At 47.9% G+C, this 70647-nt stretch overlaps 3 protein-coding genes and 1 non-coding gene across 6 annotated transcripts in view; 1 reads left to right on the top strand and 3 right to left on the bottom strand.

The window, feature by feature from the left end:
• The window catches only part of Snx5 (sorting nexin 5), a 17757-nt gene extending 8972 nt beyond the window's left edge, over positions 1-8785 (bottom strand). The window contains exons 1-3 of one of the 2 annotated variants that reach the window (XM_021636799.2): positions 8646-8785; positions 8328-8411; positions 490-594 (exon numbers count right to left, since the gene is read on the bottom strand). In XM_021636799.2, coding sequence (XP_021492474.1) covers positions 490-594; positions 8328-8378 — 156 coding nt within the window. In that variant the 5' untranslated portion in view covers positions 8379-8411; positions 8646-8785. Of the gene's footprint in view, positions 1-489; positions 595-8327; positions 8552-8645 lie in introns of those variants that run through there. The other variant, XM_021636798.2, reaches the window with a different exon arrangement.
• On the bottom strand, positions 4285-4521 carry LOC132653881 (small nucleolar RNA SNORD17). The gene has a single exon (XR_009591708.1). It is a non-coding gene; the product is annotated as a small nucleolar RNA SNORD17 (small nucleolar RNA).
• A 73-nt stretch (positions 8786-8858) lies between the features above and the next one.
• On the top strand, positions 8859-17892 carry Mgme1 (mitochondrial genome maintenance exonuclease 1). Of its 2 annotated transcripts, none has more exons than XM_021636801.2 (5): positions 8859-9007; positions 9668-10236; positions 13768-13984; positions 16343-16475; positions 16786-17892. In XM_021636801.2, exons 2-5 carry the CDS (start codon positions 9732-9734, stop codon positions 16945-16947), a joined length of 1017 nt encoding a protein of 338 aa, XP_021492476.1. In that variant the 5' UTR covers positions 8859-9007; positions 9668-9731; the 3' UTR covers positions 16948-17892. The 2 variants fall into 2 exon arrangements, with proteins under 2 accessions (XP_021492476.1, XP_021492477.1); XM_021636802.2 differs by having other exon boundaries at positions 8959-9108.
• A 25167-nt stretch (positions 17893-43059) lies between these two features.
• Ovol2 (ovo like zinc finger 2) lies at positions 43060-69856 on the bottom strand. The gene is given in 5 exon segments (XM_021636823.2): positions 43060-43798; positions 54983-55172; positions 67989-68180; positions 68182-68207; positions 68849-69856. Coding segments are annotated over 5 exon segments (825 nt in total). The 5' UTR covers positions 68949-69856; the 3' UTR covers positions 43060-43481.
• Between the last annotated feature and the right edge of the window lie 791 nt (positions 69857-70647).

The raw sequence follows: 70647 nt of genomic DNA, 5'->3' as shown, positions 1-70647 counted from the left end.
TGGTTCTGCTAGCACAAGCCTATAATCCTAGCACTTGGGGAGGCAGAGGCAGGCTGATCTGAGTTTGAGGCCAGTCTGGTCTACAAAATCCAAGACATGCAAGGTTACACAGAAACCCTGTCCAGGGTGGGGGGACAGAGAACAGCAAGTACAATGTTTCCCAATATCTTCACTACACTTTACTATATAATTCTAGAAACTGCCCTTGGCTTCCTTTCATGCTGGTCATTTACTTCATGTGCAAATGAAAACCAAGAGGCTCAAGCTGCGAAAGTGGCTGTGGCTGCACATTTGCCTGTTGAGGGCTCCACCCCAACAAAAGGGAACTAACCAAAGCACAATACACATGGACTCTCAACAAGCAAGAGAAGCTCAAGTTCTCATCAGTTTGCCACACTGCCCCTAGAGTAACCCATTTCAGTTAAAGTAATCTTTCAACACACCCCTGAAAATGCAACCTGGCACTAGTAGGTACTACTGTTAACTTACCTTGGTGTGCACTGTAAATTTGACCTTATCCCTCTCACTGAGTGCATCGGGTATGTCAATCTGAAGCGATGGGTCAACATTCAGGTCCACAGACACAGATCTCAACTGAAAGACATTTCAATATTAGTGACAAGTTTACTTCAGAAAGCATTTCCCACTGGGAGAGGGAGAGCCAGCAAAAGTATTTTTCAATGATATAACCAGGGTTGCCCACAGGCCAGATCATCCCAAGATCTAAAAGGTCTACACTAGCTGGGCATGGCAGTGCATGCTTTAATCCCAGTCTTGAAGATCTGTGAGGCCAGCCTCATCTACAGCCAGGACAGCCAGAACTATAGAGAAAACTTACCTTCAAAATCTAAATCCACCCCATCCACCCTTGACAAGAAAACTTCATATAAATAAATGCTGCCATACCCAGCCAAGAGGTCCTGACATCTTAGCATAAACATCTGTTTCCCCAGAAGCATTCTAATATTTATTCAGTTTCTCACATGTCCTTGCAGACATGAGATCCTTGCAGACAGACAGTCTGTGGCTAAGCAACACATATACCAGGATAGCTATAAAATGATCCAATACAAAACCATAAGCTCACTTATAAAACATTAGTTTTCTTCTATAACCAGAGTATGTATCAAGAGGCTGGCTACATTTGAAAGCCTGAAGGCCAAGGGATTCTTTAATAGCAATTTTTCTTAGTTCCGACATTTCTGGTAAGCAACTTTTCGTCTGTAAATAGACAAGCCTCCAAGAACTATCACATAAACTGCAAAGGCAAACTGGCCACTCCATCTTTCATGACTGTTATGGTGAGGTGGCCTCTTAGGATAGGAATAATGCCAAAAGCTGAGCTTTAAAAGTTATACACTGGAGCTGGAGAGATGGCTCAGAGGTTAAGAGCACTGTCTGCTCTTCCAAAGGTCCTGAGTTCAATTCCCAGCAACCACATGGTGGCTCATAACCATCTATAATGAGATCTGGTGCCCTCTTCTGTACATGTACCCAGACATTGTATACACGATAAATAAATAAATCTTTAAAAAAAAATTATACACTGGTAAACAGACAAGAGCAGTCAATCACTGGGACATCTCTATAGAGTATGTTTTCTGTAACTCAGCAATAATGCCCATACCTCTTCTAAATATTCCTTTCTTTATTCTTCTAAAAGAACTTATTTTACTAAAGTTACAATTGTGAGCTGCCAAGTGGATCCTGGAATTGAACCCGGGTCCTCTGAAGAGCAGCCAGTGCTCTTTAACTGCCAAACCACCACTCTAACCCCATTTCTTTCTTCAGAGTTTCTGTGTACCCTTAGCTACACCAGACTCACTAGCCTCAAACGCAGAGATCTCCCTGCCTTTGCCTCCCAAGCATGCACCACTGCGCCCAGCTTCCTTTTTCTTAAAGTCACAAAGCCTGGTTTCTAGAATCTTCAGGTTAATGCTCTATCAGTGGTTCTCAACCATCCTAATGCGGTAACCCTAATATAGTTTTCCATAATGTAGTGACCCCCAACCATAAAATTATTTCACTGGTACTTAATAACATTGTTACTGTTATGAACCATAATACAAATATCTGATGTGACCCCCAAAGGGATCAACCCCACAGGCTGAGAACTGCTGTACAGATTCTTTCACCTTTGCTCTCCGAGCCAAACAAACTCAACAGCCTATGGAAAATCACTGGGCTACTTTTGTAATTATGGTAGGACGACCTAAGTGGGCAAGGGATCAAGAAAACAGGGTTTCTCTTAAGTACTACAGGCAACGTGAAAACAGGAACCTATCACTTTATAACTACCATCTGTCTGGCTTTATCTTCTCTCACTGACAACCAACCACGACCACAAAGGGGTATATAGCTCCTATCACTTACACCAAATCCAGTGGTAAAAAGTTGTGCAATGCTTCAAACTTCCACATCAGCACTTGTATCCTCCTTCTGAAGTCACCAAGCAAGATTAAAAATTCAGCATTCCTGATTATGCCTAGCTAGCAAAAACCAACACCCAGCAGTCCAAACCCATAGCATTTGCTAAATAAACCAGGCCCAAGGATAAAAGGAGTGGTAACTTTCCTGTTATCTACTTCCTCAAGAATCTTTTAAAATTGTAATACTATAACCCTTCCCCTTCCTTCCTCCAAAAACTTCTATATACTCCTTCAAATTCATGGCTTCCCTTTTCACTACTGTAATTTACACACATTCCTAGGCAACAAGTACAACTTGCTCAGTCTACCTATGTTACTTGTGTGTTTTCAGGGCTGACCATTTGCTATCAGATAAACAGTTTGTGTGTTCCTCTCAGGGAGATTTCTTCCACTCTCAGCATTCATTAGTTGTCTGTAGCTCTCTGTGTAGGGCTGGGGACTCCTGGACTTCCTTGTCCTGTCAGACATGTTGGTGAGGCTTCGTAGGTGTAGCTTTTCACATTCCTAAAAGACACAATCCCACAGTATACTCCCAGTTCCTGCGGCTCTTACAATCTTGTCTCCTTTTTCTACAATGATCCCTGAGCCTTGTACTGTAGATGCAGCAGTTGGGACTGGCCTTCATAACTCCGCATTTTCGCATTTTGATTATGACTTTTCTATTGCAAGAAGTTTCCTTAATGAAGGGTGAGACTACAAACACCTGTGATCCCAAGGACAACTATTTAGAATAAATATGGTTAAGTTTCAATTTGAAGCATCAGTAATAAGTTTTCCTTCCAAAACTCATGACTTCACTAGCCCCAGGGAGGCTGCTAGGTTTCTCACAGGGGGATCCTAAATTTAACTAAAAAGCTGCTGGTGAGATAGCAGGCCAATGTAATATACTACACCCTTAGGATTACAGTGCATGCTGCTCAGAGTTGTAGTTCATAGGCATCACATAGTGCGGTGGGAATGTTGACTGCTTCCCTCCTCTGCAAACTAGCATGACACCTGGTACCACAAAAGCTAGTCTTTCCAGCTTGGGGGACCTCTGGGCCCTTTGTCTGAAAGTGCATGGTGTCTTTAGCAGCAGTACCTCTCACCTCTGGAGCAAACAAGGGCAACACCCATAGTCTATGTTTTTAGGTGTCGCAGCATAAGCCCAGTTAAGCCATCTAAGGTGGTAAGCACGCTTCAGAACCAGGCTTCTCACCTGGTATTGTTGGGAGCACTGTCAGCCTGGGCCTCCCTGAAGCTTTTAAAGAAAAATTAAATGTGTATCCTTTGGTTCTGAGGCCAAATCAGATCCCCTGGAGCTGGTGTCACAGGCATGAGCTGTTGACATGGGTGCTGGGACAGGTGCTAGGCTCTAAAAGAGCACCATTATATTCCAGGCTGAGCCAGCCCCTTAGCTTGAAGCAAACCAAGGTAGTGGTTATTACTTCACTACAAGGGATAAAGAAACAGTTAATCAGGCTGGCCTTGAACAAGAAATCTGCCTGCCTCTGCTGGGTTTAAGGTGTAAAGCACTGCTAAATATGGCTTCTTGAAAAACCAGTGTATAAGGCACATGTGCATGCACACACAACACACACACACAGAGAGCGAGCGAAAGGGCATGTCTATAATCTCAGTACTTAGAAGGCTGTGGCAGAAGACAGAGACTACACTACATATATCACTACAAAAACAGCTTCTATTTAAATGATTTTTCCATTTCCCATTCCTAACGTAGAAGCTATGTTTGCCTAGCACACGAGAACAGAGAACCCTCCCTCTAGTTATTCTGTTCACTCTAAGGATTTTATCCTTTACTTTCTATCCAAGAAACCAATAATTTGTGAACAAGGAACTGGAAGGGCTGCAGGAAGTGATCAGATTTGCACCACTCATCTCGGTGAGATGGAACCCAGAGGGACCCATCCCTGCTGACACTAGCCATTCTTACCAATAGTAGTCCACCAACGCACAAACAATCCGCAATAGAACACTGCAGACAGCAGGGCATTGAGGCTACTCAGCCCAAGTTCCCAGAACAGGAACTGAAGCCGGGAAGAAGGTCAGTGCAGCGTACTCAGCGAATGGATAAACAGAATCATCATTTCACAAGGCTGCAAGCCCAGATACTAGTCAGAATATGAATTCCTGCCTTAAGTAACTCATGTCAAGAGGCCTTAGCTCTTGTACTACTTTCAAATAACTGCAAAGATTACACTTCCCTCTTTTAGAAGAGGGATCTTCAATGGCTTAACAGAAAATAGGTGCTGGTGCCAGCAAGAAGGCATCTGTGGCCAAGCCTGATTACCCAAGTTAGATCCCTAGGACACACATGGGAGAGAACAAACACTCCAACAAGTACCCTCCAACTTCCACTTTGTGTCCACACAAACTTACAAAAGGGTAATGTGTTGGCAAGAGAAGTCACTTTTGGAAATTCTCAATTTAGATTTTACTTAAGTTTACCACAAAATGCTCTGTAGTTCCCTTACAATTCCAAAAAACGAATGTCTTCTCAAAAAATTGAGACTATTACAAGATCCTAACACTTATGAACAACTGATACTTAAAGACATTTAGGCGGATCTACCCACAAAATTGTTCTCACCTAACTGCTCAAGCACCAGGCTGGTAACAAAACCTAATGTCCAAACAGCGTATTTTAAAAAGGGGTGTGTGTGCTACTATTCTAATAGGCAGCCCATGCTAACCCATATATATGCTGTAACCCCAAGCATCAATCCATTTCTAGGTGAGTTACAATCCCACCTACAATGCTTTGTGGGTGTGTGCTATAGCAAGAACCTCAGGTTCCTGAAGTTCAAGTTAGCCTATCACTCACAAAGACAGAAAACACAACTGCACTGTGTAAATGCTAAATTAAATACACAAAACTTGAAACCCACCCTTCATGACCTTTGATAACGTTCCTCATAGTGTCTGAATAAGGACAAGGATGTTCAACAACCCAAGTTTAATGTAGCAAGTTATTTTCTTTCACAACCTATTAATCATAGATTTAAGTCCTTGCGACAAATTGGCAAGCTTCACCCTACCCACCACACCATTTTAGGTCAGTTTAACCTCAGGATTCTCAGGGTCAATTTGTTCAGTGCCTAAGAACATCTGACAATGTTTACTACAGACAGAAGAGGAGAGAGGTGGCTACTGTCGCCTCCAGTAAAACTGTCTACTGTAGTAGCTGTCTATTATGGGAAGGACAGGCCCCCAAAACCCGTGCTAAGGTTTAACAGAAAGCCTGCCTTTGAAAAATCTCTTCAACAAGCACTTTGATCACAGTAAATCGAATCAGAAAATCCTCTGAAAGTGGGCAGGCTACTTTTGCAGCCAAAAGCAGAATACATCATAACCTGCTCAAGTATTCACAAATGGGACAGAGACATCATGTGCAAGTTGCTGATCCAGAACTAGGGCGTGGGCAGCTTTGAAAAGACACACTTCCTGAGTCCTGTGACTACAGTGCAAAAACTTCACCCTACAAAAAATTATAAAATTAAGACTTGCTACAGTACTGATCAAAGAGTTCAAGGCTGTACTAACAATCCCAGTTCGTGGAAGTGTCTATAGGGAAACAGGAGCTATAGTTATGTCTTTCAGCCAGTATCCTTCATTAAGTCCATGTATCCTCTAGTGAATATTAAAGTCCAGTTTTATAGGACTGAGGATGGAATTCAGAGCCTTGCTCATTCTAGACAGCCTACCACTGTACATTTCTCTAAGAAAAAAAAGGACCTAGTTTTAAACGGCTGTAAAACACAAAGGGTCATCAGTTAGCCCTTGCAAATGCTAAGATAGGCTCAACTTTCAGAAAGCTGCATTTCAAAGTTTTTGGGTTTGCCTCTGCCTTCCAAATGCTGGGATTAGAAGCATGTGCCACCGCACATGCTCAGTTTTCTCCTTTATCACTATCCAGTCCAGGCTGGCCTTGAAATGAGCCTTCTGCCCCAGCATGCTGGGGTTATAGGCAACACTACTTGGCTCCATCTACTCAAAAACTCTCAAGCTTAGCAGGACGTGGTGGCACACTCGGGAGGCAGAAGCAGGCAGATCTGTGAGTTCAAGGCTAGCCCGATCTACAAAGGACAGACAAGGCTATACAGAAAGGAGAAAAAAAAAACTGCCTAGGAAAACAAAACAAAAAACGCTCAAGCTTTTTTAAATAAAAGAGCTATCCAGGGACAACCAGAACATCAACACACACACACAGAGGATGCATTTGATTTACCCTAAATTAGACTAATCTCAAAAGACCCCCACAAAGACACAACGAATTTGGTATGTCAGACTACTCAACCTCATCTATGCAAGAGACCCTACCCTCCCAAGAAAAAAACACACACTAGCCAGACTTGATAAATCTCTACTTCTGCATACCACACCAAAGGGAAACCAAGAACCAAATTGAGAGCTGACAGGGCATGGGCGTTCTATGTAAAAGACAAAAGAAAAAAATATGCCATGTAATTCTACCTCTAAATTCAGCTTAAGGAGAAAATAAATACCTTGAAGCAAAATGTACAGCCTACCAACGTACAACCCTCTAAGAAAAAAGAAGGACCTAGGTTTTACAGTAATTCAAATGCCCACAGACCAGACTCTACTCCCTTCGGTCCGAAACTTGCCAAGGCATTCAACTAGCTTTCAAACTTCTCAGTGCTAGCTCAGAATAGAGGGTGAGCCTCAGAGTTTTTCATTCCCAACCACCCCCAAATATTCTATTAGTTTTTTCACTAGAACAACTTCAAGAATCCCCTCTTCATGGAAATTCAAAGCTGTAATCAGAGCATTTGAATAAAATCGAAAAAACATTAGTTGACAAATTTGCCAAGTTCGACCCCAGTTCCCTTTTAACTCCAAATTGCCTTCAGATAACTGAAGCCAACGTGCTAAAAACAGTAAACTCAAACGAGAAAGAAAAAGCTATGTAATTTTCTGCACTGTATGTCTGTTCACACTCACTAAACACCATAATCATCTCCAGTTTTGCTGGATGAGGGTGATGGGGAACTCATTTTCAAGTCCCACCCAGTATGCTAGAGGAGAGAAAATTAATTCTACCAGAGTGTAAATGAAATAAAACACCAAGTCCAAAGCTCTATTTCAACAAAGCACCGTACCTGGTTGGAACAATCTAACTGGTGTTCCAGACCGGTATTTACTTACTAGATGAAAAAGTTGCTCTATTCAAAGATACTATTAAGAAAAAAAAACCTGATACAGCTCTTATTTAAAACTTTTAGATTTTTAAAAACTTATTTCTAGAAAAACGATACTATGTTTCTGGACACAAAACTGTGGCCCATAACCTATTTGTGCGATGGAAAATTGAAATTTACAAGGCCAATAAAAATGCAATCTTTAATTGTCTACATAGTAATCTCCGTTTACTGCATTAGACCGCAAGATATGTGCAGCCTAGGGCTTACATCAACACAGGACTTACTAAAAATTACAACTCCCACAAGGCCACATTTAGCTTTTCTAAATTGCAAGAGACATGCTACAGATTCTCGTTGGAATTTCCCCACGGAAAGGCCATTTTCTTGGAAAGGAATAGGAATCGCAAACGAACCTCCGATTCACTTTCCAATTACCGAAGAGTCTAGTTTTAGGAGCCTTTTATAAAGTCTCCTAAGGACTCCGGGCACTAGCCTCACTCAAATGACTGGCAGAGCGTCTGTCGGCTTCGCACCAAAAGCTAAAAAACTGGGGTCCCGGCTGCCTGGTTCTCCTTGGCTAGAGGAGGGTGCACGCAGCTTTCGACAGAGGCAGTGTCAGTGGGGCGGCAGGGGAACTCAGGGTCGTGCAAGGGCTTCCCTTGCCGAGGACCCACCAACAGCACGAAGCCCCGAGAAGGATCTCCAGCCCTAGGCGGCGAAGCAGGGAGGACCTCACCTTGCTACGGTCCTCCTCCTGCTGCTCCAGCAACTCGGGAACCGCGGCCATGGCGACGCGGGCCTCGAGCAGGGGGCCGTCCGGCTGTGCGAGGAAAGAAGAGGCTGGGCCGCCGCCGGAGCGCCTTTCAGGGGCGGCCGCGGCCCCGCCTCCGCCGGCCTCCCTGCCGGACGGCGGCTGGAGGCCGCCGGACTCCGCCACCATCCCAGCAGCCCCGGGCGCGGGCCAGCGGCACGCCACGTGCTCCCCCAGAGCGGCCTCCCCCGTCCCCGCGGCCGTCCATCTTGGAGCCGGGCAAAGAAGCAACGCGGGGCCTACCCTCGCTCCGCGCCACGCGGACACCAGCACCGGAGGGCCGGGACAGGGACGCGGGGTCCGAGCCCTCTCCCGGCGAGGCACGCCTCGAGAAGGAGCGCGCGCTGCGGCAGGCGGAATTTATTGCTCAGCCAGAGTCCAAGATGGCGACCGGCGGTGACGTAAGCAGGATCTCGTGTGGACGAAATCGCGAGGCTGGACGGTGCCCGCGCTCCGGCTTCAGAGGAAGAACGCCTCTCGGACGGGGCGTGAACGCCGCGGAGCATGCTGGGGCCGCCTGGCTATGGGGAAAGCGCGGGACCGATGAAAGTACGGGTCCCGAGAGGTGGTTCGTGCTCTGGGTGTAAAAACGTGTGGCTTCTCAGGTACAGACGGAACCCTGCGATAGGAATATCTCTTTCCTGTACAAACTCGCGCACGAGCGGCCACAGTGGTCCTGCCCCCGCCATGGGAGACATCTGCGAAGGTCTTTTTTTGGAATTACGTAAATGGGCCTTGCAAACCTACGTGCAAGTGGGTGACCTGCAAGTGCGCCTGTCCCGAGTCTGCACCACGGGGTCGTAATAGCACCCACTTTAAAAGGTGTGAGGAATAAATGAGAAACGCCCATACAGATTATTTAGTAAAGACTTTGGTATATAGATGTAGATAATTAACTTGTAATTAAGACTGGTGAGTTTGGTTTTAGCTGTTTTGGGGGTTTTCTTTTTTTTTTTTTTTTAGAGACAGGCCAGCCAACCTCACACTAGCAATATCCTGCCGCAGCCTCCCAAGTACTAAGATTCTTATCCTATGCCACCAGGCCTTGCCACATTTCTTCAAAGGTGTAGGGTGTCTTGCCCCAAGCTGCTAACACTAATGTCAAATGGTTTTGATGAATCTTTTTTAGGAATGAATTTCTCAAAACGGCAAGAGTTTAAATGTATGCATTTTTGATGTTTGTTCGTGTGTGATTTTTCACTTGATGGCTTTAGTACATAAAACGTCTTAACACCTAACACCACCATTTTTTACTTTTTTTTTAGATAAGAATACAGCGTGCTTTTAAACATTACAGTCTAGAGAAAAGTAAGGGAGGAAAGTTCAGACATGAAGCCACTTCTGGCCATCTGCAGGCTGCTCAGAAGTTTGAACAGGTTTCCTGTAAATTCAAACCTTCTTTTGAGTTTCTCCACTTCCTCTCTTTCCTGTGACCAGAAGAAAAAAACCTCCTACGAAGCAGTAGACCAAGCAAAGTACTCTAGGTTAGTCCGGTCTGTCTTGTCCAGAGGCCCTGTCCAGACCCCAGAGTCATTGTTCCAAGAAGATGAGGTCCTGTACGGTCCTGTGAGGAAGCAGAAGGCTCCAGAGCCAGAGCAGCAGGCCAGAGCGCCACAAAACTGGTTTCCCATCTTCAACGAGGAGCGAGCTGTGAAACCACACACAGGTGCCTCTTCAAGTCCTCTGAAGATCCCTTTGCAAAGAAATGTGTCACCCAGCGTGACACGCATCCTTCAGCAGACCATGGCGTCAGAACAGCTTTTCTTTTTGAAGAGGTGGAAGCAGCGGATGGTTCTGGAGCTTGGAGAAGAAGGATTTACAGAATATACTACAAGTAATTCTCTTAATTCTGGATCTTTAGCCTTCAACTTTTTTTTTTTTTTTTTTGAGACAGGGTTTCTCTGTGTAGCCCTGGCTATCCTGGACCAGGCTGGCCTTGAACTCACAGAGATCACCTGCCTCTGCCTCCAGACAACTGTCTTATTTTTAGGAATGTTTACTAGTTCTTCTAATTTTGTACAGTGTGTTTTGATCATATCCACAGTCTTCAACTCTTGATTTAGTAGACAAGTGAGGAGTCCAGCTTCCTTAAAGCAGGTGTAGTAGCAGACACCTTTAATCCCAGCAGTCAGGTGGTAAAGGCAGGCAAGCAGATAGATCTCTGTTGAGTCAGCCTGATGTACATAGTGAGTTCCAGGACAGCCAGAGTTTCATAGTGAGACCTTGTCTCAGAAAATAAACAAACAAACAAAAAAGGCAGATTTAAAAAGAAATAGACTTTTGAGTCCAACATGGTGATGCATGCCTTTAGTCCATGCACTCAGGAGGCTGAGGTAAGCTCACATCTTCAGGCCAGTCTGGACTTCGTAAGGAGACCCTGGTGTGGGAGAGGAGAAGACCATTGGGAGAAGGAACTGGTCTCATAAGGATTATATACATGTCCTTGGTAAAACTGGGACGTACACAGACATTCTTTATCCTTTATTTCCCCGCGAATATTATATGTACTCGTAGTGACATATGAGCCTTTTATTTTAAGATTATTGTCCTTATTTCCAGGTATCTTAGAGGAAAAAAAAATACCAAAATAGTATAAGCAACTATAGGTGGTACCTGGATATGGCAAAAGTGACAAAGGTGTCCCTTTATAACAGTAGTTCTCAACCTGGGAGTTATGACCCCTTCGTGGTGCAAGGTCCCTTTCACAGGAGTCAACTAAGACCATCCAAAACCACAGATATTAACATTACAATTCATAACAGCAAATTTACAGTTATAAAATAGCAACGAAAATAAATTTATGGTGGGAGGTCACCACAACCTGAGAAGCTATATTAAAAGGGTTTAGAGCCTGGCCTGGTGGTGCACGCCTGTAATCCCAACACTGGGAGGCAGAGGCAGGTGGATCTCTGTGAGTTCTAGGCCAGCTGGGTCTACAAAGTGAGTCCAGGACAACCAAGGCTACACAGAGAAACCCTGTCTCAAAAAAACTAAATAAATAAATAGATGGAAAAAAAAAAAGGGGGGGTCTCAGCATTAGGAAGTTTGAGAACCATCATTTTATAACATTATTGTGAGGGGCAAGGATTACATACTTACATGCTGGGGTGCCTTCTTAAACTGATAATAACTACTATTCTTTTTTTGTTTTGTTTTGTTTTGTTTTTGTTTGTTTTCGAGACAGGGTTTCTCTGTGTAGCCTTGGCTGTCCCTGACCTCTCTAACCAGGCTGGCCTCAAACTCAGAGACTTGCCTTTTGATGCCTCCAGAGTGCTTGGGAATCCTCAAATCTAGATGTTCATAGTTAGACATAAATGAAGAATGTAGTCAGGATAGGTCTGTATAGTTGATAATTAACTATTTGCATGGCAGTGGATGAAGTAATTTGTATTGTTTGATAATATTGGTGGTTAAACTCATGGCCTTGTGTATATGGGCAAGTACTCTGCTACTTAGCTACTCCTCCTGGTTTTAACAGGTTCGTCTTGTGATTCCTTAAGTAGTCTCTAGGCTAACATTGCATCTCTTTAAATTTCAATTCCATCTAGGTTATCGGCCTTTCACATGCACATAAGAATATATGGAATAGAACAGTTTACTCCTAACTCGAATTCTATTTAACTCTCCAAATAATTTCCCAGAAGCCATTTCAGTTTTTGCTAATGTAGAACTGACCTTTCTAAATCTTTGTAAATTTGACAGACGTAATATGGTTTAATATTACCTTGTTTGGATAAGATTGTTTTCCTCCTTTCTGTGGGTCTGTCTGCAAGCATGTGCTTCTGTGTGTATCTAATGCTGCCTGAGCTTACCTCCTCACTGTGCTAGGGAGAGACTTGAGCCAGGGTACTTGTGCTCTGGGTAAACAAGGCAGCCCAGGCTGGTGGAGGAGGCTCATTCATTATCTTACCGAGTTGTTTGAAAATTGAGTAATGCTTGAAAACGCCAAGGCCACTCTCAAGCCTAACACTGTACCCTCTTTCTCTTTCCCATTACCAGTGATCAAGTGACTAAATAACATTTCTTGTGTTTATTGAAGATGTTTGTCTTTCCTGTTCTTATAAGAATATGAGGAGGCCTAGGGAGATGAGGCAAACATTGATACTGCAGTGTTGACCAGGGCTGCATTAAGGCCTACTAAGTGAAAGCTATTATTTCCTTCTGCTCAAGAGAATGGAATCTCCAGCCAGGCTGGAGGGAGACCTAATATTATGACCTAGCAAAAACATCAAGAGTTTATTCAGTTAGATTGGTCAGTCAACCTGGCTAAGGGGCCATTCCTCAGGAAGGTATATTCACCTAGCTATACTGAGAGATAGAAGAAATAATTGTCCCCTTAATGAAATAATGGGTTTTTCCTTCCCAGAAGCCTATGTTCTCCATACAGTTGCCTCTGAGCCGATATGAGGCTCTGTTAGGTCTGCCATCTTTCTAAGTCCTAACTCAAAAGCATAAAGACCCCCCACACACATACACTTTGGTCTGTTTTAGACTCTGACCATAGCCTATGTATGGTCCCCCTGCCCCCCAGTACTTTTGCCTTTTTCACTCTTTCCACATGGCTGCTTGCCAAACCTCCATACCTATCTCAGAAAGGAATGTCTGTACCTCTTCATTTTCCTCCTCCAGGCAGCTGCCAAGGTTTACAGCTTTGGTACTGGAAAGATGCTCAGTGTTTTAGAGCACTTGTTGCTCTTCCAGAGGACCCAGGTTAGATTCCCAGCACCCATGTGGTGGCTCACCACCACCTATAACTCCAGTCGCAGGATTTCTCATGTCCTGTTTGGCCTATATGGTCAACAGACACACATAAGTGGTATACGGTTATACATTTAGGTAAAACACTCTTACACATTAGGAAGAAAAAAAGAAAAAAGATTTACCACTTGCCTTCCCTGTGATTTTTTTTTTTAAACTCATTAAAAAAAAAATGTTTTTAAAGATAACCCAGGTGCAGTGGTATGTACCTTTAATCCCAGCACTCAGGAGGCAGAAGTAGGCAGATCTCTCTGAGTTCAAAACCAGCCTAGTCTACATGGTTTTAGGACAGCCAGAGCTACATAGTGAAATCCTGTGTCAGAACAAACAAACATTCTTGGGTTTTATAGGAAACTGAAATTTGCTAGGCATAGTTATATATACCAGCACATGAGGCTTAAGTAAGATCTCATGGTCAAGGCCAGCCTATAGTATAAAACAAGATCCTGCCTACAAAAACAAAAAAAGGATGAAATTTTGTGTCTAAGGGGTTTTCATCTAAAGATAACTTTTATATAAATTATATGTATATTGTATATAAATATATATTATATAATATTTAGGTTGGGTTGGTTCTGTTTTTATTTTTTCCTTGGTTTTCTTTTAGACATGTTTTTACAAGGCAAACAGTTCCATGAAGCCTTGGAAAGCATACTTTCATCCCAGGAGAACTTAAAAGGGAGAGAAGAACACCCCCAGTGTGGCTACCTCGAGAGTGTCCAGCACATTCTGAAAGACATCAGGGATGTGCAAGCCCTGGAGAGTGCTGTCCAGCATGAGGCCTTGAATTATGTGGGGCTGCTGGACTGTGTGGCTGAGTACCAGTAAGTACAAGAGTGTTTCTGTCACAATGGAGTGCTACAGTAATGTCTGTGGAGCAGGTGTCTCTTACCTGCTGTTTCTAGATGTGCCTGAGGAATTGTGGCCTCCACCTTTAATTTTACTTTTTTAAATTTATTTATTTTGGTTTTTCGAGGTGAGGTTTCTCTGTAGTTCTCCTGGACTTGCTTTGTAGACTAGGCTGGCCTCGTCTCATAGCAATCTGCCTGTCTCTGCCTCCCCAAGTGTTGGGATGTGCCAGCAGTGTGCTCCACCAAGCCCAGTTTGACCTCCACCTTTTTAAAGTAAAAAAGAAGTGAGCATAGGGCAGGAGGTGGGAGAGACAGTGGGGAGAGCCACCTGTTCTGTGCTAATATGAAAATCAAAGTGGCCCGGGAAAGGTGTGTTTCTGAGCATCTCTAGCATGGCTTATCTTCCAGACTGCCCCTTTTTCCTTCTCTCCAAGAAAGATGCCAGTTGCAAGACCAATTTGATTCCTGTATGCTCTTTTCTGTTTCCGTTTTTAATCAGTGTTGTTTTCTTTTGGTCTTCTTCCCCTCTCCCTTTTTATCCTGTTTTCCCAAAGATTGTACATCACTGTTGGCCCTGAACATCAACTCTCTTCCTGGCTTCCAGGCAGTGGCTGATAAGATAAGAACTCTGAATCAGCTAAAAGTTCCTATGGTTTCTAAGTTGCTACTGTTACTGTTTTTCCCAGTCTTTCCAGATTCCGAGGGCTGCTGTCACCTGCAGATACTCCATGACAAATAAGCAGTGAGCAATAACAGGATGTGAGGGAAGAGCGTGGAGTCTGTACGTGTGACATTTGAGCCTCTGGTTAGAGAGTTTAAAGATAGCAGTCTCCTGTGTCGCTCTGGCTGCCCTGGGACTCACCATATAGGCCAGGCTGGCCTCAGACTCCCACAGATCCAACTGCCCTTGCCATACATGTATCGGGATTAAAGGTGTGTCCCTCATGCCCAGCTTCTGAACATTTTAGATACCATGTAGCTGACATCATTTCTGTGCCTGATGTAGTTCACTTAACATACTGTCTTTGTTCATCCATGTTGTCCCAAGTGACAGAATTGCCCTTTTCATATGTATCTATCTATCAAGGTTTTTTGTTGTTGTTGTTTCTTTGTTTTGTTTTTTCCAAGACAGGATATTTTTGTGTAGCCATGGCTGTCCTGGCCTTATTTTATAGACCAGGCGGACCTTGAACTCACAGAGATCCACCTGCTTCTGCCTCCCTGAGTGCTGGGATTATAGGTATATACCATCTCGCCTGGCTATTTTTTATTTTTTATTTTTAGACAGTGTCTCATCACATAGCCTTGACTGGCCTAAAACTCACTATGTAGATCAGGCTGGCCTTGAAGTCATGGAATATGCCAGCCTCTGCCTCCCAAGTGCTTGGATTAGAAGCTTGCACTACCAAGCCTGGCCCCACACTCTGATCTTCTAAATATCTACAGTTAGTGGGTATAGTATCATACCAGAATGGGTGGAATGAGGAAGTGCCTGTCTACATGTAAGTCTTTAGACAAAGGTCCAGATTTCCCTATGTATATATCTGCGTGTCCTAGGTTCCTACTGCTTGAACCTCTGCTTTTATGTTAAAGTGCCATAACATGCAATCAATCGGTAATGAGTTCTCTACTACTGACATACTGTGCTTCCAAAAGAAAAAACAACAAAAATCGTGATAGATGTAATTTCAGTTTCTGTCCACTGTTAAAGGAAAGGAACCCAAGGAAATCACAGAAATAGAGAGAATTATTATTTGAACTTCAAATATTTGCTTCTTACTCCTGAATAGCTTCCTGTATAGTAGAATTCTCTGTTGCTGAGCTACCCCCAGTCCCATTCGTCTTGGCTTTTCCCCTAAGGCAAGAACTCCCTCTGTAGCCCAGGCTGGCTTTGAGCTCATGAGTATCCTCCTGCCTCCACATCGAGCTGCTAGAATTCTAGGCATGAAGACCACGCCTGTCATGCTTTTCTAACCCTAAGAAATAAAGCCTATTTTAAAAAGTGGAGGACAACAGGAAGTCCTTGAAGAGCCAAAATAAAGTACATAAGAGAAGACTTAACTTAGTAGTTTTTCTGTTTCAGAGGATTTTTAAATTGCTTTTTTCTTTGTTTGTTTGTTTGTTGATTGTATGTACATATATACTGGTGTAGGCTTCCACACCACGGTGTGCAAGTGGAGATCCAAGAACTACCTTGGGAGTTAGCTCTCCTACCATGGGAGTCCCAGGCACTGTGCATGGGTGTCAGGCTTGGCCGCAGGTGCCATCTCCCTGGCCCCAGGTTTTCTGGTTGACTGTTCCTTACAAAGACCTCCTCCGGATTCTCCTCAGGGGCAAGTTGTGTGTGATCGATTGGAAGACGTCAGAAAAACCAAAGCCTTTTATTCGAAATACGTTTGACAACCCAGTGCAAGTTGTGGCATACATGGGTGCCGTAAACCACGACCCCCACTACAGCTTTCAGGTCAGAACAGGGAGCTTGGTAAGCTTTCGGGAGCTTTAGGGTTTTATTTCTAGCACTGCTGACTGTTCCTTAGGGCTCTCACCTACAGAGCACGCCCTCCCTTCCTGGGGCTTTCTGTTGTTCGTTTGTTGTTCTTGTTTTTTCTCCATAGTTGCTTCCTGAGCACATTCCATTTTTGGTGTTTATCGTGGTGTTCTCCTGTGGCCTGGTGCAGTTTTTAGCCAGCCCATCTTAGAACCTGCTATGGGGCTAGTGCTGGCTGGCTCGCCCTGGACGGAGGGGCCACTGCAGCCGTGTTGTTTCTCTTTAGGTTCAGTGCGGCTTAATTGTTGTGGCCTATAAAGATGGGGCCCCTGCCCATGCTCATTTCATGGATGAAGAGCTCTGTTCCAAGTATTGGGCCAAGTGGCTTCTTCGACTAGAAGAATATTCAGAAAAGCAAAAGAACCAGAGTACTCAGAAGCCAGACTAGAGGCCAGGGCGGTGCACACTCACCTTCTCACTGTCTGGGGAGAGGCACCGCTGCCGCTGCCTTCCTAAAGAGTGATGCCACGAATCTGAGCATTGCATTGGCACAAGCTGAAGAAGTAATTGGCTGGATGTATTGCTACTGAGAAGCCAGAACGTCCAGAAATCACTTAAAACATCAACTATACTACCTCTGGCTCTTACCTGCCTGAGGAGAGGACACAGAGGATCGACAGTCACCTTGGTGACTTCTGGACTCCCTTGTAAATCTTTTTGTGTGCTTGCCAGGATGCCCAGTCTTGGAATTGAGATCAGAAGGCGGTGAAGCATCATGTGCCAAGCATGTCCCCAGGGTTCTCAGGAAGGGGAGGGGCTGCATACCCCTGAGGTGTATGTCAGGCATCACCATTGTAACAGTTTCCTTGAAGGTGTTGTGTACATTAGGACCCTACATCATTAGGGGGAACTTCCTCTTAACACTGAATTCATTTGTGTTGACTGTTCAGCCCAGAGTTAGCCTGGTTGCCCTGAAAGTGGGAGCACTCACCATATCATTGGCCTGATCCTCTTCCGTACCAGGTGAGCCCCAGCAGTAGTCAAGCCTGTGTGTGAAAGTCACCACTGTTAGGGCTTTAGTGTCTGTTTCTGGTGTCAGTCGGCAAGCCATTTACTAGGAAAACCCACTGTTGTGGAATTTTTCAGCTAAGGGGAACACTGATAAAATCCATTATATTATTTTTTTGTGTGTTTGATAGGTAATAAAAATCATTAGCTGTCCTCGGATTTGGGAAAGTTAAATAAATGCCCATTATTTTCCTGGAAGAGGGTTTTGTGTTATAAAGTAAATCTAGTAGCATTGAGGTTACAGTTGACTTAAAATCATAGGATCCACGATCACATTTAGTTTTCATTATTCATAAAAAAAAAAAATAAAAGATACTTAACTGACTCAGCTGTTAAATGCTTCCTAGTCTTTCAGAATTTGGTTCCCAGTACACGTGTCTGGCACCTCACAACTGCCTATAAGTCCTGTTCCCGGGGACCCAGCACCCTCTTCTAGAGTCTTGAGGACACCTGTACTCATATGTACAGACATACATACACATAAAAAATGAGCTTGTTTTTTCTGGCTTCTCACATGTTTTTATTCTTAAATACTACATCGACTGCAGGTTCCCCTCCCTCCTCCTTCTAGTCCCTTTTCCCACCTCCCCTTTCTCCCCAGATCCACTCCTCCTCCAGTTCCCTTCAGAAAAGGACAGGCCTCCCCGGGTTATCAACCAAGCATGGCACCTCAAGGTATAGAAGACTAGGCAGCTCCCCTCATGTTCAGGCTGGGCAGAGCAGCCCAGTAGGGGGACAAGGGTCTCAAGGAAAAAAGAGACAGCCCCCACTCCACCAGAGTTCCACAAGAACACCAAGCCGTGTGACCACAGCATATGCAGAGGACCTAGCTCAGACCCCTGTAGACCCATGAGTCCTGGTTAGTTGATTCTGTGGGTGGTTCTTATGGTGTCCTTGACCTCTCTGGATCCTAAAATCCTTTGTCCCCCTCTTCTGCAGGATTCCCCAAGCAATAATGAGTCATTTCTTTTAAAGAAAAGTTAATAAAAGTAATAAAAGATTTGTTTTTATTTAAATGTATATTTATAGGATAATTTCATGGGCCTGAAAGTTGTTTGGACTTTATTTTCATTTGTTTATTTCTTTTGCAGTGGGGATCAAACCCTTGGCGCATGCTGGACCACTCAGCTTTGTGTCTAATCACACGAAGTTGTTAAGTTTACAGTCCCACTGCTGGCCCAGTAGCTTATGGAGTTCTTAGAGCTGCATCAGAGAAGGCGCCCTAAGTGAGCTCTCAACCATAGTTACCTGGTGGAGGCAACAGGGTGGAGATAGAGTGCCCTAGGGGAAGTGAGCCAAGAAAACACAGACTCACTGGACTGACTTAAAGTATAGGGCCGGGTAGTCCAACAGTGATCCATGCAGGAGGGCCAGAGAACACAGAAGCGGCTCACTGCAAAAGGCCGGATGCCTCTGCAGTTCCTGTCAGCTGAAAGACTCAAGGCTCCCTGGAGGGTTACTACTGGTGTTGAGTTTCTACTTGAAGGCTGACTTGGACAGCTCTAGCGTTGGTGTAAGTACTATGAAAGCACCGCTCCAGGGAGGCTTCCTTCCTCAAGGGCTTCACTGTGTTGACACTCCTACCACACCAGCCCAAGTCTCAACCTGATGAGAGGGAGAGGGACTTCTTGAAGAATTTTTTCTTTAATTCATATTTATCTGTATGAGAGTGTGTCTCTAGGAGTGTATAGCACAGGTTTGCAGAGGCCAGAAGAGGAGATCCGATCCCCTGGACCTGAAGTTACAAGCAGTGTTGAGTTTTGCTGGGAGCCAAACTCTGGTCCTCTGAAGGCAGGAAACATTTAACTTCCGAGTGAACCTTTTGAAAAGATGGGGAGAGGTGCTTCAGAGTGTTCAATGGTTAAGAGCAGTGGCTGCTCTTCAAGAGGACCCAGGTTTGGTTCCCAGCCCCCAGTAGTCTAACCCCAGGTTCAGGGAGTCTGAAGCATATTCTGGCCTCTGAGGCCACCTGCACTCACATGGATATACACGTACACATGAGCATAATTTCCAAGATTTTTTTTTTTAATCTTCTGGGTTACAGTGGTGCACTTTAATCCAAGCACTAGGGAGGCAGGCAGATCTCTGTGTTTGAGGCCAGCCTGGTCTACATGGTGAGTACCAGGAGAGCCAAAAGCTCTGTTATATAGAGAAACCCTCTCTTGAAATACAAACAAAACATTAGGCATGTTATACAGTCCCTGCTGCTCTGGAGGCTGAGGCAGAAAGCCCTCTTGAACCCAAAAGATGAGGGCCAGCCTCAGAAGATACTGAGACTCTCAAGAAGAAATGATCACTATTAAAGGCATAGAACAATAGTAAAGATATTACTAATTTCTGGATGCCGCCTTTCCCTCTAAATCAGTGGTTCTTAACTTTTACAGTGTTGCAACCCTTTAATACAGTTCCTCATAGGATGAATCCCAACTGTAAATTTATTTTGTTGCTACTTCATAACTAATTTTTCTACTGTGATGAATTGTAGTGTAAATATCTGATATGCAACCCCCAAAGAAGTTGAGACCCACTGATTGAGAACCACTGCTCTAAATGATAGTAGGTTTTTTGGGTATAATTTTTTTTTTTTTTAATGGCCAAACCATGGTGCCACACACCTCTAATCCCAATGCTTGGGAGATAGAAGCAGGCAGGTCTCTGTGAGGCCAGCCAGGTCTACAGAGTAAGTTCCAGGACAGCCAGGGTGACACAGAGAAACCTTGTCTCAAAAAACAACAAAACAAACGATTTGTTTATCTTTATTTGATGTACATTGGTTGGTGTTTTACCTGCATGTATGTCTGTGTGAGAGTGTCAGATCTCCTGGAACTGGAATTATAGTTGTGAGCTGCCATGTGGGTGCTGGGAAGTGAACCTGGGTTCTTTGGAAGAGCGGCCAGGGCTCTTAACCGCTGAGCCATCTCTCCAGCCCCTAAAATGTTTTATATGGTAAAATTGTATTTTATTTTGAGACAGAGTCTCACTGTGTAGCCAGCCCAGTCTTGCCTTGAATATTCTATATACTGTACCTAGTTGAGTCATGGCAGTGCCCCCTGCTTCGGCTTCCTGAGGGCTGGAATTACGGGTGTGCATGACCATACCAAAGTTTATTAAAATCTGACCTTTTAAAACATTTTATGTGAGCTGGAGAGATGGCTCAGAGGTTAAGAGTACTGTCTGCTCTTCCAGAGGTCCTGAGTTCAATTCCCAGCAACCACATGGCGGCTCACAACCATCTATAATAAGATCTGTTGCACTCTTCTGTCATGCAGATGTACCCACAAATAGAAGCACTCATATGTAAAATGAAGAAATAAATCGTTAAAAAAAACCACTTTATGTATGTGTGGGTACACAGAAGGAATGGCACACAGACGTAAGAGGATGACTTCGTGGAGCTGGTCCTCCTTCTGCCACTTGGGTCCTAGGAATTGTTTTGTTTTTGAAAATTTGATTTTATGGGGTGAAGAGATGGCACAGTGGTTAAAGCACTTGCTGCTCTTTTGGAGACCCAGGTCTGTTTTCCTGGAACCCACGTGATGGTTCACAACCACCTGTAACTCCAGTAACTAATGATCCCACCTCTGATCTCCACAGGCACCAAGACACACATGGTAAACATACATACATCCAGGCAATCACATAAAAAAAATGTAAATCTAATAAAAATATTTTAAAGATTGCATTTATGTATGTGTGTGAGAGTTTGTGTACACAAGTGTATTCTAAAAAAGACATCGAACATCCTGGATTTGAAGTTACAGGTGGTTGTAAACCCCTCGTGGATTCTAGAAACTGAAGCTGGGTCCTCTACAAAAACAGTAAGCACTCTTAGCCATCTCTCCAACCCTAGTCCTGGGGATCTTAGTTAACTCAAGTTGTCTGGCTTGGTAGCAAGTGTCTTTGCTCATTGGACCATCTTGGCTTCCTTCTAGGAATACAAGATGTGATTTTGTAGTCCTTAGCTTTTGAGATAAAGCTCACTATATTCCTTTTTCCAATATAATTCAGGGCTGGTGATAAAGCTCAGGGCAGAGTATTTGCCAGCATGTAAAGGGCTTAGTTTCCAGCACTACAGAAGCAACCTGATTAACACCACCCATTCTTATTCATTGCATCAGAACTCGGGAGGCACTGAGCAACAGAACAATCTTAACTTAACCCAACATGGACTTATTCCCCACTTTAGACCTGACCTCTTCCTTGCAGCCATTAGCCCATGATGATCTGAGAACATTAACCTCTATGAACCCATTTTTAAATTACAGGGAGACTTGTCAACATATGACCCTGTGGTTTTATGTGTTGACCTTGGCAAAGACAGGAAGAGGGTTGGTTAGTGAGACTGGTTTCTAGGTAACGAATTTGCCTACCAGCTTTAAGAGGCCCTAGAAGGGGGTAATTTGTTCTAATCACTGCAGCTTTCCACCTGAGCAATTAACATTTGATTACAACTTACCCTGCCCTGCCCCAGACACAGGAAAGTGTAGCAAGGGAATAGAGGACAGTCTATTTTTAAAGAACTGCTTAAGATGTTTTGAGCTGGTACCTAAAGGAAAACATTCTAAAGCAATCAACCCTAAGCATAGGGCAGAACTGACTTCCCTCTGCCCCCCAACACAGCTGATAAATATAAAAGGATGTTCTGGGCTGGGGGTTGAGGCCCTTTCCTTTTGCTTAGGAGCTGTACTGATAGATGATAGATGGGAACTACCGAGTAAGCAGAGCATAATCTTTTCAGAGCTGGAAATTAAACTGAGGGCCTTATGTATGCTGAACAAGTGCTTGCCCTCCCCTTCAGCAATTGTCTATCCAGGTTAACATCTGGGTATAGCACATTATTTTAAATTTTATCATCATCATTATTTTGGAGACAGGGTCTCTGTACATAGCTCTGACTGTCCTGGAACTCACTACTTACTTAGACCAGGCTGGCTTCGAGCTCACAGAGATCTCTCCCTGCCTTTGCCTCCGGAACACCGGGATTAAAGACTCTTGCCATAGCATTTGTTTGTTTGTTTTTTGTTTTTCGAGACAGCCCTGGCTGTCCTGGACTCACTCTGTAGACCAGGCTGGCCTCGGACTCACAGAGATCCGACTGCCTCTACCTCCTGAGCACTGGGACTAAAGGCGTGTGCCACCACACCTGGCTGCCACAGCTTTTTTTTAAAGATTTATTTATTTATACATTATTCTGCCTGCATGTGTGCCTGAATGCCAGAAGAGGTTATGTGATTTATTACAGAAGGCTGTGAACCACCATGTGGGTGCTGGGAATTGAACTCAGGGCCTCTGGAAGAGCAGCCAGTGCCCTTACCCTCTGAGCATCTCTCCAGCGCTGCTCTATGGCATTCCCTCATGACTTTCTGCCATACTAAGGAGTCGTTAAGTGAACTTTTGGTCAGTGTGACAGTGCTTCGGTGAGCACTCTACATGCTTTCCAGCACATGCAAAGCATGCACAATACAGCAGAAGGGAGGACACGGTCGTGGCTCGGTCATTTGCTTGCTCTGAAACCTTGGACAAGCTTCCCAGCCTAGACCAGTCTTCTCAGTTGTAAGCTGAGGGAAAAGAATGCTGCTGAGGAGTTGTAGGATTAGGTGAGGCAAGCTTGTAGACGTGTGCCACACAGCGGGAACAAATGGCAGCCCTCACCAACCTCCAGTGGTCAAACCTGCTTTTGCTCAAGAGAATGGAACATCACTGTCAGACCTCTTCCCAAGGCAGAAAGAGCACAAGGCCTCAACCCTCCACAAAGAACCACAGGCAACTAATGATAGAATAGAAAAAAAAGAAAAAAGTCTTCCCTGGGAGGATGACCAACTGGGTACCCAAAAACAAACGGTCAGCCCTAGAAACATAGTCACAAGTAACGTACATACTAAGGTTTATCTAAGCATATAGACATACATGTATATATGCATGTAACAATGGTTAATGAAAATAGAGGCTGTGAGCTGGAAAGAGAGCAGAGGGCTGTGTGAGATAGTCTGGAGGGACAGAAGGAACACGGTAGGTATAAATATAATCTCAAAAAAAGAGGAATTAAAATATTTCTCTCCAAAATGACATTATCAACTTAAACACGCACAAGCAGTGTCTAGTGTTTTCTCATTTTTCCACATCCTCATCAACAGAAGTTATAAGACTGTCCCCAACCTGATAGGTTGACACAATCCATTTGAAATACTACGTAATTGCTTGCATGAAATCCGCTTTAGAATAGTGCTGCCACCTAGTGGTGAAAATTGCACTGCGCTTATGATTTCGGAGCCAGAAACGGCAGGCCGACTGTTGCATATCTCTGGGTAAAATAGGTCTGGTTTGATTTTATTTACCTCTTTGTTTTGTTTTATTTTTGTTTCTTAGAGTATTCCACGATAGCCTCAAACTACTAATCTTCCTGCTTCAAACTTCTGAGTCTGCCACAGGCCCAGTGCTCTGATTGGAGTAAAATGGACTAAATGAGTTTCCACTCATTTCTTCTTCATTTTTTAAGCAGCACTTTTCATTTTTCTACCATGGGAACATGAGGCCTTTCCTCTAAGTCCCAGATAAGGAAGTCCTGTTTGCAAACCCAGAGAGGCCTCTTTCAAATGAATGCATCTGGGTCACAGCTCAGACCAGGGATAAATTAGGAATGAGGTTATTTAGCAAACCAGCAGTAGACTGTGGCTCCCAGCAGGGTGGGCTGTCACTGAGTACTGCTAACCTGCAAAAGAGATTACCAGTAGGGCACAATTCAGTGCTGGCCAGGAGAGTGTCACAGAGGCCTGAGCTGTGTGCTCAGAGAATCCTGGTTCACATCCTTCCAAACTGGCCCTAACCTATCTGCTGCAAAGACTTCTGTATCGTAGTCTGAAAGGATCTGAGGGTGCTTAAAATCTAGGGACCAGTCAGAGGCACAGACGCATCTTATATTTATTTACGCCTTCTGTGTTTGCACACACGTGCATGCATGGCACACATGGAGGTCAGGGGACAGAGTTCAAGAGGCAGTTCTCTGCTTCTACTCTGTGAGTCCTGGAGATCAAACTCAGTCTCCAGGCTTGCCAGCAGGCACTGTCTCCCACTGAGCTGTCTTGCTGGCCCACAGGTACATTCTTAAAGATCTGTACAAAAATATTGATGGAAAGTAAGGTGTCAAAAGTGATGTGGCCAAGCTGGCTGGTGGCACACTGTAATCCCAGCACTTGGGAGGCAGAGGCAGGCAGATCTCTGTGAGTTTGAGGCCAGCCTGGTCTACAAAGCAAGAGGTCAGGACAGCCAGGGCTACACAGAGAAACCCTGTCTCGAAAAAAACAAAATAGATAGATAGAGAGAGAGATAGATAGATAGATAGACAGACAGACAGATGAGAGAAACCTTGTTTCAAAAAAATATAAATAAGTGGCTAAAGAAAGAAGAATTTAGGGCCATTTGTAATTAGGTGATTGTGACCTGCCATGAGGGTTCTGGGAACCAAGCCCAGGTCCTCTGCAAGAGCAGCCAGAGCTCCTAACCACTGAACCATCTCTCCAACCCCTGTGCTGGTGCCTTAAACTAGACTAACTTTCCCTCTGCCCTTTGTTCAGCCACCTCTTGACCGAATAAGTAGGGTGTGAGTGGAAACCCCAGTCTTAAGCTGCTCCACTGGAAACCAGACAGAGACCGGGAAGCAGGACTGCAGAAGCAGATGGGGCTCAACCCCAGCCCTGTGAGGACGAGTTACGTCGCCTCTCCGTACCTGTTTTCGCAGTGATTTAGGTAGCTTTCTGACCTCAGCGGTGCTGGAGATCGGGATGAATGACACAGGAAAACATTATTCCTTTCTTCTTGGAGCTGACTCAACCCTTCGCGCTGTTGGTGAATACTGTTGGTGTTCTCCCCCTGTGCCTTCACCGCTGCAGGTGGACATGGGGGCTCTAGAGCATGGGAAAAGCCTGCAGGGCTGGGGAAAGGCACAGCGTGAGCTCGCTGTTTGCTCTGTGAACCACCCAGCATGCATTTTCTATTAAAATCAGTGTGTGTGTGTGTGTGTGTGTGTGTGTGTGTGATCTATAATGAATGGGCAAGTGAGATGGCTCAGTGGGAGAAGGAGCTTGCCACCAAACCCAACAACCTGGGGTCAGCCTCCAGAACCATCTCACAAGGTAAGAAGGAGAGAAGTGACTCCAGAAAACTATCCTCTGAGCTCCACACAAGAACTGTGGCACCGTGCACCCCTACGCTCCGTGAGGAAGCAAATAAGTGTAAAACATAAGGTGAAACTTGGATAACTACGGAATGAGGTGGAGGATGGTCATAAATGAAAGACCTGGGTGCGTTCTGAGTTCAAGGTCACAGAAACAGTCCAAAGCTACATAGAGAAAGGCTGAAAGCAGCTGGAGAGGAGGCTCAGACATTGGGAGCACTGGCCTCTCTTCCAGAGGACCTCGCTTCCACACTCCCGTCACGTGGCAGCTCAAAACCACCTGCGACTCCAGCCCCAGCTGGTCAGAGGCCTCGTTTGGCCTCTGAGGGCACTAGGTGTGTGTGTGGTACACAGACATCATAAATGCAGATTTTTTTAAAGATTTATTTATTTTATGTATATGAGTGTTCTATCTGCATTTACACCTGCCAGAAGAGGGAATCAGTTCACATTATAGATGGTTGTGAACCACCATGTGGTTGCTGGGAATTTAACCCATGACCTTTGGAAGAGCAGACAGTGCTCTTAACCACTGAGGCATCTCTCCAGCCCCATAAATACAGATTTTTTAAAAAGAGATAAGAAAAGGAACAAACAGCACAGGAAACTGCCCTAGCCCTGGACAGTAGGGAAAGATCTGAAGGCCAGAATGGCTTGCCAGATGTAACGTAATTAGTGCTGGTCAGCACTTGGGAGAGGCTGGGAATGAACTCGAGTGTGAACATAATGACTTAGCGTGCACATGCCGCACTAGAGATCTCGGATGGTGAATAAAGACGTGATGCTGGAAGTCATGGTGCTGTGAGTTACGTGGGAAAGTAATCATGACTTGCCAGTGACAGAGCAAGAGGATACGTAGACAGGTGTGAGAGGATTTATTAGCGGGATTTGCTCACATGACTTTGGAGGTTAAGAAATCTCACAGTGTGCCATCTGTGAGCTAGAGAACCAGGGAAGCAGAACTGTGCCTTAGTCTAAGTTCAAAGTCCCAGAGTCAGGGAAACTCAGTCTGAGGCTGAGGTCTGAAACCCCGGGGGCCACAGGAGTGCATGCTACAGTCCCAGGGTCAGAGAGCCTGGAGCGATGATGGAGGACGGAAGCTTTTCTTCCGGTTCCAGGACAGACATCGACTTTACCTTTCATCAGCCTTTTACTCTGTGCTGGCCACGCACCCCACACACGTGTTCACTCACTAGTGAGTGCATGGGTACACACACGCACACACGCGCACACACACTGGATAAAAATGGATTATCCTCAGTCCACTGATCAAACGCCACAAGCCCCAGGCACCCCTACACAAAACAATTCCTTACTAGCAATGGCCAATCCAAATGTTCACCTCTTACCAAGAACCCAAGATTTTCCACCTGAAGGGCTTTTTTCTGGGGACAGGTAAGGCCAAGATTACACAGGACTAGCACCCCTGGGCAGAGCTTCATGTTGCTTGCTTATTTTGAGACAGGTTCTTTACCCTCTCTACACAGTCCTGCCGGGCCGAGAGCTTGCTCGGTAAACAGAGCTGGTCGTGAATTCACACCGAGCTGCCCGCCTCGGCCTCTGAAGGGCTGGGTGTGCAGCACCTGGCTCTTTTTAGTCTTTGCTATTTCACTTGCACAGGAGTTTTGTCTGCTTGCATGTCTGTGCAACCACAGAGACCAGAAGGTGTTGGATCCTCTGGCACTGACGTTGCAAACCTCTGTGAGCTGTCATGTGGGTGCTGGGAATCAAACCTGGGTCCTCTGGAAGAGCAGTAGTTTTCTCTAACTACTGAGCAATCACTCCGGCCCCACTTACTTCTTTTACAAGTGTGAGTGTTTTGCCTGTGTGTGTGTCTATGCACTGTGTGTCTGTCTGTGTACTGTATGTATGCAATGTCTGAGGAGACCTGAAGGAAACGGCTTCTCCACCGATGCAGTAAGTCAGATGGAGCCAAGTTAAAAGTGCAAGAGCAGCATGTTGAGGGAAGTTCTTGTGTGTGTGTGTGGGGGGGCGTTCAACAGTTCCAAAGCACAGGGTTGAGGAAATCGAGTGTCTGGTCTAGGGAGGCGATGACTCGTCAGCTAGGAGGTAGGGTTGTGCCCACATCTGGTCAAAAACTTGGTGGGCACTCTTGGTGGCTGGCTGGCAAAAGCGCAGACAAGGGATGATGAGGATGGGCCTGAGGGAAGGAGAGCAGAAGGGGCCCCACGTGGGTGTCTCTGCCTGGTGCAGTGGCAACAGGGGCTCAGCCAAAACAGTTGGCTCCTCTGGAACTGAAGTTACAGACAGTTTGGGGCCACTGTGTAGGCACTGGGAGTCAAACCCAGGTCATCTGGAAGATGGTGGGTATTTGTCTTTTTGTTGTTTGTTTTGTATTTGTTTGTTCTGTTTTGGGGGTTTTGTTGTTGTTTTAGTTTTTTGTTTGTTTGTTTGTTTTTCTTTGTTTTGGCTTTTTGAGACAGGGCTTCTGTCCCTCCTGGAACTCACTCTGTGGACCAGGCTGGCCTTGAACTCACAGAGATCCACCTGCCTCTGTCTGCTGAGATTAAAGGGCGTGCACTACCATACCTGGCTCAATCCATGTTCTTAACTACTGAGCCATCTCTCCTCCTCACCTCGGCAAATTTTACCAATGAAATCCGGGAGCCAGTGACCCAGACCACAGCAACTGTGGGCCTTGTTCTTTCTGTATCCATGCAGGGATGCCAGCAGCAATGACCTGCACACTGGCCTTGTCTTCTTCTATGATGGGGCCTGGGACCAAACAAGTGACTCTATCAGGTCAGCTTTGGGGAACTTCAAATTAATACAGGGGGTGGTTATTGCATCAATGTGTGGATGAGTGTGCCTCACAGTAAAGAAACAAGCCACCCCACCGGCTGTCCCCTACCACACACGGCTGCTCCTACAGCCTGTCTAGACTACGTAGGAGCACGTGCTCAGCCAAGAGTCCTAGCACAGGAAAAAGCACTTCTCAGCTGTCCCCACCATGCTGCTATTTGTCATTCCATCCATCTGCTGTCCCTGAGAAACGCCCACCCCCGTCAGCTAAAATGGTACACTGGGCTTGGAACTGGCTGAGGAAATGTCAGGCCGGCAGAACAGAGAAGAAAACCAAAATAGTAACTGTGTGGACAGTGGTGGCAACACAGATCTACCCCTTCTGGATAGGGCAGAGGGAGGCCTTTGGTGGGGCTGCGTGGGGAGGACTTGGAGGGGGCTTTGGGGACCTGGCTGCAGGCTCAGGGCCTTCCCGACATCTCTTCCTGGGCACCTGGGAACTCCTGACCCTTTCCTGGAACCAGCCCTTTGCATCAGCTACTGCTTCTGAGTCCCCTGCAAGAGCGGTTTGTTTGTTTGTTCCGTTTTAATTGATGTTGACAGGCCTATAATCCCAGCACCCAGGAGGCAGAGGCAGGAGGGTGGTGAGTGCCAGGCTAGACTGGTTTACATAGCAAGACCATACCTCCCCAAAATTAAACAACCAGTTGCTGTTTGTTCACCTGTCGGTTTTCTGATCAGCCTTTCTTGTAGTAGTTGAACAAAAATGAGTGAACTCTCAACTTGAGGTCAGCTGTAGGATGTGCCCAGAGAGGGCTGAAAACCTGGAGTTTTTCTCTCCAAGGTCATTCTAAACACAACTATTTGGATCTTAGGCTAGATAGTTATACATTTATTTCATCCAACAAATATTTATTGGAGTTTATTTTGAGCTAGATACTGTCCAGGACTCCAGCAATAAATCACTGAGCAAAATACACTCACCTCAATATCCTCCAGGAGCTTCCAGTCCAGCAGGGAGATAGTAGTAGCTACAGCTACAGGTGTAAGGGCACTGAAAATGCTGCGAAGAAAAGCAAAACAGGGGCTGGGCATGTGGCTCAGTTGGTAGTGTGTTGGACTAGCATGCATAAAGCCTTGGGTTCAGGCCCCACATGACATAAAATCAGGTATTGCAGCAAGTTTGAGAGCAGCTACATGAGGCTTTCAAAAGAAAAGGAAAGCAGAGGGAGGATGGAAGGAAGGAGAAAAGGAAAAGAAATGGAGATGAAGCTGCAGTGTGAACTAAGGAGGCCAGAGAGGACTGACTTCCTATTGTTGCAGGATATTTGATCCCACTGTGAACCCTGAGACTGTGAACTGTAAAAACCTGTTTCTTGTTTTGTGTGGTTCAGCCCTAACACACACCTTTAATCCAAGAACTTTCTGTTTATTGTAAATAGGTGGTTTTTGTGTGGCTCAACCCTAGCACACACCTTAAATACAAGCGCTTTCTTTACACAGGTTTTAATAAAGTTAACCCTAGGTCAAGAGGCAGAGCAAGAAACCAGCTGACAGGGATTAAGTAGAAAGGAGGGGCTTGGAGAGATGTGTATTTAAGAAAGGATGGAGAAAAAGAGCTCTTTGGCTTTCAGCTTTGTCCTCCTGGGCTGTGGGGTAAGCTGGCAGGCTTTTTCCACCTGGGCCATCAAGCTGAGCTAGCAAGCTTTTGGCCTTAGGCCTTTAGCTCTTGGGCTTTGGCTTTTTCCTTCTGAGATGTGAGCTGAGTAGGAAAGGTGTTTTCTTTCTGTGACTTCAGCTGAGGAGAAAGATCAGCTGGCTGCTTTCTCTGCTTCTCTGAGCTATCAAATTTTCACCCTATCACCTGGCCCCTGAGGTTATTGGTGAAATTGATTGGTTGGGATTGTCTTTCTTTATACACAACATCCTGTTGTGCTGTCTGACAAACCGTCTGAGAATGACGGGAATAAAACAGTTGTTTTTCTTCTCAGGACTTCACAGAGTAATGGGGCTCAGGTGGCTCTCTGGTTCCTTGAGGGCTGGTGTCACCTGGATCTTAATTGGTAGTTCACTCACCTCTGAGGTCTAGGCAGAGATGGCTGGAAAGTAGCTCACCTGGGGTTGGGGACCACTGCGCGCTCTGTGTGTGTGTGTGTGTGTGTGTGTGTGTGTGTGTGTGTGTGTGTGTGCAGGCAGGATTTCATTATACCAGGCTAGTCTCACACTCAACAACTTCTTACCTAGCAGCTCCGAGCTTCCAAGTCAAAGCTTCCAAGACATCTGGAGAGTTAGCCTGGCATTGCCTTCTGCAGTATTCTGTTGGTTAAACTGAGTGGCAGGGCTACTTCAGAGTTTGTGGAAACAACCACCCAGGGCAGTGTTACTCTCCTGACTTAATTGCCTCAGGTTTATTGCCTCCATCTGCTATCCTAGGCCTACTCCTGAAAGCTTATAGCCTCTGTACAATCTAATCCAGGCCTAGAAAGTTTTCAGCCTCTGAGACTTACTGCTGAATAATAAGCTCACCCTTTCTAGCTCTTTCTGAAATCATGGCTGGCTGGTTCAACTCAGTTGTTTTGGCTCAAACTTCAAATTGATTCAAACTGGCTTCTCTCATTTCTCACTGAATTGCTCTGCTTGGCCTCAAACTAACTCTAGCAATCTGCTCTCATCTTCTGGCTCCTTCTGTTTTCACCTGTGTCTAGCCTGTTCTCTCTTCAACTCTGTAGAAATCTCTTGGTAAAACTGCCTCCTCTCAGGCTGGAGAGATGGCTCAGAGGTTAAGAGCACTGACTGCTCTTCTTAGAGGTCCTGAGTTCAATTCCCAGCACCCACATGGTGGCTCACAACCATCTATAAAGAGATCTGGTTCCTTCTTCTGGCCTGCAGGCAGAATTCTATATACATACTAAATAAATAAACCTAAAAAAAAAAAGAAAGAAAACTGCCTCCTCTCTTTCTGCACTGCTCCATAAAGCCACTTTCCTTTCCTCTCTTCTCATGAGGCTTAGGCATATCCTATTCTGTCTGATTCATCACTTTGCCTGCCACTCAAGTAGACATCACTTTCAAACATGGGGTGCTCCCTTCTACAAACTAACTCTACTTTCATTGTTTGGGATTAAATGTGTATACTAAGGGTGTGTCTAGATTCCAGAGGAGCCATGTTGCTGGTTTAAGATCCCTCTGCATGGCAAGGAACATTAGATGCCGTGGCTCACTCTGGACCAGCCCTCCAGAAAGCCTCATTCTGTAGACAGAGGTCAGAATAAAGAGAAAAGCCATTTAGAGAGTGTGAAGAGGGCCTGAGATTAGGATATGTGAACCAAGGCTAGAGAAGCTGGCGATGAGGTCAGCACGCAGCCGTGAGTTGGACCACTTTGGTCCTGCCAGCCATGGAAAGGGATGCTAGAGTCACTGTTGGTGGCAGGAAGGGGGTGGGCCTTCACCACTGTCACCCTACCTTGGTCCTACACAGTGAGTGTGGCAGGAAGCCAGGTCGGGCGCTCACACCCCTATAATCCCCCTCACTGCTGGGCTGGGCTTGGGTTAGAGCCTTCCATGGGCCTCTCATGAAGAACTCCGGAGACCACCCTGCAGCCTGCTTTTGGAATTTTCCACAGTCCTCTGCTGGAAGTGTTCTCCATGGTGTGTGGTGTATACTACATGTTCTGAGGACCTGTATGATTGACCCTCAGCCTTTCCCCTCTAGAAACTCCAAGTGGGCAAGGGTCTTTGTCTGCTTCAGCAGGGGCACACAACAGATGAGGAACTCATCAGTCAACCTCGGTAGGCCAGCCGAGTCTGTCACAAAGTTTGGTGCATGCACTGTTGAAATTACTCTGAATTAGCACAGCAGCATGATGGCTTCTAGAGTTCTGCCCAACTTACACAGAAGTCACCTTCCAGTGAGCAATTATGCGGGACAAAAGAAAAAGGAAGAAAAGGAAGAGCCTGGAAGCAGTCCAGACACTGACTAAAGGTCACAGGACAAACCCTCATACACTGGATTCAGGTACACCTGATAAGCTGGCTACAGAACAGCGTAGCCTGGAAAGCCCTTGTTGGAGGGGGAGGGGCCAAGACAAGAAGGAAAACAGCAGCTGCCAGCAAACCAAAAATGAGAAGAGGAGGCACTGTTTCCAAGCCGACGGATCTAGAGCCTCACTGTGGGGCGAGCAGGCTGGGAACCCAGGGTGCCTGAGGCTGTTCCTGCATCCTGAGTAACAGCAGTTACTATCTGAAATGATCTCCACATCGCTTTGTCTGTTTGTATTTGTGTTTTAGATGGGATCTCATTCGGTAGCCCAGGCTGACCTCAGACCCTACCGTGCTAGAGCCGTGCACCACCACCTGGACTCATTACAAGAATCACAGTCACACATAAAATAATACATTTTAATTCTCTCATGCATAGGTGTGAGCAACTGCATGAATGCAGGTGCACTGCCTGTGTGCCTGGTGCCCTTGGAGGCCAGAAGAGGGCATCAGATGCCGCGAAGCCTTGGGAGCCACTCAACCTGGATGCTGGGAACCGAACCCTGGTCTATTTCAAGGGAAGCCAGTGCTCTTAGCAGCTGAGCCTTCTCTCTAGCCTCCACCGCACAGTTAAAGGAGCAAATTACGTTTAGGGTTCTCAGCTTAAGATGAGGACATACACATTTAAGAAAAAAAAGTATTCAAAGCAGAGAGAGTAGCTCTGTGGAGACAGATGCTTACTCTGTTGAGACACAGGATGTCCTTGTTCTGGTTGGGTGTTTTTTTTTTTTTTTTTTTTTTTGTCAGCTTGACACAAACTGGAATTATCTGGAAGAGGACCCTCTAAGAGAACGCCTTTAGATAAGTTTAGGGTTTTTTCTTTCTTGTTTTTATCTTTTTATTTTTGTTTTTGAGGCAGGATTTTTCTGTGTAGGCCTGGCTGTCCCAGAACTCACTTTGTAGCTAAGGCTATCCTTGAACTCAGAGATCCACCTGGCCTCAGTTAGCCTAGCTCCCCTGGTGGTTGTTCTATTGCAGTTCCTGTTGCCTCAGCTCCTAGGGTAAGTTCCAGCGGAAGGCCAACACTCAGGAGTTCTCCCTTCTTCTCACACCAGGATAACCACACAATTACATAAACCAGAACTGGCCCCGGACAGATGAGGATGTGTGGTCTATCCATTAACCCATATCCAACCATCGGCAAACCCAGTTTGTCCTATTTTAAAAACACACCCAGCATCCGGCCATTTGTCACCTCCTCCGCCATCCCTCCAGTCCAAGCATTCATTGTGCCCTGCTTTATTTTTGCAAAGGTTCTTTAATTGGTCTCCCCACTTCCACCCTTGCCTCCCACCCCCAAACCTGTTCTCTCAGCATCCAGAGCAAGTCCCCTAAAACACAAACAAAAGCATGTTAGTCCTCTGCTCAGAAGGCTCCGTGATTTGGGCTTTAGTTTGAATTAGTGTTCCCTAAAGGCTCATATAGAAAAAAGACTTGGTCCCCAAGGTGATACTATGGACCTTTATGAGGCGCACCATTGTGAAAGGTCCTCAGGTCCTTGGAGCTGTGCCCTCAAGAGGACTTGTAGGACCCTGCTGTTCTTTGCTTTCCGTTTTTGGCTGTGAAGTGAGCTGAAGTGAGCTATTTGCTCTGTCAAGCGCTTTTGTATTTGCCACGCTGGCCCTCCACCCAAGTCCCAGCTAAATGGGTCCACCTGATCTTGCACCATGACTTAAATCGCCATACCCCACCTATCCTCACCATCACCTGCTCCTGACCCAAACTTGCTGTGTAGCCCCCAAGTGCTAAGATTACAGGAACCAGCCACCCTGCCTGGCAAAGCTCTTCTCCTTTGTACGTTAGATGTCTGGGAAAGTTCCTTACAGCGATGTGAACGCGGTTAAGTGTCCTGATTCATTCAGAAGGAAGGCTGAAGTCTGCCTAGAGCACTAATCTGCTCCCCGCCCCCACCTCTCTGCTCCCATCTGTCTACATGGCTCCCCATTTTTTCTCACTCCACACATCTTCTACTGATACGTCACGAACATCTCCACTCTACCCGCCTTCCTGGCCCGTGTCTTTGCTGTTCCCCCTGACTAGAGCGCTTCCTGAGGTAGCCAAGGGGTTCCTTCCCTCATTTCTCTCAGGTCAAACATCCTGACCCCCATCACTACCTCCACTTTATGCCAAGCCCTCTTCTCCTGAAGGCAACAAACTATGTTTTATAAAAAATGGCCACTGTAATACACATGGTCCCATAAGCTCTTCAAGAGCCATGCCCTAAAGGGGAACGTGGGCTTCCTCCCCTAGAGTATGGGCGCGACATAGTAACTCACCTCTTACAAAATGTAGCAGTTCTGTCAGACCCACAGAACCTGTAAGTTTGGCTCAGTAGTTACATAGTCACAGGAACAGACCACCTCCTTCAGTTTCCTCTGTAGCATTCGTTGTGAGATCTGTGTGTCTACATGTCTGTCTCCACGCTGGCGAAGCAGGGACTAGCCCAGCATGGTGGCTCTCCTCTACAATTCCAGCCACTGGGAGGTTGAGACAGGAGGATTGGCACAAGTTCAAGGCTACCTCAGCTACACAGCGACTTCTAGGCTAGCATGGGGGGAAAAACTGAGACTGTATCTCCAAACAAGCAAACAAAACAAAATAAATGAAAGGATGCTGGTCTATTTTTTCTAGCCTTAGCATTGAGAAAAGTCCCTAGCATGCCATGGGCACTTGAAAAATATTTGTTGAGCAAATGAATCCTGGCTAATTAAAGAGAACTGCTCCTTACTATAATTCGCACACCTCCTGCTGAGGCGTGCGACCTTTTCCTGAAGAAAGTGTTCTCTGGTGTGTTTTGGACTAGCTCCCTGTTAAAAAATATCTCTTGTCAGCCATCTGGAAAATGATAAACTTGGATCCATACCTCCCACTATACCCCAGGAAATAGTCCAAACAGATCAAAGATTTATATGCGATAAAATGAAGCCATTACAGTCCTAGAAAACTGCAGGGCAGAAGCCCGATGTAACTTTGGGAGTCGAGAGGCCTTTCTCCCTACGGCTTGACCTCCAGCAACAGCCACACAAGAAAAAGACAGGGTCACCTCACACTACATAAAACTTCTGTGTGTGAGGAAAAAAAAAGCACGCAGCATAAGTGAAAGTCGTGAATGTCAAAAAGCTAACTACCTAGGAAGAAAAGCACCAACTTAAATCACAAAGGGTTAAATCACAATATACTTCCTGATACATCTAGCATGTGAATAAACAAAGCACTCTAAGAAATCAGACAGAAAAAGGCCCAAGAAAGCAGGCAGCAACACACTAGTGCACCTGCTAACAGCTACCTGCAAATGGCTCTAAGGCAGCAGCCTCCTCCTCACAGTGAGACAGATGTCAAATAAAATGACACTGGAAAGCTATTTCTCTCCTATCGGATGGGCAGAGCGCCAAAACCACAGCAGCACAATGTTGGCACAGTGGCAAGGACACAGGTATACTCAAACTGCAAACTGGCACCATTTCCTCGTAGGGTAACTGAGCCCTCCCACCCAGCAACTTACATCCCCAAGAGTCAGCCTTGCTGTGTGCGTGCGTCTGTGTTACAAGATCTGGGCAATTCCTAGAAGTTCAGCAGTGAAGGGGTAGCACGGGGATGGTGTCTGCCTATCTTATGCAAGGCTCTGGGTTCCATCCCCAGCACAGGAAATGAAAGAGGAGAAGGAGGAAGTAGTTAGACAGACAAACAGACCAACAGCCTGTGGAAAGGTGGGCATGCAGGCAGTTCCCAGAAAAGGGAACTACAATTTGCCCTTAACCTATGAAACTGTTAGCACTATTGCATTTCTGGGAATTTATCCTGAAGACAGGATTGCGTTTATGTGAAATGACACATATATAGTTACTCACTGTAGCATTCTCTATAGCAGCAAAACACTGGGAACCATGTAAATGTCTCTCGCTGGAAACTTAAAGTACGTCAGATCCACACAAGACGGCAGTAGACAGGGTTTAACATGTTTATTATATCACTCACTCACTCACTCACTCATTCAAGTGTTTGCGCGTGCCTGTGCATTCGTGCACGTCTGTGTGTGTGTGTGTGTGTGTGTGTGTGTGTGTGTGTGTGTATGCACTTGCCATACCATGCCTGTGGAGCTCAGAGAACTTGTGGGAGTCAGTTCTCGTTTTACTACGTAGGTTCCAGGGACTGAGCTCAGCCAGTGAGAGCTGGAAAGTGATTTACCTGCTAAGCCATCTCGCTGGCCTGGATATGTAATGCTAGAAGAAAAGCTCAGGTGGCTCAGCAGCTGAGAATGAATACTGCTCTTGACAGGACCTGGGTTTGATTCCCAGCACATCCTCTTCTGGCCTTTTCAGGCACCTGCATACGTACACCCATGCACACACACACAAATAAAAAATTTAAAGAACGCACACATTAATATTTGCCAAAAAAAAAAACAAAAAACATAAAAGTTAAACAAAAACCCAGTAATCCCTGCATCCTATCAGAGTTCCCTCTGTCTTGTGACAGAAAATCCTCTAGCTTGTTGGGGAGAAAGCTAACAACATTGGCTAACTATGCAGAGCCTGGGCAGGTGAGACACCAATTTAGAGGCAGCACATTCTCTACATATATTATTCTAAATATTTTTAAAACTTCTTTTTGGAAGGCCACATAGTTTGCAATAGCTGATACACTCTCTTAGTTCTTCAAGTTGGTCCTTTATCAAAATGCATTCGTTCCGAGGAAAGTCAGAGCCTGTGGTTCTCTCCTTTCTTTCTTTCCTTATAACCTCTGGGAACCCATCTATCTGGAACCACTGCCACACCATGGAGACCTGCGTGAACCAGCCTCACGTGCTTTGAACGCTGGTTACGAGAGCTCACAGTGGCTGTTACTGTCAGTCACACATGATGTCTGCCCTTGTCCCGGGTAGCAATCCAGGTGCCAGTCACACTCCAGGACCCCTCATACCAGGCTGTAGTTGGGTTCCTTTTTCTCTCTTCCTTTCTTTTTTTAAAAGACACGGTTACTCTGGTTTTTAGACCGGCTGTCCTAAAACTCACTGTAGACCAGGCGGGCCTTGAACTCAGAGATCTACCTGCCTCTACCTCCTGGGTGCTGACATGAAAGGCCTGAGCCACCACCACTCAGCCTGTAGCTGGATTTCTGAGGAGCCCAGATCTTCATCTTGGTTCTGCCTCTTTAGACCTTGGCACTCTCACTGCCTTACTGGTTTCTCCCACAGGCTCCTTCAATAAGCCAGTTATCCCCGAAGGCTTGTTCCATCCTGTGCTTCTAGGAGTCAACCTATGACATCCATAAAATGATGGACGGCGCTGCTGGGCTGCTGGGTCATAGATTCCTTTCTTCACAGTGAACACCCAGGAGGACAGCAACCTAGTGTCAGCATCAGCCAGCACACCAACCCAAGGCAGGTACTGCTCCATAGATTCCAAGCAGGTCAGAAGCTCATAGGCCCAACAGCCACCACTGACAGGACTAGGCCCCAAAGCAAGCCTGGACACATTAACCGAACTGCCTGACAACTGGCTGCGTAGGCCTGGCTAGCACGGTTAGGTTGAGGCTGGGATCAGAAAGTCAAGAGCAGACATCCAGTGCTGGGAGGTGGAGGCACACACCTTTAATGCCAGCACTCGGAGGCCGAGGCAAGCAGATCACTGAGTTCAAAGCCAGCGTAGTCTACAGAGTGCGTTCCAGGACAGCCAAGCCTATACAGAGAAACACTGTCTCAAACAAAACAAAACAAGAATAAATTTCAGTTATTTTGGGGCTGGAGAGATGGCTCAGAGGTTAAGAGCACTGATCCTTGCAAAGATCCTGAGTTCAAGTCCCAGCAACCATATGGTGGCTCACAACCATCTAAGATGATATCTGGTGCCCTCTTCTGGCGAGCAGGTGTATATGCAGGCAGAACACTGTACAATAAATAAATAAATAACCAAACAAAGTTTAAAAAAACCAAGAGTGGACATGATAGGGCACGCCTGTAACACCAGCAACTGGGAGCCTGAGCCTGGAGAAACAGGAGTTCAAGGTCGCCCTGGGCTATATGAGACCTGGCCTCTAAAGTGCTCAGCAGTTAGGACTTGGTCCTCTTGCAGAGCACAAGGGTAACGCTCAAGCACATGGAATAAAATAAATTACTAAATAAAGTTGAGGGGCTAGAGAGAGGGCTCAGCGATTCAGAGCACTTGTTGCTCTTGCAGAGAACCTGGCTTCTATTCCCAGCCCCGACACAGCAGCTCATAACAGGAACTCCAGTTCCCGGGGATTCAATGGCCTTTGCTGGTTCCAGGAATACACGGGGTACACAGACACACATTCAGGCAAAACACCACACATATGAAATTATATATATATAATATCTGAAAAAAATTAAAAATATATATATATATAAAGGGAGTGGGTGGCTTAAAAGATAATATTTGAATGCTTAGTCCCCAGTTGGTGGAACAGTTTGCAAAGGATTAGCAGGTCTGGCCTTGTCGGAAGTGTGTCACTGGGGGTGGGCTTTGAGGACACTTTCAGTTAGCTTGCTCTCTCTCTCTCTGCCAGCACCACGCTAGCCTGCCTGTCAGCTGCAACACTTCCACTATGTCGGCCACGGACTCACCCTCTGAGACCGTGAGGCCCAGGAAACTTCTTTTATGAGTTACCTTGGTGATGACGTCGTGACAGGGCAGTAGAAGAGCAGCTGAGGCTGGACGTGGAGGGCACACCTTTAATGCCAGCGCCTGGGGAGGCAGAGGCAGGTGGGTCTACAGAGCCAGGACAGCCAGGGCCATACAGAAAACCATGTCTCAAAAGAGTACCTAAAACAGGGAGCGGGGGAGATGGCCCAGTCAGTTAAGCGCCCGCTGAACAGGCCCGAGGACCTGCATTCCATCTCCAGTCCCCAAGGGACATCCTGGGCATGGTGGCATGTAGCTGAAATCCTGTCAATGGGAAACAGAGACAGGGAGATCACCAGAGCTTACTGGCCAGCCAGCCTAGCCTAACTGGAGAGCCCCAAGTCCCAGGGACACACACCCAGGAGAAGAACAAGGCCTGAGGCTCACCTCCAGCCTTGATAAACACACCTCCAAAAAACTCAGCTCTGATTAAAAAAAAAAACAAAACCCAAAACCTTTTAATGACGTATTTATTTTTATTTGGTGTTTTGCCTGCATGTATCTGTGTGAGGGTGTTGGCTATCCCCGGAACTGGAGTTACAGACACCTGTGAGCTGCCACATAGGTGCTGGGAGTTTAACCGGCTCCTCTGGAGGAGCGACGGGCACTCTGAACCACCAAGCCATCTCTTCAGCACCTCCACCCCATTTTTAAATTTTTTACTTTTATTTTATGTACATGGATGTTTTGCCTGCATGCGTGAGGGCGTTGGATCTCTGGACAGGAGTTATACAGTTGTGAGCTGGCACATGGGTTCTGGGAATTGAACCCGGGTCCTCTGCAAGTGCAGCCAGTGCTCTTCACCACTGAGCGGTCTCTCCAGCCCCTCCCTTCTTTTTGAGACGGGGTCTCTTTATGTAATCTTGAATGTCCTAGAACTCATTATTTAGACCAGGCTGGGCTCAAACTCACAGAGATCCGCCTGCCTCTGCCTTCCAAGTGCTGAAACTAAAAGTATGTTCCATGTATTAGGACCAAAAAAAAAGTCAAGAGAGGGATGGTTTTGCCTGTCATATAGAGGCTGCAAATTGTCCCCATTTTGTCCCATGGAACCTTTGTTGAGAAGCTATACACCCCACCTCCAGCTGACATAGCTACCACATCCTCCCCTGGGGACCCCGCCAGGGCGGTATAAAAGCCACATACCCCAATGGCAAACACCTTCACAGGCTGAGTGAGACCTTTGCCAGACACATGTAGACACGGATCTGCCTTGCCTGTACTCCACCAGCCTTTAGGCCTATCCTTGGAGGGCTGTTTCCGACAGACCACAACAACTCCCTGTGGGGGGTTACGGGGAGGAGTTCCTGGCCAGTGAAAGCATGGACAAGTTGGTGGGGCCCAGAAACAGACCCTTTCAATGGCAGAGGTCACAGCCCACACAGTTTCCTCTACCTATCCCTCTAGAGGGCAGTCAGGTACGCTCCCTGCCCCTGGAAATCCAGCTGCCCGGGCAGTGACTTTCCTGCTTCTGTTCCCTTTCCCAACTGTCTTTCCTTCCTGTCACCCTCGCCCTTTTTCTATAGATGTTTCCTGGAGTTACTTCCGGGTCCCCTGGAATTTGCACACTTGCCTCAGATGGGCGGTAGCTCGAGACAGGGGCTGGGCGGTGAAGTTAGTTTAGAGGGTTAAGATCTGCAATGCCCCAGGTAAAGACTATTTTAAAATGTAACCGGTGTCTTTATTTCACTGACAGAGGGTGAGATAATATACCTGTACCAACTACAGCCTAGTAATAAACATGGCTTAGGCCGTACCATTCAAAATCACCACACCAGCAGTGCACAGTGGTTCATGACTATAAACCTGGCTGCTTGGGACGCTCAGCAGCAGGATTACAAATTCATGGCCAGCTTGGGCCACACAGCAACATCCCATCTCAATCTGCAACAACGAAGAAAAGATGGAGAGACGAGAGACGGTGCCACTGTTGACATTGTATCTGGCGTGCTGAATCTGGAGCTTTTTATAAAATTTCGTGTGTAGGTGCCGTCGCATGCCTACGTACGGAGGTTCAAGAACAACTTACGGAGGTTCTTTCTCTACTGTGTGGGCCACTGGGGACAAACTGAGATCGTCCGGCTGGGCAACAAGCACTTTTTGCCTCCCAAGCCACCTCGGAGCCCCAGAACCTTACGCTTTTCAGCCCTGATTCCGACAGATCTTTTTGAGGGAGGCTTCCAGCCAGCTCTTGGTCATGGATGAAGTATGCAAACCATCTCCAGTGCCTTTTCAAACTGGGTTTTTCTGACACTCGCAACCGAACAAGCTGTTTAATAAAAAACCAGCCCTAATGGGAGATTACTTTAGTCACAGTACCTGTGTGACACCAGATGCAGCAGGCCACATACTTCCACACAGGGCAGCTCATTTTGTCGTCACCACCACCTGTGTAACTGCGGGAAAGCAGGTCAGCTGCCCTGCAGACTCTGTGGCAAGAGCTAGGAGCGCATGTCAGCGGTCAGTCCTCTGGGCAGACAGCACTCTTAAAGGACGGCTGCACCCACACCACACGGGGTCCCGGGGCCAGCCCTCGCCACCGCTATGCCTTGACCGTACTGTTTTAACTGTATGAGGGGGCACCCCACTCACCTGGTGCTTCAGGGATCTGCAGACAGTGGGCATCTGAGTGTCCTCAGGCATCAGGGCCGATGACCACCAAAGGCACTCTGACTCCTGTGCTTTTCTCTGCACGGTCCCCGTTGAACCTTGAAACCTTTTCTCGGCTTTGAAGGAAGAATGAGAAAAAGAGGTGCTTTGAGCAGATCTGAAGTTCTCTGCAGACTCACAGAGACAGGGTTGTGGACCCCTGGGTGTTTTGCAGATGTTCCAGATGTGAGGCCTGCAGGGAGGGCACCCAGGTTGCTGCTTGGCACATCGATTGTGCACTGATCTCTCTTTTTCTCTTCCAGAAGCACAGCTGCGGTTGGAGGAAAAATGGAAAGGCACCTCGAGGGTCCAGCATGACGCCTGGCTCAGAGGAAGGAGAAAAGGCAGAATTGAGAGAAGAGACAGTGAAGAGAGAAGGCAAGAAGGGGAAGGCTGGAGCTACAGAGAGAGGAAATAGGACAATGGCTATATCATTCAAAATTTCCCCTAGACCAAGGAGCCCAGTCAGTACTCCTTGAGAGAGACAGGCCTAGGCAGAAAAGTCAAGGCCAAGATGCAGCTGACTGTCATCAGTTCCCAGTCAATCAGACAGCGGCACACAGGCTGTGTCACGGCTTTCTTGGCTAAGGGGCTTCCCAAGGGAGGGACCAGGCCCTTCCTCCTGCCCAGCGGTCATGGAAGCAGCACAGAAACCACCTCCTCACCCGCTGGGCTTACAGCTTCCCTTTTCCTCCGTGTGTCCAAAGGTAGACTCGACGGTTAACCTCTCCCACAACTAGGAATGGAACTCCAAAGTGAGGAGAGAGGAGGCCGGTGCTCAAGCTGCTGCGTTCCCAGCAGAACCCTGAAGAAAACTCGTCTGCCCAGCCCCCAGCCCCCATGCCTCAGTAGGCGAATGGGCACACTGTCATGCCTGGGCTAGTTTCTCAGGCTCCACGGTTTGTCACAGGCTTCACCTAGGGCCACCCTCCAGGGAGGAAGCAAGGCCCATCATTCAGTAAGTCCTGCCCCATAAAGCCAAAACCGCAGGAACCAGCGGGTCACCAAGAGAAGAGAGCAATGAGGTCTCAAACACGCACCACCTCAAGGCATGTCTGTGAGCCAACCTCTCATGCTGAGATGTATCCAACCGACCATCTGTTCTACCCAGCTGACAAGGTTTGCCTCTTCACATCCTCTGTACCAGCACAGAACCATCAGCCCCTCCAGGGGACACAAGCTCAACAGGAGGGCTGAAACTCGACACTATTTTGTTATTTTAAAAGAGAAGTTTCACATGAACATTTCATTTATTAAAATAGTTTCTGTAAACTCTTTCAGAAGAATATACATTTTTCTTGCTTGGGTAACGTGTCAAGGCACCATAAGATGACGGTCTCTTTAAGAACACCTGTCTATTCATGTGTGAAAATTGTGTTAGGGAAAAAAAAAAGATACACATAACACACACACACACACAAGAACCCGTTCATGATCTCAGCCACCAAGAAAACAGGGCTTGTTGTGGCAGAATGATTGACAGCTTTGGGAGGCTTCTCACTGTCGATGTCCCAGAAGAAAAGGGAGATGGACCGAACACCTGTCACTAAAAAACAACAAACCGGTGGAGCAGAGGAGGAGCACACGCCTCAGACCAAAAGTCCGAGAAAGCGGCTCGGGGCGCCTGTCCCCCCGCTTTCCCTCGCGGTTGGTTCACTTCTTCTCCTCCTCTTCACTCAGGGTGGGATTCTCCTGCGGCGGGGACGCCAGCTTGCTCTGCAGAAGGGCGGCCAGCTTTTTGGAAGTCTTTTTGAGAAGCGCGCTCCCCGGGTGGGCACTGCTCACGTGCAGGTACAGGTCCTCCTGGGTGGGGCCGGTGTAGCCGCAATCCTCGCACACGTACAGCTTGTCCCGCCGCTGCTTGTAGGCGTACTGCTGCTGGACGCCGTGGATCTTCTTCAGGTGCGACTCCAGCGAGCACCGCTGCGTGAAGGCTTTGTAACACACCTCACATTTGTAGGGACGAATGCCTGCAAGGGTGCGGGGCAGACAGTCACCAGCCGCTCGGAGCCACGCCCACGCTTCCCTCCCGCGAAGCCATTAAAGTTTCCCAGGACCAAGACCCCTTTTTATTCCCTCCTTTTACGAGACAGTGTTTCTCTGCGAAGCCTTGACTGTCCTGGACTCGCTTTTTAGACCAGCTGGCCTCGAACTCACAGCGATGCGCCTGCCTCTGCCTCCCTGAGTGCCGGGATTAAAGGCGAGCACGACCCGGCTCCAGGATCCGCGCCAATGTGAGGAGAGTGGGTCCAGAACCATCTACAAGAGTCCCGGCGTCGCCACGAACCTAACAAGGTGGGCACCAACGAGGCAGAACCCACCACTTGACTCTGGGAGAAAGACTGATTTTTGTTCTTTATTATTATTGTTATTTTTATTTTACTGTGTTGTCAGTTTTCCAGCAAACAGATCCTGAGACAAAAAGCCTAGAGTAAGTTTACTGGCGAGGCCATCTCAGGAGCGAGGGATAGGCGATGAAGGAGAGAGATAGGGAAGGGAGGAAGCCAACAGGGTGAAGCGCCACCTCGGCCTCTGGGCTGGCACCACTGACAAGGTTTGCCTCTTCAAATCCTCACTAACTGAGGGAGCCGCTCACTTTCTGGCTAAGCACTTCCGGGCCAGGGTGAACAAAGGGCTGCCAGTGGGGGGCTCAGACCCAGAGGCCTGGGCTCAACCCCCAGAATTTACATCTACAAAGCCAGGCATGGGCGTCCTGGCCTTCTGGTCCAAAAACTTCTCCATTTGATTAATGTTAAAACTCTGACCTTCAGAAGTCTAATATAACAATAGCATAGTGAGAAGGAAAGAAATCTGAGACCTTGCTCATTCGCTCAGAACTACGCTTGTTGTCAGGCTACGTGCAAATGAAATTCATTGACAGTGACTCATGCTCTTAATCCCAGCCCTGAGGCGAGGGTGAACAAATCTGTGTGAGTTCAAGGCCAGCCTCAGCCTGGGCTACACCTGGGAAACCCTGTCTCCAGTTTCTAGGGATCAGGGTCATGCGGATCCCTGGCACTCACTGCCAAGCCAGCCGGCCTAACCCGTAAGTTCTCAGCCAAGTGAGAACCCCTTCTCAGAAAAGAGGCTGTGGGAGGTAAGGGCACAAGGAGATGACTCAATGGCTAACTGGTTAGCCACCCAGGCTGACCATCTGGACAACAGAACTCACACAGTGGAAGGAGAGAAAGAACTGGCTCCCATAAATTGTCCTCTGATCTCCAAACTTGCATTTGGCAAGACAGACACACCCCTTATGTGCACTAAATGAATGCTGAGAACATACATACATATATATAGAGAGAGGCGTGGTGTGGGGGAGAGGGGAGAGAGAGCACACCTGACGTCACTGGCTACTCTGCGCGCAATCACACACAAAGCACACACAAAGATGAGTCAGCGTGTTGTTTTGTTAAATGAAATGCTGTATGCAGTCAGAGTGTGGGGCTGCCTGGGCTACCCCACACAGAGAGATACCATTTAAATCTAAAATTAAGACCAAGTTTCAGAAGACCATGTCTGTTTTCCCAGCACTTGGGAGGTGGAGGCAGAAGGATCAGGAGTTCAAGGCTAATCTGAGTCATGTGACTACATAAGTAAGCAGGTCAACAATAAACAAACAAACAGATAGATAGGTAGATAAATAGATAAATCCCCCCTACACATACACACACATACACACACACACACACACACACACACACACACACACACACACACAGGGTTTCTGTATGGCCTAGACTTGCTCTGTAGATCCACCTGCCTCTGAGTGCGGGGATTACAGGCATGAGCCACCATGCATACCCTCTTACCTCATACATGTCTCTTCCCCTAGTTCATCAAGTTTCTTGGGATTGTTCACAATTTGTAAAACATTATGAATACATTTGCATAGGTACACATTACTAAATATGTTTTTAAAATGTATTTGATTACTCTGCACATGGTTGAACAAGGACTTCTCAAAGTTTCCTTAGGAGACTCTAGTCTGCAGCCGAGGTTGAGCAAGCAGGTTTACAAACCCACCTACTTTCTTTAGACCCGGCTGGAGCTGTGCCTCGTCTGAGAAAGGTACCTGGGGCATTGCAGCAACAATCCTCACCAGGCACCAGGAAGACTGCTTTAGGCCAGTGCGGGGATGCTAGCACTTGGGATGCTGCGGTAGAGGCACAGCCACAAGTCAGAGGTCAGCCTGGGCTACAGAGTGAGATGCTGTGCCAGATCTTGCTCTTCAGACCATGTCGGCTTCGAACTCACAGAGATACCTGTGCCTCGTGAGTGCTAGGACTAAAGGCATGTACCTCACTCGGTTTTCATTGTGACCTTTTCAAGTGCTGGAGAGAAGCTCAGCAGCTAACGGAACTGGCAGCTCATATCCGGAGGGCCCAGGTTCTGTTGCCACCATCCATATCCACAGGAGATCTAATGCCTTCTCCTGGCCTCCAGGAGCACCAGACCCGTGCTGTGTATTACACAGACATCTATGGGGACAGAACACCCATACTTACAAATAAACAATCTTTCCACATATGCATAAAATTTACTCTGCTCCTATTCACACTAACACTATTGCCTACCTTATTTATTTATTTATTTGCAGGGGTGATGGTTTGAAACTTACAGACTTTTTCTTTTCTTTAGCATGTCACGGTGTCTCCCACAGTAGACCCTTTTATCCACACACCTTTGTGTACAAGTGTTCGTTGCAATGGGTCACCTGTCTGGTTCGAGGCCTCCGGCTTCTGCCACACCATCAATACTGGAACCTCATCGGGACTCCTCTCAGAGATCCTGCAGCGCTGGATCTGCAGGACCAGCCCTTCACATGCTCCAGCAGTTCATGAGATAGGTGTTGGGGTGGGCCCTGGATTTGGGCCTGAGAGGTAGCTACATTAGTCAGCTCTCCACACCCACACCACCAAGGAGGCTCAGCTGGCAAGGGGTAGGGCCAGCTCTCCCACTCTCATGCCCTCCGAGCGGCTCACCTGCACCTCGGCCACCAGGGCCGTTTCTACTGTGCTGCCCAGAGGCATGGGGGGCGTGGGCAGCAAGGGGCTGAGTAGAGAGGGCATCTCTCCCACCACCCTACAAGAAAGGAGCAGCAACCCTCCTACCTGCACCCTCCAACCCCACCTTCCTCTTCTCCAATAATCCACTCTCTACTCAGAAAACAAAAAAACAAAACAAAACAAAAAACCTCATTTCTACAGGAGAGAAAACAAGCAGTATCTGTGAGTCACTTATTTCCGGCAGATGATGTACTTTCACTCTTTCTGGCTGTGTGATACAGATGCATCCCCATGCACGTACGTGAGAAATGAATGCTTCTGGACTTTGGCATGGAGCTTCCCCCGAAGCCTGGCAGGCCACATTTGGCCTAGTATGTGCAGGGCCATATCCCCTTCCCCATGGTATTTAACACGTAGTCTGCACATATCTTCTATGGGCAGAGTACCTAGCAAGGCCTGAGAAAGCTAGAGGATTTCAGGGGCCCTGAATCACCTAGCTAGAAAGAAAGGAGCCAACTCTGAGCTTTTTTCTCAGAGGGTATAGTACAGGCACTGAGTGGTTTTGAGGCTGGGTGCTTCACGATGTAGACACAGAAGGAGACAGACCATAAAACTCTAGTTACGACATTTCTGACTTATGAACCTGCTCCCTGCCCCGGTGTTCCCACTTCCTCTTATGACTGTAACTGCACTCCCCGAGGACAGATGTCTCTTCAAGAAAGCTCCTTCCTGGGCTCGAATAAGCTGCTCTCTCCTGGAGCTTCCTTCAAGGAAGGAGGTTGTCCACACCTTCAAGGGAATGGAGGTGGACCCGGGTAAGGGGATCAGTGCTGAGTCCCCAACCCCAAGCTAGTCAAAAGAACAGGTTGGGAACTAAAAGCGCCATCTGTCGCCAGAGATAATTAACCTACTGACACTACCTGAGTTCCAAAGTCCAAGGCTCCTGAAAAGCCAGGCGCTGCACATCTGCCCCTCATTAACAGACCACAGTCATCTGTCCACCCCTCCACAGCTCAGTCTCCTCACCCACAAAATGCACAGATGAACTGACTCTCAGGATTCACTGAGATATCACAGGACTTGGCAAACACTGGGACTGGGGGTAGGACCTTGGCATTCAGACTCCAGCACCACAGAAACACACCATGCAAGAATCAGCGGCCATAGCCCTAAGTATTTAGAATTTGTCTTTCAACTACACTTCAAAAAAATGTATTATGTATTTTACAAGAACAGAAAAGGGTTTTTAAAAACTGTGGTCCCTAGGTAGCCGGCAGACTTCCTCAGCAAGCTTTTGAGTTCTCTACCCTAGGCCCTTATTACTTAGTTCCTATATACAGAGATACAAATATAGATGTGTGTGTTTGTGTGTTCTTTTGGGGCGGCATTGTCAACAAAGACTTTTGAGTTTGTTCTTTTTTAATTTTTATTTTATGTGCATTAGGGTGAAGGTGTTAGATCCTTTGGAATTGAGGTTATAGACAGTTGGGAGCTGCCATGTGGGTGCTGAGAATTGAACCTGGGTCCTTTGGAGGAGCAGACAGTGCTCTTAACCACTGAGCCATCTCTCCAGCCCAGACTTGAGTTTTTATTTTTTGAGTTATTTAATCCTAACACTAAGCTAAAGTTGTATCCCACATCTCCAGGTAAATTCCTCACTGCTGAAACTTTCTGTTTCCTTCCCTTCCTCTAGGTCAACTGCTCCTTTCCTGACTTTGAGCCAACTGTGAAATCCAAGAAGACGCTTTGATACCAGCCTTCTTGTGGGAGAAGAAGTTGAGGGCAGCCTCCTAAGGAAAGCAGGTGGGCAATGCCCATAAATCCCAGAGTGCTCCCGCCTTTTGGCCTAGTAAGTTCACTTGTGGGAAGTTACGCTACAGGGAGACTCACAAAGGTGAGCAAAGAATACACAAGAAATCCCTGGTGGCATTGTCAGCATTAAAGAAAACACGGAGGAAACCAACCTGAAAATGGAAGCAACTGCTTCTACCGGGGAACTGGAAAAAGACTGTGCCTCTCTGATGGGAATTTTGTCACGATCCCATGTTAAATGGACAATGATGAAAAGGACTAAGGTACGCCCACTATGTAGACACCAAGCAAGGCCCAAGGTCTCCTTCCCGAGAGAACAGTTGCCTTAGAAGCTTCTGGGACCAAAAACAAAACCAAACAAAACAAACAAAAAAAGGAAAGAAAGAAAGAAAGAAAGAAAGAAAGAAAGAAAGAAAGAAAGAAAGAAAGAGAGAGAGAGAGAGAGAAAGAGAGAAGGAGAGAAGGAGAGAAGGAGAGAAGGAGAGAAAGAGAGAAAGAGAGAAAGAAAGAGAGAGAAAGAAAGAAAAGAAATGGCAAGTCGATTTCAAAAGTGAACTGGGGCTGTAATGGAGGATTGCTTTTTAAAAACCTAATTTTCCATTGCCCCCATACAAACTTGTTATTTTTGGGGTAACATATACATATGTATGTATGTATACACACAATATATATGTTACAATATAAGTGAAACCATCAAGGAGGCAATTCCACAGGCTGGGGACTGGATTCCACTCTTCAGCTAGCAGCCCCTCCTTAACCTTCTGATCTGCATTTTTCCCAATCCAGTCAATCTTTTTCCTTAGGCCCCAAACAAAGACACCATTGTCCTCTCTGCCCAGGATTTGTTTGCCTTCTGGTCTCTCTCAATATAGCCCTGATGGTAGATAAGGCAAGAGGGCTCCCTGTCCGGTGGGCAGCAGCCCCTCCCCAGCCCTCACCTCAACTGGAATTCCTCAGGTTCTCTCTATGGAACTCAGGCCACAGGAAAGGCATGAGTCTCCTTTGCTTCAAGCAGAGGTTGGAGGTCGACTTTCATTTTTTTCTGTAGCCCAGGCTGGCCTCAAACTCACTGTGGAGGATAACTGAACTTTGACTGTCCAGTGATGGAACTACGGGATTGGGCCACCACACTGACTGAGTATGGCATTAGAGAGCAAACCTGGGGCTCCGCACCTCCTAAGCAAGGCCCTAACCAACTGAGCTGCATCCCAGTCCCTGTGAGTGGGTCTGTGTGTGCACCTGTGCTTGGGTCAGCCACACCTGCCTTTTCACATGGGTTCTTGGGATCAAACTTGGGTTCTGTGCTTGCAGCACACGCACTTACTATTTGGGCCAGCTTTTTTACTTTTTTTTTTCTTTAAGATTTATTTATTTTTATCCAGGAAAGGCGGTACACACCTTTAATTGCTGCACTTTGGAGTTTGAGGCCAGAATGGTCTACATAGTGAGTTCTAGGTCAGCTAGAGTTACTTGGTGAGACCCTGTCTCAAACTCCCCCCACAAAATGTATTTATTTTTATTTTCTGTGTATGAGCCTGCATGTATGTACATATACCATGTGAGTATAGGGCCTGCAGAAGTCAGAAGAAGGCATCAAATCCCCTAGAGGGGTTATGGATGATGGTGAGCTGCCATGTGGGTGCTGGTACCTGAACCCAGGTGCTCTTCAAGAAACACCAGTGCACAGGTGGACCTTCAGTTTTGGTAACCCTCCTGCCATAGCCTCTGTGTGCTGGGATCAGGGGCAAGAGCCACCACACCTTGAGAAGTGTGTTATCATCTTCCCAGGCCCAAGCAACCCTCTCTCCGAAGCTGAGGGTCCCACTGCTGTGCTTGGCCTTAGCAACTGCGTATGGTCGCTGGTGCTTGCTATAGCTTCTCATACCATCTGACAGCTTCCACCGCAGAGGCATTCACAGGAAAAGAAATACTTTTCAATAAATGCTGCATCTAAACAATGAGGTTGGCACCTCTGGGGCATCAAACGAGTGGCTGCGTGCACCCAACAAATGCCAGGTGCTTCGGCCCCCCTCAAACCACAGTGAGTGACGTGGGCGTAGACATAGGTAAGAAGGCCAGCTCATGCGAGGTCGGTAATTTTAACTCAAACACTCAGATCTCTTTCCCAAAAACAAATCATTTCTGCCAGCAGGCAGCCATTCTTAGGAAGTAGCCTAGTTGGCCTAAGTAAAAAAACAGCCAAACCCAAACGAATGTTCTGTAAAAGCAGACCCATGGTGTTTTCCTCGGGCTGTCAACTGAACATACATGTCTCAGTGCTCAGGGCTCCTCTCCATTTTGATGTAGCTGAGTCTGGCCTCTGTGAGCCTGTCCCTGACACTGGACTGGAGAACTATCTCTGCAAGGTCCACAGAGGTAGTGTCGGCTCCCCACCCAGACCCACTTCCTGGGCTAATGCATACATAGGCCCCCTGTGCTGGTAGCCAACAGCTCCTGGGTGTCGCCCTCTCCACGGATTGGGCACTAGCGATGGGCACAAACTTTCCCAGTGAGCAGGAGTGAAAATGTCTTCTGATTGAAAAGGGTGTAGAATGGTTCCCCACAAACCTGTGGACAAGACAGCACTGAGGTACGTCCTTCAAGCCCCAGAGCCCTCTGGGATAGGGCTGAGGCTAGCACCTTTTCTCCTCCCCAGCTGCCCTCACTGCTTGACAAGTTCCTCCCAGAAGCTCTCCTCCAAAGATCATCTTAGTAAGGAGCTGATTTCCAGGGCACAGGACCCAAGGCTGCTTAGAATGAAAATTGCCACTCATTTACTGATTGCTTTTGCTGTTGCTGTAATTCCAGTTTGTTTGGGTTTGTGCTCTTGTGGTGGGAAGGTTGTTTGTTGCTTGTCTAGAATTAATTACGTAGCCCAGGCTGGCCTGGAAACTCATGGTGCCACTGTCTTTACCTCCCTAGTGCTTGCAGACACAGCCACCACAACCAGCTACTCATACATTTTTAAAATGCTATGGAGTTCTTTCTTCTGCACCACTGGGTTATTCTAATCCCACCCTCGCTCCCTAGCCTGGACACACACAAGCCAGAGACAGGGGCAGGGGCAGAGGACCCCGTGGTTACTTTTTTTCTTGATGAAGTCATACCCAAAAAAGGATTCCTAATCTTTTCTTTCATCTGTCTGGATATTAATGTAAGCCATTTTCAGGCTCTGGTTTCCCTGAATCTTTTTCAAGAAGTTTTCTTTGTATCTTGAGTCTCTCCTTAGATGCCTGCTGGAGTTGCTGGGGGTGAAAAGTTGCTGTTGGTGGTGAGGGAGAGGCAAAGATTAGCCCTGAGTGTCCACCCATCTTTGCTGAATTTATCTACACTGCTAACAGTCCTCTAATGGAGGCTCCTAAGATCCCAGCCAGGTTTCAAAATGCTAATAAGTAAGGCTTGGTCTCTTTGTACCCTATGCAAGCGTATCCCTCACCCAGCTGTCTGCAGTATTTGTGTTGAGTGTCTGTATCTTTGTTTCTGGCCTAAATACAGCACTTAGAATAGTCAGTGGCCAAACCCTACAGCTCTCCCAAAGACAAAGACCAACTTCCCACTAAATTCTAGGATGGTGTTTTGGAGCCACTGAGGGGTTTCACAAACAAACACACCCGAGACCTCTTAAACGTTTTCTGTGGTAATATGCCTACGGTAAAGAGCAGGGAAATCAGAGGTCTGACCAGCCCCTGGCACTGCAGCCTGTCCAGATCAGTGTCTTCCTCATGTTTGTCACCAGCTAGGATGACTGTAAGCCTCCCCCTCCCCCCCGCTTCTCTTTATGATCCAGTAATCTTTGGAGGCATACCTCCGCTAGCTCGACAGTCTGGGTGTGGAAATAAGTTTCCATAGTGCCATTTGCTAGTTACTTGGAAAGCGAAAGTTAAGATTAAAATCCTAAAAATTTCTACCCACCAATTTCAATTATTACAGTGCTGACCAATAGAAATTAATGGGCAAACTACTTTAAAATTTAGAAATTTCCAGAAGGAGCCAGGAATGGCAGCATGTACCTACAACTCCAGTTCTCAAGAGGCTAGCACTAAAGCAGGAGAATGCAGTGTTCAAGGCCAGCCTAGACTAAAGGAGACCCTATCTCAAAACATAAATAAGTAAACAAACAAATACACAGACTTTTTTTAAAAAACAGGGTCTCACTATATTTCCCTGGCTGGCTTAGAATTCCATATGTAGACTAGGTTGTCCTAGAACTCAGAGATCCTCCTGTCCTCACCGCCCCCCACCCCCGAGCTCTTCAAAATCTACTGTCTTAAACCACCACATCTAATTGCTGCTAGTACCAAGGCAAGAGCTCAGCAGCCACACCAAGCCAACGGCTGTGGTCCAGACGCTGGAGGGCACGTGCCTGTCAACCACCAGCCAGGGCTAGCTACTCTGTGAATTCAAGGCCAGTCTGAGCAAGTTAGTGAGACCCTTGTCAAAATACAGTTAAAACACAGCTGGATTTAGCTCAATGTTAAGAGCACTTGCCCAGTATGTTCAAAGCCCCAGATTCAATTTCCAGCATGTATAAATTAATTAATCTATCTTCAGAGACTAAAAAAAAAAAAAAAGAAAAGAAAATCCTGTAGCCAGATTCAAAGGGAGTACAGATCCCAATTTTATAAAGCTAAAAAAGTCATGTATTAATTAGAAACCATAATAGGGATCCCCCGCCCCTTAGAGAAAAGGTTACCCTAGAGAGGGTAATGACCTGCAGGGCTAGAAATATTCTGTTATTTTTCCTTGGTTTTAGCTGCATGCCTCTAGATCTAGGCACTTGTAGTTTGTGCCTTTTTCTGGATATATAATTTCAGTGAAAAGTTCAGTTTAGAAAAGATAGTTGTTTTTTTTTTATTTTTAAAGGAAAGGGCCAGCCAAGCATGGTGGTGCACACCTTTAATCCCAGCACCCAGAAGGCAGAGGCAGGTGGATCTCTGGGTTCATAGCCAGCCTGCTCTACAAAGTGACTTCCAGGATAAACAGGGCTCCACAGAGAAACCCTGTCTCCACCACCACCATCTTCCGTAGACCAGGCCACTCCATAATGTGGGAGACACTCTTGCCAGGTGATGGAGGCAGCTGATGAGAAAGAGCTAAGAAAAAGCATCAAAGGAACTAGGAAAGGAAATGGAATATAGGGAACCTAAGAAGGTCCCTGGGTGTGACTGAGAAGCTGGAAGCTGGGTCTGGAAAGACATGTGGGTTATTTTTCCTCCACCAACACCCTGAGGGAACCCTAAGTTCTGAACGGCTGTAAAGGATGGGGGCCCTGCACACAGGGTGAGGCTGCTGGGGAGGTGGGCAGGGGGCAGGGCAAGACTAAAAGTTTAAGACAGGCCATGCTTAAACGGGATGGGATGGGAGGGGAGGGGATAGAATGGGATGGTGTTGAAGGAGATCTGATGACAAGGCCCACATGGTGAGAGGCCTCATGTGAAAAGGAGGCATCTGCGTCTACCAGGAGTTACTGAGTTTTGAGCAGAGAAGTGGCATCCTTACAATTTTCCTCTAGGGCTTACAGGACCAAAGGTGTGGACTGAGCCTTAAGTGGAGAAGCCAGAGGCCAGAAGGCCAGATATGCCTAAGATAAAACTAATGAAGCTTATGACCAATCAGCAGGTTTGGGACTGAGGCAAAAGGTCATCCCTCAGCCTTGGATCCAAACTGCCTAAAGTGGAAAATGGGCTGAGCAGTGGAGCCTATGGGCAAGGCTTTAGAAAAAAGGTTGGGAAGTCAAGGAAGAAGCCCAAAGGAAGACGCATGTACCAGCAGGAGGCTCAGGTCAGCTGTTCTCCTGGCCATTTGGCTGTCTCCTGAGGACCATGAGCCCTGAGCCAGGCTTACTTAGCCAGGCACAGTGGTGCATGCCCGCATACCTTGTCCATGGGAGGCAGAGGAAGGAGGACAGAGAGCTGAAGGCCAGCCTGGGCCACGTGGCAAGGCCTCATCTCAAGAAAGCAAAAGCAAAACCAAACCAACAACAATTTAAAAAAAACAAAGAGTCAAAAAAGAGGCACAAACTTTGTGAAGCTGGCCTGAACATCCCATTCTGCAGACGGCCTAAGGGGACCACCTTACAGTTGAGATTCGCCGTGTCTGCCTCACTTGAACTTGTACCGCCCCCATCTCACAGGAGCGGTGGCCCACATGCCCCAGGTGACAAGGCTGGCAGGCGGCACGGTCAGGGGTGAACCCGATCAGCCCCAAACGCCTCATCCGGTGTCCCTGGCATCCGTCCAGGAACACCGTCCTGCGCCACACTCCCGCCTTGTCCTCGGGACAGGAAGCGTTTCCCGAACAGGAAGTGGGCAAAGCACGCACGAGCAGCCTCACCTGTGTGCGTGCGCACGTGCCTCTTCAGGTCGAAGGTGTCATTGAAGCCCTTGCCGCAGAAGGTGCACAGGTGCCTCTTCACCTGGTTGTGGCACTTGAGGTGGCGGTTGAGCATGCGCTGCAGGCGGAAGCTCTTGCCGCACAGGTCACAGTTGTGAATCACGGAGTCGCTGCACGTGCCGGTGGTAAACTGGGAGCGGGGAGAGAGCAGGTGCGTGAGATCGCAAGGGCTGCCGGGGACCCCAACATCTTTCCTCTCTTGGGTGGGCTGCCGCTCCCTCAAAGGGGCAGGTGGGCTCGGGGCAGGTGGGCTCGGGGCAGGTGGGCTCGTGGCTGGGAAAGGTGTGAAGACTCTGGTCCTGGGAAAGGTTTTTGCACCGCCCCTCCCCCCCCCCCCCCTCTCTCTCTCTCTCTCTCTCTCTCTCTCTCTCTCTCTCTCTCCTTTCCTCCCTCCAGCGGACCTCTACACACTGGACTCTGCGCACTGCCTGGGAGCAGCCCTCTAACAAGACATGGGAGCACCTGACTGACAAAAAAGACATTCCTTTAAGGGATGGGACGGTTCCCCTGTGGTTAGAGCCCTAGCAGGCCCCTGGACTATGAGAAGGATGCTGAGGATGACAGAAGGGGTCTGGGCCCTGCGGGCAATGGTTCCCAAAGACAGACACAGTCAACTCTTTTCCCAGTGCCTCTGAGTACTGGTCCAGACACCAAGAAACAGAAGTGGGGCTGGAGAGGCGGCTCAGTGAGTAAAGGCGCCTGCTGCCAACCTGGATGGCCAACACTTGATGACCTGACTGTAATTCCTGACACCAACCTGGCAGAAGCAGACAGCCAACTGCCACAAGTTGTCACATACCACAGCACACCCACACACCACAGATAAACTCTAACTCAAGTTTTAGAAAAGGAGTAGGGGAAGGGCGGAGATGATTTCTCTTCCCCTGAACCTGGGCAGGGCTCATGACTACTAGAGAGTAGAAATGATGTGTTAATTCTCTGACACGGGACACCTAGTGGCCTCACTGTCTCCCTCCCATGAGCCAGACTCCATGTCTGAAGCTGAGGAAGCCCACGGAGCTCCTTACGGGGACAGCCAGAGCCCCATGCTGGGGCACCGAGGTGCTAACTATGCATAGCACCTCACTGGACCTTCCAGCCTGGTCCAGGCTCACCACCACCTACCCAAGTGGCCCGGGATGGAAACTGCCTAGCTGGGCCACGCCCGAGGGCCAGACACCCAACTTGTGCACAAATAAACTCATCTCTTAGGGAAGTGACTTGGCTCTGACTTTCTTATCGGTGAGATGACAACCGAATTCCAGCCTTCGAACTGTCCCCTACCTCCAACCCAAGGTTCTCTCTGCCACATCTGCTGTCTGTGGACAAGCACTGTGTGATGTGAGCACCAGATCTGATGCACTCAAAGGCTGCCAGATCAAACCCTGCAGATCAGCGGTTCTCACCCTTCCGAACGCTGCGACCCCATAAAACAGCTCCTCACGTTGTGGCGACCCCCCAAGTAGGAAAGAATATTTTCGTTGCTACTTCATAACTGTAATTTTGCTACAGTTACAAACTTTAATGCAAATATCCGATATGCGGATATGCAGATGGTCTTGGGTAACCCCCATGAAAGGGTGGGTGGACCACAGAGGGGGCCACAGGTTGACAGCCGCTGCTGATGGTGAACAGCTCTCTCTGCCAAAAGTGAGATGCCCCAGGATGGGAGGTGCAGCTCAGCACTGGGGTAATCACCTGCGGATGCAGGCCCTGTGCTCTAGTCCCAGAGCCAACACAAACAAACAAGGATGTTAGTGGAGGGGAAAGCAGGAAGAGGAAAAAGAAATGAGGTGAGGCACTAGTCCTTAGAGCTCAATTCGGTCATTCTTCCGCACACGCAGGAGGCAGGTAGCAGGATCCCCAGATACGAACAGGTACTCAGGCCGCTGATATAGAACACCATGGCTTTGGGCCCTTTACCCATACCCCCCCCATCCACATCTACACGACCTAAACAGATGCCTACCATACCTGAACCAATGTAAACTCTATGCGCCTAGCCGTTACACTGCACTATTTAAGGAATAAGGACAAGGGACAAGAAAAGACCTGTGAAGGTTCAGCGCAGACACCATGCTCTTTTCAGACAGGTTGGCCCCACGGGGTGTGTCAGCTGTGGAGAGAGAGAGTTCCCGTGGACGCCACCACTCAAGGCTTTGAGGACACACTGCTGTCTCCCACGCCTCTGTTCCAAGGGCTGTACACGGTCAGCGTGCAGGGCGGCTAGGAGCGAGTAGCAGGATGTCAGGATGGTTTCCCAGGCTGCTGCTTCTCCTAATTCATGCTCAGTGGCTCAGAGCTTCATTTGTCTGAATGAACTGGAGTGACTGACTGGCCCCGTGGTCAAAGCACAGCCACCAAAGTGGCTTTTTCTCAATAAGTTGCCACAGTTGCTGGGAAGAGGGAGAGGGTTACAGAGAATGCAAGTCTCTCAGTCAAGCCGAGATAGGGCAGAGGCAAGAACACAGCAGGAACATTCCAGAGAGGATGATGGGAAATAACATCTATGTTTGGTTCACTGTTAGCTACCAGGGTCTGAGAAAGCAGAGAGCAGTGTTTACCTTGGGGACCCAAAGGAAAGCGAAAGCTCTGGAAGACAAAGGAGAAAAGACTATATAACTGAGGCCACTGAGTACTCTAAGTTTCTGAGGGCAAAGGTTACATGAGAGAGTGTAAGGAACTGACAAGAATCAAGACAGAGGCAACTGAAGTCTGGTGGTGTGCTCCCTGAGGCCAGCCTAGTCTACACAGTGAGCTCCAGGCCAGTCAAGGCTACATAGTGAGACCCTGCCTCAAAGAGAGGGAGAGAGAGAGAGAGAGAGAGAGAGAGGGCTGAAGAGATGGCTCAGCAATCAAGAGCACTAGTTGCTCTTCCAGAGGACGAGCTCAGCATCCACATGGTAGCTGTGACCCCAGTCCCAAGGGTTCCAGTGCCTTCTTCTGACCGCCTTGAACACCAGGCATACACACGATGTATGTACATACATGCAGCAAAACATTCATACACATAAAACAAACAAACATGTGGTCCCTGTTGTTTTTTGAGAAAGGGTTTCTCTAGGACTTTGTAAACCAGGCTGGCCTTGAATTCAGAGATCCGCCTGCCTCTGCCTCCTAGAGTGCTAGGGTAGCCACCTAAACAATTAGCAAAGGGTCACAGCCAATGACTAGCTTCTGCCAGACTGCATGACTTCTCAGGAGGGAAGCGTTTGCAGGTGTATTTCCTGTGTAGTGCCTTAACATATGGTCTATAATAGCAATGGACTGGATCATACCTGATGTCTAAAAAGAAATGACTGGAGTACCATGCAGTTCAGCAAGACAGCAAAGGTAAAGGACAGGGACTGCTGGCTGCAACCTCCAAAGAAAGCCAGCAAGAACTACCCAGACATTCCAAAGAAATGGAAAATGCTATCTATTGTTTTAGCTACTAAACTTGGGGTTACTTGCACAAAAGAAGCAGGATAACTAAAGCAGTAACCCTGGGCTGGGGAGATGGCTCAGCAGTTCTGTTTATTCGGAGGACCTTCCTTTGGTTCTCAGTGCCCATGACAGGCGGCTCATAACCACAACTCCAGCTCTGGGGAATCTGATGCTGTCTTCTGGCCTGATGGCACCTGCATGTGCACACTGCCACCATATACACATAACTGAAAATAAAGGGCTGGAAAGATGGTCCAGTTGTTAAGAGCACTGGTTGCTCCTCCAGAGAACCTGGGGTCAACTCCCAGTACCCACACGGTGGCTCACAACTGTTTTAACTCCAATTTCAGGGGATCCAAGGCCTTCTTCTGGCCTGTATAGGTGTCAGGTCACTCACATGGTACACAGCCACCCATGCAGGCAAAACACCTGTAATTCCAGCACTTGGGAGGCAGAGACAGGTGGATCTCTGAGTTAGAGGCCAGCCTGCCTGGTCCACAAGGGAGTCCAGGACATCCAAGGCTACACAGAGAAACCCTGTCTTAGAAAAAAAAAAAACACAAAAGAAAAATCCATACACATAAAACAAATGCATCTTTAAAATGAATGAATAAATAAGATAAAGTTCTAAAACTCAGCAACAAATAGATTTTTTCCAGCATATCAGTACTCTCATTTTGCTTGCATTTTTTTTTCTTTGTTAATTTTGGAACTGAAGGTAGAACTCAGAACCTTTGCACATTAAGAACACACACTCGGGGCTAGAGAAATGGCTCAGTGGTTAAGAGCACTGCCTACTCTTCCAAAGGACCCAGGTTCAATTCCCAGCACCCACATGGCAGCTCGCAACTGTCTGTAATGTCAATTCCAAGGGATCTGACATCTTCACGCTAATGCACATAAAAAATGTTAAAAAAAAGAACACACACTCGGGCTGGAGAGATGGTTCAGATGGCTCGCTGTTCTTTCAAAGGTCCTGAGTTCCATTCCCAGCAACCACATGGTAGCTCATAACCATCTATAGTAAGATCTGGTGTACAGGTAGAATGTATAAATAATAAATGAATCTTAAAAGAAAAAAGAAAGAAAGAATAAAAAAAAAAAAAAAAACAGACTCTTCTGCCAGGCATGGTGGTGCATACCTTTAATCCCAGCAGCCCAGAGGCAGAGGCTGATAGATCTGTGAGTTCAAGGCTAGCCTGATCTACAGAGGGAGTTCCACGATAGCCAAGGCTACACACACACACACACACACACACACACACACACACACCCCATATCTCAACCAGGCTCAGTGGTGCATGGCTATAATCCCAGCACTCTGGGAGGCAGAGGCAGGTGGATCTCTGTGAGTTTGAGGCCAGCCTGGTCTACAAAGTGAGTCCAGGACAATCAAGACTACACAGAGAAACCCTGTCTAGAAAAAACAAACAAACAAACAAAAACCCACAACTGTCTTGAAAAAACAGCAACAAACCCACTCTGACCAGGATGTGCACCCCCAGCCCTGATCTTCAGGAACCCCTCTCCCAGGATGGGCTGTGTACCACGGAAGACATGACCAGTTCCCGGACCATTCTCCCCCCCTAGGTTGTGTGTCTGCTGCCTGGCCATCTCTATAATGCGCACACAGGTACACAACTAATATTCTCTCTCCTCAGTCTTCAAAACAGACGTATCCAGTCTGGGTTTTTCACTTGGATCTACAAGCAATATACCAGAGTTACATCATGAACCAAAACTTAGACCAAAATTACACCTTAACTGTGCTAATTATGAATGATTGTGCTGGGCTGGGAGGTTAGCTCAGTAAGGGAACCCTTGCTTTACAAGCATGGAGACTCAGAGTTAGATCCTCAGAGCTCCTCAAAACGGCAGATGCCATGGTCTACGCCCGAATCCCAGAGCTGGGGACACAGAAGGATTCCTAGGTTAAGTGGTCTAGCCTACCAGTGACTCTCCCCCGCTTCCCCCCCCACACACACAGCAGGAAGAGACCCTGTATCAAAAACGTAGACTGTTTCACAATATGACCTCTGGGGCTGGTTTCCTCTGGCCACCACAAGTCACACATACATGAACACGCTTGCACCACCCCACACATGCACAATAAACAAATAAATGATCACAGTGCACAGACAGGCAAGAAGTGCCAAGACTGAAAAGACACTGGTCACAACTTCTCCTGTAAACATACTACCTGGTAGCCAGTCTCTTCAGTAATGTGAGAAACTAGGAGCAGAGGCACTTTTCCGACTTTCTAAATACAACACAACTTGGGCTGGGCTTCACGTCCCCCAATCTGAGAATGCAAGCAAGTAATTTAACTTCTCTAAGCCTTAATTTCATCACCCATAAAACAGGAATAATGGTATCTGCCTCCTGGGAGTAAATTAAAGAATTAAAGGGAAGAAAGCTACTTATTTCAAACAAAAGCAAAAGAAAAGTCTTATTACAGTTAGGGCAGTTCCGGATTTCTATAATGCTGAAACAAAGGCAACTGAGGGCGGGCGAGATGGCTCAAAGGTTAGGAATCTCCTCGGGCTAAGCCTGAGGATCTCTCCCTGGAGTCCATTCGGTGCATGATGGCAGGAGAAAACCAACTCAGGCAAGATGTTTACTAACATGCGCCCCAACACACACACAGAGACACAGACACACACGGACACACACACACACACGGACACACACACGTTAACCATGGCAAGAAGAGACGCACATACAAAGATAATTGGTCAAAATTCCTTGTTCTGAAATTTGTTTTTGAATTTTGCTCTCTCTGATGGGAAACGGGAGCGCGGGCCACAGTGAGCCATAAACCCTTCTAACAGAACTCTGCTAATCAATCAAAAGGCTGTGGTTACCAGCCCACTCTCCTGCCTGCCCAGGAGAGAACCCAACTCCAGCGACGTGGATGGAAACACAGACTCTATTCTTCTCAGGGTCAATATCATTTGCTTTTGTTTGTTTGTTTGTTGAGACAGGGTTTCTCTGTAGCCCTTGGCTGTCCTGGAGCTGGCTATGTAGACCAGGCTGGCCTTGTGCTCACAGAGACCTGCCTGCCTCTGCCTCCCAGGTGCTGGGAGTAAAGGCGTGTACCACTATCTATCATTTTTTTAAAATACTTAATTATTTAAAATCCCTGTTTAGATTTATTTTTAATCTATGAATGTTTTGCCCACATGTATGTGTGCCTGGTACTCTTGAAGAGTATGAAAAAGGGCACTACATCCCCTGGAACTGGAGTCATGGAAGGGAAGACGTCACTTGATGGATGCTAGGAACTGAACCTGGGTCCTCTGTAAAAGCAAACACGTGTTCTCAACCACTGAGGCCTCTCTCCGGCCCCCGCCTGTATCAGTGCATTTAACCGCTGATTCAGTCTTCCAGGAAGGAGAATCACACCAGCTTCTGGAAATGCTCCCTCGTCCCACCTCAATCTGAAATCCACACTTTGCCAGGGCTTATTAGTGAAGCAGAGCAACTACTACCGAGTCTGGGAAATGACATCAAATGGAAACTAATTCAGAGCAAGATAAAGAATGGATGTGTGATTTGCCAAGCCTAGGACCTGCCTCGTCTCTGCTCTCGGTCCTGGTCTCTGTAGGATCTCAGCTTTCATTTAATGAAATATACCAGATTCCAATTGAGTTCTAAAAAATGAGCCTCAGTGGCCAGAAACAAAACAAAACAAAAACTATCAGCCCACAAAGGCAGGCTTCCTTAGCCAGATGTGGGGCTAGAGAGACGGCTCAGCAGTTAAGAGCACTTACTCTTCTTACAAAAACCCAAGGTTTAGTTCCTACAGCCACAGCTGCCTCTAAGGCCAGTTCCAGGCCATGCAATGTCCTCTCCTGGCCTCTGTGGCCAGCTGCACAGACACAGTCCACAAAAACTCACACAGGCACACACATGCACATAAACAGAAATAAGTAAATAAGCCAAAAGAAACGAAGACTCACAGGGCGTTGCTGGCTCATGCCTTTAATCCCAAGGTTCAGGAGCAGTGGCAGGTGGATCTCTGTGAGTTTGAGGCCAGCCTGGTCTACAGAACAAGTTCCAGGACAGCCAATGCTACACAGAGAAACCCCGTTTCAAAAAAATCAAAACCAAAACAAAAAAAATTAATAATTAACATGAAAAAACCTTTATGAAGCCCAGGACCATGCACTATGAATACTCTCATCAATTAAGAGACAGAGACAATTAAGAGAGGGAGAAACAGAGAGAGAGAGAGGGAGAGACGGAGCTCTCCAACAAGATGGTAAAGGTGCCTGCTGCCAAACCTGAGTTCACTCTCAGGTCCCATGTAACAGAAGGACAGAACTATCTCTCACAATATGTACCATGGCACACACACGTGTATGCACAGTAAAAATATTGATTCAAAACAGTTTTTACTTTTTTTTGGTTCTTCAAGATAGGGTTTCTCTGTGTAGCCTTTGCTGTCCTTGAACTCACAGAGATATGCCTACCTCTGCCTCCCAGAGTGCAAGGTGAGACACTGCCCCCAGCTTCAAAAAATTTTTAAAGAAGCAGCTAATTAGGATCACCAAAGAGTTGGTCAGTCAATTGATAGTCCTTATTCATAAAGAAAACCAAGACTCCTTATTGTTGGGTTTTCTTTGTTTTGGGGTTGTGTCTTTTTTTTTTCCTTCTAGACAGGATTTACTAAGTAGCCCTGGTTGCCCTGGAACTCCCTCGGTAGACTGGGCTGGGCTCAAATCCACAGAGATCTGCATGCCTCAGCCTCCAGAGTGAGGGGATTAAAGGCGTGCACCGCACCGCCTAACTATCAGAGTTGTGAGGTTACAAAGCCCAGGCATGCTATCAACTACTGCCCTCAGCCTCCTGGGTGCTGGGGTTTTATGTGTGCACAATCACATTAATCACGAATCAATCATTCTTCTTGCTTTCCTAATAAATTATCACATGACACCAAACAGAATGTGAGGGAAAAACTGTCTCTACAGAAAATCTATCTCCAGGGGTATTAGAGTGTGGTTCAAAGAGAAAATATGTGATTAGCATGAGCAAGGCCTCAAGGCCACTGGGGTGTGTGGGGGGGGAGAAGAATGGAATAAAAGCCTAAATCCAGTCAGCTACAATTAACAGATGAACAGAACGAGACTATCACTGTTTTGCAATACCAAAATGTTTCTGCCCCAAGCATCAACACCTCTTACTATCACAGTGGCAAGCATGCACTGCCTCCTTCTGGGACACCCCCCCCACACACACACACACACTGTGACTGAACAAGCATCCAGAGCAGTGCTGTCCCACTGGCTTTGGATGACAGGACATCTACCCAAACTGGCCGATTCAGCAGCACTAAGGACTTTTGCTTTTAATCCTATGCAACTTAAAAAGCTACCTATGATAAGGACTACCTTGCTGGATGTTGAGGCCTTAGCCCTAAAACCCCTTTGAAACTCACACAGAGATCACAGAGATTGAAAAATGCCCAAGGTGACTCACTGAGCAAAATCCAGACCATGGGGACCTCTACCACGCAAATGACCCATTGCTCCAACAATTAACTTGCAAGTACATAAAAAGGAGGAAGGGAAAATGTGTAAATTAAAAGCACCTAAAAGCCATGCCAAACGTCAATCACAGTGTGTGGACTTACATGGACCCGATTAAACAGACTGGAGAGTAGGCATTTACAAGCCATTTAACAATGTGAACACATAATTCAAGGGTGTGATTGGGGCACATTTGGAGCTACTTATAATTGACATACATTCAGCCATTGCATAATGATGGATCCATTCCGAGAAAGGCCCTGTTAGGCAACTTTACCATTGCATGGACATCACAGAGTGTATTTACACAAGCTGAGCTGGCTAAGTCGTCACCGAGCATTATAATCTTACAGGATCACAGCTTTAGGTACAGCCTGTAGTTATATGGACATGACTGTCGTATATCTGAAAATTGCTCCAAAGTCTTAAGTGGGAAGGTGAGGGATAGGAGCCAGTAAGGGATGGCCTGGGCCGGACAGATATCTGCTGTTTTGTCTTTGAAACTCTTCATAATTAAAACTGATAGGAAAAAGAGACACACATTTGACACATACTGATACCACACGTTAGAAAGCCGGGTGAAGGGTGGACTTCTCATTTTCTTAATTGAGACAAGGTCTCACTGTGTAGTCCTGGCTGACCTGAAACTGGATACGTCGACCAACCTGCCTTTGAACTCACAAAAGCTCCTCCTGCCTCTGCCTCCAGTGCTGAGATCAAAGGCATGAGCCACCAAGCCTGGAAGTATTTCTGAAGAATTCACAGGGGACGGGAGGCCAAAGGAAAAGAGAACAGATTAGGAAGGGGTAGAAGAGAAATTCTACCAGTCCCAGGTTGCACCTGAGTCCTGCCAGCCGTAGTGAGTCAACTCACAAAGTTCTCTCTAGATTTTTGTCCTGCAACAGACTAAGAGTCAGAGGACACCACCTGCCTTTCCACCGTTTGTCTAGTGCAGTTAGAGAGGTGCAAAGGAGGCCCCTGTCTGGACCCAGATGTATGCATCTCCTCACCATAGAAACCTCGGCGTTAGAGAGATCACGTCAGAACCTGCCCCAAGGCACACAGTGGAAGGTCAGGGAGGCGGAGATGAACCACTCTCCCCAACCTGCCTCCAAGCTTTCTTCCTAGACTCACTCACCCAGTCAACACAGCAGGCTGGCAAACCCCAGGTCTCTGCCGCAGGACAGACTACACAATAACAAAACCTTCAGCACCGGGCTGTCAGCTGACTTCCTGTTGGGCAGTTTGTGCATACGCAAGGGTGCAAAGGGTTCCCCACTTCAGGCGAGACAATCCCAGCCCAGTCTTCCCTCCTCAGAAGCCTCCAAAGCTGCTCTTCTGCCCTCAGAGGAACAGTCTTCTTGGTTTGGCCCTTGGTCCCCCACTCCTCCTGTCACCCCTATGCTGTCAACTCCATCCCTGACCCTAACCGGTGCATTTTCTATCCTTTGCTCACCGGAACACTGATTCCTTTCCTTACCCAAGCTCAAGGCTCAGCCCACATCACCCCGAGACCAGTCACCCCATTTCCACAGCCATAGCAAGAACCCTGGCCCTCTCAAATTAGTCCCCATAGCAGCGACGACGCGTGTTTCGCCGCTAGATCAGGGAATACGCACAGTGAGCATACGCCAAGCTCATTTATCCTCACGCTGTACTAGGTAGCGATCACGAATATCTTTATTTTACAGATAAGGAAACAGGCCCAGAATAAAGAACTGCTCAGGGTTGCAAGTTCCTAAGCACTTACAAAGGCCACCATTGCTAGAATGTTCTGGAACGTGTTCGGGGGTGTTTTTAATAGGGCTGCCTTGCACACAGCAGACACAATGCATGCTTGCTGGGTGTTTTCTTTGTTCTCCTCTGTGTAGGGCACAGGCTCAAGCCTGCCCTTGATTTGGTCCTCCAAGCCCACCGCCCAATTCATCTTCAGGTGTTAAAACTAAGTCATTCAAGTGGGACACAAGGCTGGGGCTGCCACTCCGAGATCCAAGATCACGGAAGGTGAAATGATCAGTTCCAGGGCAAAAACGACTCCCTGCCATGGACCTCACCCTTGAATGGCTTTCTTCCTCTTCAGTCAATAATACTAAAGCTTGTTTGGTTTCTGATAGAGGGTTACTCCGTGTGGCCCCTTCTGGCTTGGAACGCCACCACGTAGAACAGGCTAGGCTGGAACTCACAGAGACCCAACTGTCTCTGCCTCCTGGGTGTTGGGACTAAAGGGGGTGGGGAGAGGGTCCCTCAGGCTAAGGAACTAATTCTTAGAGGAAATTCTTTTGAGTTCTGTAGGCCTCATGAAGTGGTCACACAATGTGCTAAGAAGTGGCAATTTGATCAGCCATTTTAAAACTGCCAGTACCAGGGCTGGTGTTTCCAGAGGCCTTGGCCATCCTAATACCAAGATACCTCCAACATTAGCCTAGAACGGAAGAGTAGGACCCTGAGTGCCTCCAGTGGATAGCGGGAAAGTGTGGGGAGCAGGCTGCTTGTTAACGGTCTGCGAAAATGCCCCAACCCCTCCCCCACCTCAGAAGCACCTTATCTTGGAAATGACTGGTTTATTGACTCCCTTAATCCAACAATTGTGTGTGCCCAAGGCCAAAAAGGGATCTTCCAAAATCTTCCGAGGCTGGCTTTCTCTCCTCACCAAGTTGGGGTGGAGGAGGGGCAAACGAACTGCTGTCCCTTCCAAAACAACCTTACAATTGTCTCTCCAGCCTGGCGATAAATATGCAAGTGGAGCGCTTTGTAGAATTTCCCAAAGGGCAAGAGCTATCCGCTTCAGGAAAACTTTTCCCTCCTCCTTAACCCCGCCTGGCCCAGAATCCTCCCATCCTACTCACTTTAAACCTCAGCACGCTCGGTGAAGTATACCCCCTCGTGGGCCGTCCCCCCCACCCCCTCCACCTCCCCAGCTCTCATCCTAAGGAGTCTTTCCGGTGCTCTAGCCTCAAATCCTAATTCAGAACCAAATGCGCCTGGGCCCACCCCTGGGGAAAGGAACCGTTGCTTTCTTTATCCCTCCCACCCCACACCTAGCTGGGTTCACCTTGCCTCCCCGCGTCAGTCGGGGCCCAGGGTAGCCGATACCCTGGGTCGCCCCACAACTAGGGCCTACTTTATACAAGGTGACACTACAGCCGGCCGGGCTAGGACCTGGGGTTTATGCATGAAACATGTCGCCTCCCCTCCCCCTCTAGCTGGCTGTGAGTCAGCGGGGCAGGATTCCTTAATCCTGGGGGTAGCGGATACCTTTGAACAGGTGGTCATGGAAGTTCTACCCAACAAAGCGCTGATGGCCATCCAGATAAGATGTTGCCTACAAGTCTATAGCTTTTGAGGGGCACAAACATTCCAATCCACTAGAGTAGGAACGCTCAAAAAAATCTGCAGGTGAGCCCTTTTATCTTTTACCCACTAATTTAATTCTTGCAGATTTTAGAGAAAAGGAAAATCTGAAGTGCCCTACACAATAAGCTTCCTGTCTAAGGCTCCATCGAGGCACTGGGAATAGCGGTGACTGCGGGGCCCGCTGTGTCCGAAGACACAAGAAGCAAAGCAAACTCTCAGGACCTCTAGGTGCCGAATACTGCGTCCCACAGGCATTACGTCTAAGATTCCTTCTCGACCCGAAACCTCGGGCCGTCTAGTGAACAGCCTGGCCTTGGACACAGGTGGACAGCCGAACCGGGGTCGCTGGGCTCGATCTTCAGTCGTTCCCGAAGCCACTAGCGGCCTCAGATAGGGCCACCACCCTGAGGGCTGGGTCCGCTTAAGATGCTGGCGGCCCGGGCGCCGTGGTGCACCGGACAGGTAGCGCGGAGCCCGGCTGCCGCCCAGGGGCAGGTGCAGAAGCGGCGGGCCAGCGTGCGGCGCCGGGGCTCCGTGCGCGGGCGGGCGGGCGCGGCAGGGAGGGGCGCCGGGGCTCCGCAGCCGGACGCCAGGGCGTGGTGCAGGTGGCGGCGGGGGCAGAGGCGACACCCTACCTTGATTTTTGACCTGGCAACCGGGCGCTGCACCGCTGCCAGGTGTCCACCGGGGCCCTCGGCGTCGGCAAGCTCTGGAGTTTCGGGTTCCGGCGCGCGCGGGGACGAGCTGCTCTCGGCCCCTCCGGGCTCCCCGGCGCTGCTGCTGCCGCCGCTGCTGCTGCCGCCGTCGCTGCGGCAGTCTTCGGGGGGGGTCGCGGAGCAGGCAGCCCAGGCTCACTGCGGAGGGAGGGGGCCGCGCCCGGCACTCAGCCACACGCGGCGTCACGCCCGGGCGCCCACGGCAGTTTGACCTGCGGGCGGTGCCGCCGCCCCGCCCCGGACCCGGGCACCTCGCCAAGTGGGCGACGTCCCGAAGGCAGACGAGTCGGCCCGGCCATCGGCCCCTCCAGCTAACCCGGGGTGTCGGGAGAACGGTCCTCAGGCCAACCTCTGCGCCCACGAAGCGCCGGGGTCCTCGCTCGGCGGAGCACCCCGCGCGCCAAGTTTCCTCTCGCGCCCGCGGAGGCGGGTATGCCCTCGCCTCGCCTCGCTCCGGAGGGTTAGCGGACCTTCCCGCGAGGCGTAAGAGGACGCGGGGGGCAGGGAACCCCAGTTCCTCCCACCCCCGCCCAGGACCACCTTGGCCCGCGCTGCAGCCAACGGTCCCGCCGCCAGGCAATTAGCCTTGTCCAGGGAGAGCACCGGGCGCCCCAGGTTCCCCAGCCTGGATTCTTGGCCCCCCTCCCGCAAGATACCTGTGACCCCGGCCGTGAGGGGCCGGGGTGGGGACGGCAGCCCCGGTCCCGAGCGGCAGGGCCGCGCTCACCCCGCCCCCACCCGGGCGCCCCGCGCCCAGGCCCGGCCCCCGCGCTCCTCACCTGGGATGTAAGTATCTGCCCTTTTGTCATCCGGGAGCTCATCCCAGCTGCGGACCGAGACTCCCGGGCTCCTCCTCTTCACCAGGAAGACTTTGGGCATGGTGGGGTCCCCTCTCGACCGCGGCCCCCTCCTCCCTGCTGCTCCCCGCTAGCGGCGGCAGTGGCGCCTGGTTCCCGGCGCCCGGAGCCCACCTTCCCGCCTAGCCGGCCCTCTTCCTGCACCCCCCGCCGCGCTGCCCGGGCCTCTCCCCCTCTCTCCGAGTGGCTCGCAGCCTCCGGGCTCGGCGACACCTATGCCTTAAATCGCGCGTGAGACCACGCCGGGGAAAAAGTTTCATAAGGTGGAATAGAAAAGGCACCAGGAAACTTGGGAGTGAGCATGCGCCCTGCAACATAACGGTGTCAACAAGCTCGCTACCTGTCCGACCGGTTCCGGCGGCCGAGGCTGCCTGATCCAGCCCTTCCTTAGGCATGAATGTTTGCAAAAGAATTTAACGTCTGATTCGTCCCCCCTCCTCTTTTTACAAAAGGAAGGACATTTTTAAAAGCCAGCCCTCTGCCTATACCCTCATCCCGTCCACTTTATAGGATAAGGTCTTTAAAACGTGCCCCAAGTCCACTGCTCTGAGCACCCCTACTACGAGTGGGGGTCACCGCGAGCTGGCCCCCTCCCCCGAGGTGTATTAGTCTCTGTCAAACAAGCCAGAAGTTGACTCCGGACCTGGTGGGACTGTTCCCAGGCTTTTTGAAATCTAGGTGGTCGGACGTGGGAGGGTCCTCCGGACGCTTGTCAGGTAAGGGGGGGCGGTGGGAGCGTAAGTCTCCGATCACCTGGAACACCCCTCAGTAATGAGTTTAAAAAGCCCACGTCTTTGGAGCACGTCGCTTTACTTGATCTGTGCCACTCAAACTAAGAAAATGAGGCTTGTTCTACCAAAGAGCTTCCACCCCGAAACCTTGCACCCCAGGTGTCGCTTCACCCAAGATAACGCACAATCAAGACAAAAGCCAAGCCAAGCTCATGTCCTGTGAACGCAGATTTAAAGCGAGTTTCTTGTCCTGGGTCTCTCTACCGCGTCTCCTAACCCCTGGACCCTCAGATTCGCCGGCAAAGAAGGACCCATCCAGGAAGCCAGGGACTGAAAATTGATACAACCTCTCCCCTCCTCCGCCGGCGAAGGCTGCGGGAAAGCTCCGAGGTTTTGTTTTTATTTTCCCTGTTTACCGTCCTTACTGAGGGATGTTGTGTTTGTGGTGGGTGGGGCGGCTGTCTGGTGAAAGTTTCTAGAGGTGGCCTGCTCACTTGGGGACCCTGTTGCCCCTATACCACGGCTCTGTTGTGCTACAACCCGCACGGCCAGCGCCGCGGGGACCCGGCTTCGCGGGGTGAGCAGATGCTGGAGGGTGACGGGGCGCGTCTGGCCAGGGGTGCTCAGACGTCTGCGGTTCACGGAACCGCCAGCCTCACCTGCCCGTAACAGGACCAGATGCGCTCCCGGCCCACACAGAGGCTGCTCTTGTCTTCTTCCGCCTTGGATGGCCTTTAGGGATACAGCAGCCTCGTAACGGATTTCTGGGCCTGTCTGGCGTAGTCTCAGGGCGCACAGAGAGGGGGCGCAGCTCGGCGAGGCTCTGGAGCGGGGACAAGGCGCACGCACCATGACTACCGATCCGCCCTCAACGATTGACCCTTCTGGGAATCAGCTCTGAATTCCGGGTTTCTTCCGAGATAACTGGTGTAAGAACGAAAAGGACTTTGATCCTGGTCAACTAGAAGAGGAAAATATGTCTATAGCGGC

Source organism: Meriones unguiculatus, chromosome 4, assembly GCF_030254825.1.
Source record: "Meriones unguiculatus strain TT.TT164.6M chromosome 4, Bangor_MerUng_6.1, whole genome shotgun sequence".
In the NCBI taxonomy this organism is placed as follows: Eukaryota; Metazoa; Chordata; class Mammalia; order Rodentia; family Muridae; genus Meriones; species Meriones unguiculatus.
The sequence above is the reverse complement of the archived record's forward strand: the minus strand, read 5'-3'. Positions and strand labels throughout refer to the sequence as shown.

What these genes read in the sequence shown, in the direction of transcription:
- Mgme1 (XM_021636801.2), top strand. Translation starts at nt 9,732, where the DNA reads ATGAAGCCACTTCTGGCCATCTGCAGGCTGCTCAGAAGTTTGAACAGG. An exon ending in ATTTACAGAATATACTACAA is followed by an intron (nt 10,237 to 13,767) that starts GTAATTCTCTTA and finishes GTTTTCTTTTAG; the next exon opens with ACATGTTTTTACAAGGCAAA. An exon ending in ACCCCCACTACAGCTTTCAG is followed by an intron (nt 16,476 to 16,785) that starts GTCAGAACAGGG and finishes GTTTCTCTTTAG; the next exon opens with GTTCAGTGCGGCTTAATTGT.